The sequence below is a fragment of the Lepidochelys olivacea genome (genome assembly GCF_965140295.1).
Source record: "Lepidochelys olivacea isolate rLepOli2 genome assembly, chromosome: 9".
In the NCBI taxonomy this organism is placed as follows: Eukaryota; Metazoa; Chordata; order Testudines; family Cheloniidae; genus Lepidochelys; species Lepidochelys olivacea.
Genome location: NC_140419.1, coordinates 52,468,195 through 52,540,283, shown reverse-complemented (window position 1 = coordinate 52,540,283; position 72,089 = coordinate 52,468,195). Strand labels below are relative to the sequence as shown.

The 72,089-nt window shown below is 46.6% G+C and overlaps 1 long non-coding RNA gene across 1 annotated transcript; it reads right to left on the bottom strand.

Moving 5' to 3' along the window:
* Positions 1-41,334: 41,334 nt before the first annotated feature.
* LOC311526623 lies at positions 41,335-67,295 on the bottom strand. The gene is made up of 3 exons (XR_014713072.1): positions 67,046-67,295; positions 42,108-42,284; positions 41,335-41,550 (listed from the first exon to the last, which is right to left on the bottom strand). It is a non-coding gene; the product is annotated as an uncharacterized lncRNA (long non-coding RNA).
* Between the last annotated feature and the right edge of the window lie 4,794 nt (positions 67,296-72,089).

Below are 72,089 nucleotides of genomic sequence, written 5' to 3'. Positions count from 1 at the left end.
GTTGGCTTCCAGCGGCCTTGCTACAAGGTGACATGGGTGCTATTCCTAACTCTCCACTTACTGGTGTGTTGACCTTGAGCAAGTTGTTTTGTACCTCTCTTTCCCCTGCTATCATCTCTCTTGTCTATTTAGATTGTAAGCTTCTCTGGGCAATTACCGCCTCTTACTATGTGTATGTGCAGTGCCTAGCATAATAGGACCCTGGCCTTGGGTGGGGCCTCTAGGCAGAGATGAACAGTGCCTGCCAATGGTGGTGGTGGGGGAGAGAGCATGAGGGCAGCTAGCTTCAGCAGTGTTACTGAGCATGCTCAGTCCATGTGAGCATGCTCAGTAGTACAAGCCAAGCAGCAAATGGGGGGAAGGGAGAGGGCATGTTACCAGGCATGCCCCTTCACACATTGCCTCTCCCTCTGCGGTTTAAAACCCTATGCCAGCTGACTTGGGCCCCTGGCGCTTTGGGCTAATGGGCTATTTAACTGTGGTGTAGATGTTTGGGCTCGGGATGAAGCCTGGGCTCTAGGACCCTACAAGGTGGGCAAGTCACTCAGGGTACATCTACACCAGGGGATCGATACTATATGGTGGGCCATGAACGCTCACAAAGTTGAGGTTGGGATGTGGGAGGGGGTGAGGGCTCTGGTTGGGGGTGTGGACTCCAGGGTGGGGTCAGAAATGAGGAGTTGAGGGGGCTCCGGGTTGGCGTGGGATGCAGGGGGGGTGAGGGCTCCGGCTGGGGGTGCGGGCTCTGGGGTGGGGCTGGGGATGAGGAGTTTGGGGTGTAGGAGAGTGCTCTGGGCTGGGATTGAGGAGTTTGGAGGGTGGGAGGGGGATCAGGGCTGGAGCAGGGGGTTGGGGCATGGGGAGAGGCTCAGGGGTGCAGGCTCCAGGCGGCGCTTACCTCAGGCAGCTTCTGGAGGCAGCGGCATGTCCCCTCTCCGGCTCCTACATGGAGGCGCAGCCAGGCGGCTCTGCACATTGCCCCGTCCGCAGGTACTGCCCTTGCAGCTCCCATTGGCTGCGGTTCCTGGCCAATGGGAGCTGTGGGGGTGGTGCTTGGGGCAGGGACAGCATGCAGAGCGGAGCATCCTGGCTTCCCCTATGCATAGGAGCCGGAGGATGGGTCCTTGCCACTGCTTCTGGGAGCCACGTGGAGAGGCCCTCAACCCTGCTCCCCATCTGGAGTGCTGGAGCTCTGGAGGGACGCAAGCCCCAAGCCCCACTCCCCAGCGGGAGCTCAAGGGCTGGATTAAAATGCCTGGCGGGCCAGATCCAACCCACAGTCTGTCATTTGCCCTCTCCTGATCTACATAGCCATAGCAAAAAAGCCCCAAAACCTGGGGCAGCAAGTCTCAGAGCCTGGGTCAACTGACTTGGGCTTGTGGGGCTAAAAACAATAGTGTAGACATTCAGGCTGGAGCATGGACTGTGAGCCAGACTATTTACCCTGCTATTTTTAGCCCCATGATCCTGAGTTGGTTGACCTGGCTCTGAGACTCGCTTTTTGCTGTGTGGATGAACCCTGAGCCTTTCTGGGCCTGAGATCACCACTGATGACGTGGGGCTAACAATGATGCCCTACATCTGAAGCGTGTTGTGAGGATGAATACCTTAAAGCAGCGGTCCCCCAACTGCGAGTCACAACCCCACCTGGGGTCATGCTATCAGCTGACGAGGTTGCAGCAATCTCTAGTGGGTGGGGAACCCCACTTTGCTCCACACAGCATGACCAGTACGTACAGTGCATGCAAGGTCATGCTGTGTGGAGGATGTCATTTTGTAGAGCAAAATGGCATCCCCCATGTGGTATGACTTCACACAAGCCATGTGTGTAAAGTCAGGCTGTGTGCAGGATCCATTTTGCTCTTCAAAATAGTGTCCTGCATGCTGTCTGGGGTCCCAGGAGGAAATAAGTAATTAAAATGAGGCTAGGCCAAAAAAAAAGTTTGGGAACCACTGCCTTAAAGCTTGTGGGGTGCTCACAGACTACGCTGATGGGAGCCGTGTAAGTACCACAGGTAGATTGATTTGCTGTGTCAGTCTTAAGACAGTTTTTCTTCCCAAGTTACTTCCATTAAACTGACATAGTTGAAGCATCTAATTGCTCTTCCCAAGGCTAGAGTTCGTGGCCTCATTGCCATGGACAATCCTATCGTGGAATGAAGTAGAGTAGATACTCCATGGAAGAGCTCTGTTATGGCCCTGTGCCTAAAGCATCATGTAACAGTGACAGCTCCAGGTGCAGCATTGGCAGAATGCACTGTGTACGGTCACAGTGTAGAGGGCTGTTAACATTATGCACTTATTAAATAGATGGAATGCACAAATTACAGTTGAGCAGAGTTGGAAAATTATTTCTTCCCATCTGCCACTCAAAATACTCAGGCCTAGAAATGCCCCCCGTGGACTCAATGGAAGATTACCTCTAATAGTGTGCCAGGAACATGTTACACAAACTGTCTGCCCAGAATGCATTTTGATTTATTCTCTTTCTCAGGCTGCAAGAGGTAGAAGACTTGGGCACTGATCTTCTACACTAGCTAGGTCAAACATCAGTCCTTCCCTCTCTGGTGCACAAAATGCTGGCTACAGCTGTAGTGGAGCAGGGTTCAGCCTGAAGATGAGAAGCTGTAGGCGTGCATTCCAGGTATTGCTACAATTCCAGGTTCTGCTGACACTCCCGTTTTATCATTGGAACTTCAAGTGTTAGGCTTCAAAGCTAATAGCCCTCTGAGATGAATAGGGGCAGTTTACATCTGTATCAGAACCCCAAACTAATTGTTTGTGGGGGCCTGTTTACAGCATGACTTTATAGAGTCCTCAGTACAGTCCAAACACAGTTTTGGCTCATGGTGTAGATGGCATTTAATCATCTTTTAACCACGATCTCATCCCTCGCTTGGTCTGTCCTCAGCTGTAGCTGAGTTAAAACTTGGTTAGGTCTTTGCGGTCACGATCATGACAGTAAAATCCCCCAATCAGACGTACTCCATCTCCAGGCTGTCAAACCTTCAAGCCACCTCCTCTCCAAATGCCTGGGTTTTTGCAGTGTCCCTGGGAAGTGTCACAAATCCGGGCTCCTGTGGATCACAAGGAATTGGGGTGGAGAAGTGAATTCCAAAGCTGAAGACCTTTCATGGAGAATGCTCTGTCAGAAGCCCTCTGCCACTTACACCGATGGACCCCCTTCTCAAGTACCTCAGCCCACTGCATCTGTGGAGGTGTCACATGGGGTCTTTCGTTCTGACCTTGATCCAAAGCCCACTGAAGTTGATGGGAGTCTTTCCAGTGACTTAGCAGGTTTTGAGTCAGGTTAGGGTGACCAGGTGTCCGGTTTTTGACCAGAAAACCCAGTCGAAAAGGGATACTGGCAGCTACAGTCAGCATTGTTGACTGGGCCGTTGACTGTCCAGTTGGCGGCTCTGTGCAGTGGGGCTAGCAGGGAGCCTGCCAGCCTCCACGTCGTGCGGCTCCCAGGAAGCAGCCAGCATGTCCAGCTCCTAGACTTAGGTATAGCCGGGGGGTCCATGTGCTGCCCCGCCCTGGGCCCGCAAGCGCAGCTCCCATTGGCCGGGTGAGGGCAGGGGACGAACTAGCTTGACTCGCGAGTGCTCAGCAGGCGGCAGTTGAGGGGTCATGGCGTATGCCTCTCTCGCTGCTGCTGGCCCTCTTCTCCTCCTCACACTCCTGCTGTGGCTGGGCTCGAGCTGCGGCATGTGTCCCGCAGCAAACTGTGGTCTGTTGCCCCATTGCCAGCGCCCAGGAGTTCCAGGTATATTTCCCTGTCTCTGAGTGCTGGGAATGGGGCTGCTGGAGGGGACGGGAGGAGAATGAGACGAACCCAGCACCCGGCCTGGCCACTTTGGGGAGTCGGGAGTGGGCCCAGTCCAGCAGCACCACCCCTGCACCGCCTCCTCCCCAGCAGCACTGCCCACCTCCCCGCCCCCAGCCCAGGACAGTCCTCCTGAGTCCGCCTCTGGCCCCAGCAGCCCCGGACTCTGGGCAACTCCTCCCACCTAGCCCTGCACCCCCATCACTGCATCCCTCCACATCCAAACCCCCTCGCACCCTCATCCCCCTCACTTCATCCCTCCATGTCCCAACCCCACAGGGGCTGAGAGTAGTGTGAATGCCCCATGCAGTCTTCCTCCCACTCCGTTTTAAACCCTTCTCCTTTCGGGGGGCGGGGGGGAGGAGATGTGTCCCTCTCTGCAGGGCATCAAGAGGGGATACTGACCCTCTCTCTTATGCTATTGTGCAAAAAGGCATGTGAGTGAATGTTAAAGGGAGAACATTAATCTTATTTCCCTCCTAAGGGTCTACTCCCTTCCTCCATTCACTTCTGTGGGAATGGTATATGCTCGGCCCGTCTCCGAATCAAACCAGTAAACCTTGATCCTGCCATGAGCTCTGTGCAGAAAGATCTTTGTGCCCACCAAGAGCTCTTTGCAAGACCAGGGCCTTAGTTTGTATCACGCTATAAATGAATAGTTACCGGCAGAGCAGCCATCTGTCTCTAAATAGAATAAACTACTTAACCTTATTCTATAGGCTGTGTGACTAGGGTTGCCAGGCATCCGGTTTTTAAGATGCATCCAAATGCCCTCCTGCACCCAAACTCCCTCCCGGAGCCCACACCCCCTCCATCACCCCAACCTCCTGCCCCAGCCCTGAGCCCTTCCTGCACCCAAACCCCCTAATCCCTGGCCCCACCCCAGAGCCCACACCCCCAGTCAGAGCCCACACCCTTTCCCACACCCCAATCTCCTGCCCCAGCCCGGTGAAAGTTAGTGAGGGTCGGGGAGAGCAAGCGACGGAGGGAGGGGGGATGGAGTGAGTGGGGGCTGGGGCCTCAGAGAAGGGGTGGGGCAGAGGTGTGTCCTCGGAGAAGGGGCGGGCTAGGGGCGGAGCAAGGATGTTTGGTTTTGTACGATTAGAAAGTTGGCAACCTTAAGTCAGGCCTATAGTGCATTGGCATCGAGCAGTGGAATATTAATGCCTGACTCCTCCTAGCACCATGCACTGTGTCCATAAACCTAGTAACATCCCCTGGCTTCTACTGAAATCCCTCTCCCAGGAACTTCTGTTGTTGCTGTGATTCCCTCTGGCTTCTAATCAGCACACCAGCTCGTGATTGCGGGGAGAGGGGCAGGGAGAAGAGATAGAGATGACAGATTGTGAGGCTACCCTGTATTGCAAGAGACTGAGGAATTATATATTGATCAGTTCAGGGGTGATGCAGTCTCTCTTTGGCCCGGGGGCTTGGCTCCAGAGTGAGAGTGTGCTTTTGGGAGGTCGGCATGTCGGGGGCAGGGACAGTATGACAAAGGTTAAACCACACCTTGGCTTTTGCTGGCTCAGAAGAAAATCTGATGAGTTTCCTTTAGTCGTCGTGCTGGCAGCCATATTATTAATTGAGTGAAAGGCAGGTAGGCCAGGCCTGGAGTCTCTTCCTCTCCACTGCATCAGCGTAAAGGCCAAGTGATTGAAAATGAAGGACGACACCGGCATCACACAGCTCTTCACTTTATTTTTATCTTTTTTTATTATTCTTTAATGTTTACACCACATGCCAGTAAGATTTATAGCATGTGCATTGGGAAAACCAGGGCAGCATCACTTGCTATTGAAAACCCTGCACTGCATTTTCTCTTTCAGACAGTATTATACCTGAAACACAGTAATATTGACCCTCCCTCCCCCGCAATCTCCACTATATGTTTAAGCCTGCAAACGTCGCACCTTGGGAGGTCACCAAGTCAAATACTAACGTTGCGTTCTATAGAGGATTGGATGATTTTATGACATGTGTAGTTATACATGGTACTGTAAGCCAAAGCTAATCAATTCTCATGCTTCAGGTCAGAAGCTGCTGGCTGAAGGAGTCGGATGGAGTCATTGCCGCCTGATTTACAGCATTTAATTGGCCAGATGCATTAAGACATTTCATTATTTTTTACTGTCCTTTGAAGCATATGGCATTGTGCACTTCCAGAGGCAGCATTCCAGGCTTGAGAGGAGACCAATGGTCTTCTCTGGAATGGTGAATCCTGCTTCCTGTGTTAATGAACCAGCGCACTGCTTGGATTTTTGTTGAATGCTTGCAGGGTGTTTCACACCTCTGAAAGGCTCTTTATCGTAGTGGACTCAGAGGAAAGGAAGCGGATGTCGACTTCTTATGATGTGCGGTTTGGAAGGTATGAATGGGGTCTTTTCTCAGTTGAGTGCTGGAGCTGCTTGGAATTTGCAATCAAACTCATTTTTTTGACAGAAAATGCAGTTACTTCAGTTTCTGATTGACTGACGTTGTTTTGATTGTCCATCAAGAAAATCAAAATTACAAGTCTCATTTTGGGTCAAATCTAAATGTCGTGGTTTGTTGAACTGAACAAAATGTTTCATTTCTAGTTTGTTCAAATTAAACTACATCTGACTTCTGGTCATTCTAATTTGGGTGCTTCGTGCTCACATTCACTTCTGTGGGCTGGACTCCTTAATAAGGGTACATTTTTTAGGATGTGCCATGGTCTCCCTTCTGACCAACCTACATGGGACTTCATGGGAGTCACATGATTGCAGGTGCACTGTGGGAAATGTAGTATGGCCAGTGACCCTAGGGCATGGGACACTGTGGCAACACAGGCAGGTGAAATAGAACATCAAATGTCAATATTTCAACTTTCCGTCCCCATATGAAATTATCAAACACAATATTACAACTTCCTTGATCCCATTCCCCCCCCCCCCCCACACACACTTTTTTGGTTTGTGAAAATCTTTGAAACTTCGGCATTTTGTCTCAGTTCGGGATGGGAATTTTAAAAAAATTTCAACTATTCTTGTGGGATGGAAAAACCCTTTCCCACCCAGCTGTGTTTCAGACATCTGATAAGCCTTTGTTTAGGGGATATGGTCAGGTATCTCCTATTACTGTAGCTCAGAGCACATCTGTAATTCCCATCGATTCAAGGGTCTGTATCAAATAATTTGGCCTGGATCTTCAGCTGCTCTCAGTTTGCTTCTGGCTTCTCAGCCTCTTGTGGATTCTCTCTGCAGAGCAGAATTGCTAGGACACATAGAATCACTGTAATCATGGCAAAGACTTGCAAGTGACCACATCATGCTCTGTCACTGTGAGTGTTGGATTGTTCTCTGCTTACAGTACATTCCGGAGCAGAGCTGAGGTATCAAGTGGTAGCGAATAAATTAGCCAGTGATTTTGGCCTCTTTTTCTGTTGGTAAAATGCCCACAAGTAGTTTAGGCTTTTCTCAAATTCACTCATCCTGGACAACGATTTTCTGAATAGTTCCTGCAAATAATTCTTGGCCTGAAGATCATACATGAAAGTCGTGAGGAGTTTTCAGTGTCTGAGTTTCAAGCTATCTCAGCTGTTTTTGACTGTACCTAAATGCTTTTCTTCCCTGAGTAGATGAATTTAATACCAGGGGACTAGACTTCTGTTGCGTGTTCCTGCAGTTGTGAACTTCCTAAAATATCCTCTAGAACATGCCCAGAATAGGTTGTTGCCAAACATTCCTACCTGTATGATTCAAGTAAGTCATAGAATCATAGAATATCAGGGTTGGAAGGGACCCCAGAAGGTCATCTAGTCCAACCCCCTGCTCAAAGCAGGACCAAATTCCCAGTTAAATCATCCCAGCCAGGGCTTTGTCAAGCCTGACCTTAAAAACCTCTAAGGAAGGAGATTCTACCACCTCCCTAGGTAACGCATTCCAGTGTTTCACCACCCTCTTAGTGAAAAAGTTTTTCCTAATATCCAATCTAAACCTCCCCCACTGCAACTTGAGACCATTACTCCTCGTTCTGTCATCTGCTACCATTGAGAACAGTCTAGAGCCATCCTCTTTGGAACCCCCTTTCAGGTAGTTGAAAGCAGCTATCAAATCCCCCCTCATTCTTCTCTTCTGCAGGCTAAACAATCCCAGCTCCCTCAGCCTCTCCTCATAAGTCATGTGTTCCAGTCCCCTAATCATTTTTGTTGCCCTTCGCTGGACTCTCTCCAATTTATCCACATCCTTCTTGAAGTGCGGGGCCCAAAACTGGACACAGTACTCCAGATGAGGCCTCACCAGTGTCGAATAGAGGGGGACGATCACGTCCCTCGATCTGCTCGCTATGCCCCTACTTATACATCCCAAAATGCCATTGGCCTTCTTGGCAACAAGGGCACACTGCTGACTCATATCCAGCTTCTCGTCCACTGTCACCCCTAGGTCCTTTTCCGCAGAACTGCTGCCTAGCCATTCGGTCCCTAGTCTGTAGCTGTGCATTGGGTTCTTCCGTCCTAAGTGCAGGACCCTGCACTTATCCTTATTGAGGATCCTTATTATCCTTATTAAGTCAATCAGTTATAGGATTCTAGCCATTCCCCTTGAGAGAGACCATTCCACAGACTAATAGATATCACCATGTGGAATTCTTAGATATTCAGTCTAAATTTTCCTTAGCTTAATTTCATACCATTAATCCTAATTACACCTCCTTCCACCAATCCCTGTTTTAGCCAATTCCTCCCTCTGCTTGGCACTAAATCCTTTCAGCATTATAGATAATGATCAAATTTCCCTTACCCTTCACTTAGCCAAGCTATGCATATTTCAGCTGGGAATTTCAGGGAGTCAGGTGTGGTCCTAAATTCCCCTAGGCTCCAGTGAAAATGCCATATTTAGCTCCTTGATGCTTTCCTCATAAATAACTCTTTCAGGCCCATGATACAAAAACCAGAGGGATAAGTGACATAATGTCATTAAAAGGCTGCAAATTCAACATAGTGCTTTCTTCTATAATTCACCTGTGGGATTCACGGCCACAAAATTTTAGTTAGGTCAAGAGTTTAGGCGGATTCAAAAGGGGTAATACCCAATAGAAACATTAGTGTTGACATGGTGATTACAGCAGGTAGGCTGTTCCACAAGGGTACTCAGGCCTCATGCATAAAGGTAAAACATAATCAGCTGATGCAGTCTGGAAGCAAAAACTGGGCAGTGCATTAGAAGAACTTGATGAAGGATGTTGTTGCCTTCTCACTTTGGTACTATCTGGACTTCATGACCCTAGTATCGGATCATCTTACAGTCTTCAGTGTATTTATCCTCACAACACCCCTGCGAAGTAGGGAAGTGCTGTTATCCCCATTGTACAGATGGGAAGCTGAGACGCAGAGAGGTTAAATGACCTATCCATGGGCACACAGGAAATCTGTGGCAGAGCAAGGAACTGACCCTGGCAGTTCCTAAGTCCCTCACTTGTACCCTAATCATTGAACTACTGTTCCTTTTTCTGCCAGCTATTGGCACAGACTGGATGGTGGAGGAGATGGACCATATTGTAATCTGGTATGTTGCTCCTATGTCTATTATTGCCCATCAAGAGCTGGTAATAAACTGAATGGGAATGATTGATTAGATTAATTGTAAATAGTACACAAATAACCACCTTCTTTGCACATCTATAATCATTTCAGTCCTGCAATCAATTATACACCACTAATCAATACCTGAGCCTCATTCAGTATCTAGCCCGCAACAAAACTGTACATGCATTGGCGCTTTGTAGTTTCAACCAGGAAATCACTCTCATTGCTGCTTTAACAGAAATTAAGTGTTTACACCTGTTGTAATACTGTTATGAAAAAATACTGTGAAAATGTATGGAATATTACCAGTTGTCTCTTGCGGGTAACTGCCAGGAACATGGAGTGGGGGAGGGGATCAGCGTGTTTGCAAACTGGTCAAAAAGGCCTGTACGTCCCCAGATTCATTGGTGGGAAGGTTTTTTTTGCTCTGCTTTAGCTACCAGTAACCATGGTCCTGGACAGGTCTAGAATGCAGCAGTCTCCGGAGCATTACATCCAGGCTTGCAGGAAAGGGTTATTTAGCAAAGAACTGGCTTGGATTCATTTTTTTTTTTTAACTTGTGCTTGGGAAAATCAATGACTATTAGTGACTAAAGCAGATGTAATATCTTGGAAAAGTCAGGTTCTCGCTTTTTCATTTTTAAATCACATAGTATCCCGCATGGTTGCTATAAAAAAATATGCTAGTATTTGCAGACTAATTCTGTGTTTCCTATAAATGTGCCCATAACTAGATAAACATTGGCTTTGCATGGATCAGCAGGTGCTTTACTTATTCATCCTATCTTCTCTTCACTCTGTTTGTCCATCCTGAGTGATAGCACTCATTCGGCTTTGCTTGTCATTCAATACAGGCAGACGAGTCTCATACAGTGGTTTGTAACAATGCCCTGTTTATAAAAAGCCTAGAAGGGAAAGGGTTAATATCAGTTTAAAATTCTGCACGCTATTTAAACTGAAGAACCAGGGATGCCAGAAAACTGGAGATAGTACCCTAATAATGTCTTTCAGAAAACACCTATGGGTTTTTTCCTAGGACTGGTTGAAAATGTTCTGCCAACACTGTTTTTTGACAGAAAATTGGATTTTCAACTAAATTAAGTTTTTGTTTTGTTTTGTTTTTTGCAAAAAGAGTCTTTCTACAAAAACAAATGAACAAAACCAAAACGATTTTTCATTGAAGAAAAATATGTGCTCCACAATGGAAATATTTCAATTCTGAAATATCACTTGGGTGCCTCATGCCTCTGTTCTCCGCTATGGGTTGGGCTCCCCAGCCAGACTTATCTCCCATGATGCACCTTGGCCATGCAACTCCTGTGATGCACAACACCCTCATGCTGAGAGAGGGAAAACATGGTGCATCATGGGAGATGTAGTCTAACCAGGGAACCCAGTCAATAGAGGAGAATAGGAGCATGAGAAACCTGAACATACAACTCCCATGAGGCACCATGTTGGCATTTCAGAAAGCAAATATTTTGGATTTCAATGTTGTGCCGAAAACTTAACATTTTCCACACAAAAAACAATCTCATTGGCTCTGGTTTTCCCTTCCCACTGGAACTGCAGCTGGAACTGCCAGGAGTGGAGCAATCACTGCATTGTGTGACTCAGGGTTACAGTCGGGTCCCTGCTTCTGCCTGCTCCAGGGGGCAATAAGCTCAGCCAGTCCTGTTCTGAGGATTCGAAGGACCATACCTTGTTGGAGGAGCTTTGCTGGGAAATCCGTGAGCATTGCTGGGAAATCTGGGAAATCAGTATGCACTGCTGGCTGTCAAGTTGCATAGGCTAAGGATCATGTTCTCAGAGGTGGCATCCCTACCTGTTTTGGCATAGCTTCCTTCCTCCCTGCTGGCTGGCATGAGAGGGGTGGCGCCTGGGCTTTACCTGCTCAGTGTCCCTACCTGCCCACTCCCCATCAACCCCCACAGTGGAGCAAGGGACCCCCATGCTCCTGTGTTCCCCTGCATGGGCCTGTAGGCCAGGGGCACCATTTCAGCTTTTGGTGGGGGGCAACTTTAACTGTGATTCTAAGGGCTACTAAAGCAACTGAAAACTCTAGGGTTTTTTTTTTTTTTTTTGCAGATAATTTAGAAATTAGCTTACAGGAGCACTGTATCTAATTCCTATATTAAAAAAAAGAGAGGATTTAATAAATATTAGACCCACTCAGCTCTAATATTAGCACGTTCTCACATCTTGTGTCAAGTCACTTTAGTAACACTGGTTAGGTTTAAGATTTTAATGTATATTCTTTGTTACTAATTCTTGAATACAACAATTGTAGAAAAATCTAGATTACTTTCTATGACTTTTTTGCAGTTCACCAAGCTTGGAATCATAGAAGATTAGGGTTGGAAGAGATCTCAGGTGGTCATCTAGTCCAATCCCCTGCCCAAAGCAGGTAAATCATCCGAGTCAGGGCTTTGTCAAGCCGGGCCTTGAAAACCTCTAAGGATGGAGATTCCACCACCTCCCTAGGTAACCCATTCCAGTGCTTCACTGCCCTCGTGGTGAAATAGTGTTTACCTAATATCCAGCCAACCTCCCCCACTGCAACTTGAGACCATTGCTCCTTGTTCTGTCATCTGCCACCACTGAGAACAGCCGAGCTCCATCCTCTCTGGAATCCCCTTCAGGTAGTTGAAGGCTGCTATCAAATCCCCCCTCACTCTTCTCTTCTGCAGACTAAACAAGCCCAGTTCCCTCAGCCTCTCCTCGTAAGTCATGTGTCTCAGGCCCCTGGTCATTTTCGTTGCCCTCCGCTGGACTCTCTCCAATTCGTCCACTTCCTTTCTGTAGTGGGGGGGCCCAAAACTGGACACAATACTCCAGACGTGGCCTTGCCTGTGCCAAATAGAGGGGAATAATCACTTTCCTCGATCTGCTGGCAATGCTCCTACTAATGCAGCCCAATATGCCGTTAGACTTCTTGGCAACAAGGGCACACTGCTGACTCATATTCAGCTTCTCGTCCACTGAAATCCCCAGGTCCTTTTCTGCAGAACTGCCGCTTAGCCAGTCGGTCCCCAGCCTGTAGAGGTGCATGGATTCTTCCGTCCTTAGTGCATGACTCTGCACTTGTCCTTGTTGAACCTCATCAGATTTCTTTTGGCCCAGTCCTCCAATTTGTCAGGGTCACTCTGGACCCTATCCCTACCCTCCAGCATCTACCTCTCCCCTCAGCTTAGTGTCATCTTGCTGAGGGTGCAATCCACGCCATCCTCCAGACCATTAATGAAGTTATTGAACAAAACCATCCCCAGGACTGACCCTTGGGGCACTCTGCTTGATACCGGCTGCCAACTAGACATGGAGCCATTGACTACCATTGAGCCCAATGTTCTAGCCAGCTTTCTATTCACCTTATAGTCCATTCATCCAATCCATACTTTTTTAACTTGCTGGCAAGAATACTGTGGGAGACCATATCAAAAATTTTGCTAAAGTCAAGATATATCACGTCCACTGCTTTCCCCATATCCACAGAACCAGTTATCTCATCATAGAAGGCAATCAGGTTGGTCAGGCATGACTTGCCCTTCGTGAATCCATGTTGACTGTTCCTCATCACGTTCCTCTCCTCCAAGTGCTTCAAAATGGTTTCTTTGAGGACCTGCTCCATGATTTTTCCAGGGACAGAGGTGAGGCTGGCTGGTCTGTAGTTTTCTGGGTTCTCCTTCCCTTTTTTAAAGGTGGGCACTATATTTGCCTTTTTCCAATCGGCCACCCCGTGCCTCCCCTGATCACCACGAGTTTTCAAAGATAATGGCCAATGGCTCTGCAATCACATCAGCCAATTCCCTCAGCACCCTCAGATGTATTAGATCTGGCCCCATGGACTTGTGCATGTCTAGCTTTTCTAAATAGTACTTAACCTGTTCTTTCACCACAGAGGGCTGCTCACTTCCTCCCCATACTGTGTTGCCCAGGACAGCCGTGTGGGAGCTGACCTGGTCTATGAAGACCGAGGCAAAAAAAGCATTGAGTACTTCAGCTTTTTCCACATCCTCTGTCACTAGGTTGCCACCCCCATTCATTAAGGGTCCCACACTTTCCCTGACCTTTTTCTTGTTGCCAGCATACCTTCTTGTTACCCTTCACATCACTTGCTAGCTGCAACTCCAGTTGTGTTTTGGCCTTCCTGATTACACCCCTGAATGCTCGAGCAATAATTTTATACTCCTCCCTAGTCATCTGTCCAATAGATCATTTAACTCTGGAAATATCATACTAGGGCAAGGCCCCATGAGTTTATATTGCACCTGCCTGGGATCTAGAGGTGTTACCTCACTACAAATAATAGACTAGAAACTACCTTTAAACAGGAGTGGAACTGACACTTTCAAGTCACTTTCATAGTAGTGCCAATCCCAAATGTGCAAAAATCATGAATCAGGCTCACCAAAAATCATGAGATTGGCTTTAAAATCATGAGATTATGTAAAAATACCAGATTTGGGGTTCTTTTTATTTGCCTTCTGCTTTTGGAGCCTTTAGGGTGCACTGGGGTCACATTTTGAAGCTCTCTCCACAGCCAGGAGGACTAGAAACTTAATTTTTCTTTCAGAATGAAGGCTGAAATCATCACATCTCCATGTGACTCGAGGAGCTGGGGCTTTAAGGAAAACATTATCATGAGATTCATGACAAAATCATGAGAGTTGGCAACGCTTCTTTTATTTCTGTTGAAAGGCGAGTTCCTTTCCAGAAGGCTCTTAGATTCACCACTACAGCGACTGAGGTGCAGTTCTCACAGGAGAATATTTAAAACCAAACACCAAGAAAATTCTATATTTTAAAGTTGAGACAAAAACTGAGACTTCTGAGGTTTATAAGGGCTACTGCTCGCAGGAAAGGAAATAAACAGGCACAGGAGCTCTGGACAGCTCTTCCTTTAGAAAGAAAGTTGGAGGGTCAAATCTTCTAGTCCTTACGCAACTAAAACTTCTATTCCTATCAGTGCTTCCACTGATAGATATAAATATCATAGTGAACATGTGATAACATGTGTGGTCAATAACTATACACTTCATACTTAAATATCTGAGCCATCTTATCCAGAGTTACACATCTTATATGCATTGGCTCAGGGACTGGGTTTTCTGGCATATTCTGAACAGTGCTGAGCACACATCGTGCACAGTGAATTATGAAAATCATGACAATAATCATCGACATTATGGACTCTGTGAATGCAGTTTCTGTTCTTTGTTCTGGAACTGGCCTGACTACAGCTGAAACCCTAAGAATTTGAGGCATAAACACATTTGATTCTCATACAACACTTTCTCATTCCGTCCTTTTCTCAAACTCGGAACAAAAAATGACTGAAGAAAATGGTTTTCAGTTAAAATGTAAACTTGCACAGCAGCCACTGCTATACAACCCAGCATGGGGCAGAACCTGCTACCCTTGGGAGTTAAGTGATCATCTCTCATCTGACTCTCATTCTCCATCCTTCCTAAGATCTGTGCTGCTTTTCATGCTGTCAACCATGACATCCATCCTGGGACCATTTGCTGGAGTCTCAAAGAACTGGCTGCCTTGGTTTTGCTCCCATCTATCAGAGTCCTTTTTTTTTTGCAGCATGCAGCAGAGAAAGAATGGCTGGTCTGCTGGATAGGGAGCTAGCTCTGAAAGACCTGGGTTCTACTCCCTTCATGGACTTCCTGTCTGGCCCCAGGTCAGTGCTTTAAGGAAAGAATTTCAAAGATTTTTAGGCACCCAAAGATGCAGCTAGATATTGAGTGGGGTTTACAAAGCACCAAACCTTCTAAGTGCATTTGAAAATCTCAGTAGGTGCCTAAATACCTTTGAAAATCTGGCCTTTAGTCTATGTGTGCCTCAGTGTCCCATCTGTACAATGGGAATAACTGCACTGCTTTACCTCACCGAGGGGCTGGGAGGAGAAATAGGTTTAGACATTGTGAGGTGCAGCCTCAGATATCTTTGTGATGGGGCCACATAAGTACCACAGGCATACGCACCAACTCCGTGGGTGCTCCAGGGCTGGAGCACCCACGGGGAAAAATTGGTAGGTGCTCTGCATCCACTGGCAGCTCCCCGACCCGCACCTCCCGCCCCAGCTCACCTCCACCTCCACTCTGCCTCTGCCTCCTCCCCTGATCATGCTGCCGCATCCTGCTTCTCCCTGCTCCCTCCCAGTGCTTGTGCCACAAAACAGCTGTTTCACCCGGCAAGTGCTGGGAGGGAGGGGGGAGGAGGAGGAATGCGGCGCGCTGGGGGAAGAGGCAAGGGCTCGGATTTGGGGAGGGGTCCAATCAGGGCAAGGAGGGGGTGAAGTCGGGGCAGGGCCAGAGGTGGGGCCGGGGCGGCACGAGCACTCACCGGTGCCAACAAAAGTTGGCACCTGTGACCACAGGTAGAGTGGGAACTTTTCTATATACTGCTAGCCCTTCTCTGGGTTTGACCCCTTCGTTTCGCCTATGCCCCCAAATCTCCCCCTTTTCTGAATGTAAGCTAAGCTCAATGCTTTGCTGTATTTTTTCTGAGTCCCCCATGTTCTCTCTAAAACAATCCCTCCTGCCTCTCTCCCTTCCACAGAGGGATTCCTCTTTTACAGGTTTCAGAGTAGCAGCCGTGTTAGTCTGTATTCGCAAAAAGAAAAGGAGTACTTGCGGCACCTTAGAGACTAACCAATTTATTTGAGCATAAGCTTTCGTGAGCTACGATGAAGTGAGCTGTAGCTCACGAAAGCTTATGCTCAAATAAATTGGTTAGGCTCTTTTACAGGCTAAACTTCCATATCCTTAATTTATATCACCAGTCCTTTCTTATCTTAATCACCCTGCCTCTGTCTGTAAACAAAATACTGACTCCCTGCCCCAGGGGCATTTCTCCTCTGCAAAACTGACATTTCACACTAATGCTGTACTGTAGTTAAGAGCTCCACCTAGGAGCTTGCACACCTCCTGTATGAAACTTGGGGGTGGGGGAGACCTTCACACAGGGAATCCCGAGGCTGTCTTTTACCTCCCTTAACTTTATAGGCATGCTGAGTACAGACCCATCAGTTACTCTCAGTGGGAGATGTGACATGGTTCAGCTGTCACTTCCTTCCCGTAACTGGTCAATAACCGTTGCTTTGTAAACTGCAAAAAACACTGTCGGTTTCTTTCCTTTCAGCGTCCCGTCGACTCAGCCAGCTGTTAGCTCCTTGCTCAGCTTTACAGCTGGCTTCTCCTTCCAATGTTTGTTTCCTCCCTCCCTTGGGCAGCATTTATTTCTCCCACGAAGCTGTTAGATGTCTGTGCACAGTGGCAGGGAAATCCCTATGCACAGCTTGTGTCTATAGCTACCGTCCTGCTTCCCTCCTTAGTATCCTCATTGAGAGGCTGTCCACTGCAGCTGTCTTTACTTCGTTCCCTCCAACAGTGCCACCTGGCTCTTTGCCTTTCTGCTCCTTGGACACCACTCCTGCTTAAGCCTCAAGTGACCTCTTCCCAGCTAACTCTCAAGGCCTATTCTCGAGCCTAGTTCTTCCTGTCACTTTGTTGGTAACATCCTATCTTCCTTTGGTTTCTCTGCCTTAGGGTGGAATCATGCCCTTTCTGAAGTTAATGGGAGTTTTGCTAGTGACTTCCATGGGGCTAGGATTTCACGCTTAGCTGCATTCCTTTGACATTGTTAGGCTTTAATCAGGCCTACTTCTAAGAACATAAGAACGACCATACTGGGTCAAACCAAAGGTTCATCTAGCCCAGTATTCTGTCTTCCTACAGTGGCCTATGCTAGGTGCCCCAGAGGGAATGAACAGAACAGGTAATCACCAGGTGATCCATCCTGTCGCCAATTCCCAGTTTCTGGCAAAACGGAGGCTAGGGACACCATCCCTGCTCATCCTGGCTAATAGCCATTGATGGACCTATCCTCCATGTATTTATCTAGTTCTTTTTTGAACCCTGTTATAGTCTTGGCCTTCACAGCATCCTCTGGCAAGGAGTTCGACAGACTGACTGTGTGTTGTGTGAAGAAATACTTCCTTTTGTTTGTTTTAAACCTGCTGCCTATTAATTTCATTTGGTGACCCCTAGTTCTTGTGTTATAAGGAGTAAATAACACTTCCTTATTTACTTTCTCCACACCAGTCATGATTTTATAGACCTCTATCATATCCCCCCTCACTTGTCTCTTTTCCAAAGCTAAAATGTCCCGCTCTCTTTAATCTTTCCTCATATGGAAGCTGTTCCATACACCTAATCATTTTTCTTGCCCTTTTCTGAACCTTTTCCAATTCCAATATATCTTTTTTGAGATGGGTTTACCACATCTGCACGCAGTATTCAAGATGTGGGCGTACCACGGATTCTCTGACTGCTACTTCAGTACTTCTTTTGGCGGCTCTTCCTCCTTCCTGTCTCTGCTGGAGGCCCACGGGACTTTGTTTTCAGCCATCTCCTCTTCTTTTGCTTTGTTAAAAAAATGAGGATATTTCACAGACAGTTTTGAAAGAAGCATTTTTATTTTTACATTTTGTTTGAAAATTTTCACAAATTTTTCTTTTAACAAAAAAAAAAATTGTGAAATTTCAGTGGGAGGAAAAATACTCTCCTGTTTTTAGACTTTCCTTCTACCAGAAAAAGTGAGCATGTATGTGGGAGAAGAGTGAAAAAGTGAAACAAATGAGATTTTTCCCACCACAAACCACACAAACATTTTTGAAAAAAAATTAAAACATTTTGTTTAGAAATGTTGACAAAACCAAAAATATTTTTATTTTTGTCAAAAGCCGGTTTTTTTGTTGAAAAAGTTTTTTTGACCAAAATAAACCTATCAAGCAGCTTTAGTCCCTGTGTATACCTGTAGCAATCAATATCTTACTGGTATGGCGTCCCGGACCGCACCTCCCTACTTGCACCACTGTTGGTAGGCCAAACTGTTCTTACTGGAGCTGAACTAATTCCTTTTAGCAATAGTTAATTCCTTAAAAAATGGGTTTTTCAGGGCACCAAAACTATTTGCAAATTTGGTGAATAGTTTTGTGTCTCTCCTTCCTGCAAATCAAAAATTTGAAATATCAAACTATTATTTTTCAAAAATTGAAATGAACTATTTTGAAAATGTCATTTCACAACATTTTGAAACAAAATGTTGAATTGAAATGCCCTTTACAACATGAAAAAATGCTGAAAAGTTGGTTCCAAATGGGCATTTCATTCCAAAAACATTGTTTCGCTTCAGCATTTCATTTCAAAATGTCAGTTTGAATCAATATTCAAAACATTACATTTCAATTGGAATGCAGGTTTCCAGTTTTTCATTTTGGTGAGAAAAAGCAAAAAGTACAAAGAAAAGATCAGCTTTGGTTCTAAGCAAACCTATTTTTAACTTTTTTAAATGTTGATTGTTTGGTACAGCCACCAAATCAAAAGGTCAATTATTTGCTCAGCTCTACTTCTCACTTGATTTTTTCCAGCACAGAACATCCACTGGTGAATGTTGCCGAGTGGGGGCTGTTAAGGTCATTGGAGAATGGGGTCAAGGGGATGTATTTGTGTCACTTGAAGCTGGCCGAGTTGCTGTCTGGGACATGTGGCGTACAAATTGCAAACTGTCACCCTCCGGGCCTCGAGGTTGAGACCCCTCCCCCCCCACACGTTTGGGGGGGCAGGGATTCCCCCGCAAAGCACTCCAGCTCTGCTGTTAGTAACAAATAGCTGTATCAGCAACACTTCCCTTAATCAGCAAACACACAGTGCCAGCACGACCCCAGCATCAGTCCTGCAGTCACCGGTCAGGGCCTTCTTGCCCTTTGGGCTCTGGCTGATCCTTGCCTGACACATAGGGCAGGCTCATAGGGGCCATATATTCATCCTGCTCCCTGGGTGTGGGCCCCAGCCCAGAGCTCAGACTCTCAGCCTGCTGTGCCCCTGCAGCAGCTACCACACTTACTCTCTGGCAGCTCATGCAACTCCTTCTTCGGTCTCGGGACAGTTCTCTAGCCAGGCAGTAAGGGTGGAGAGGCTGGCCTCTCCTGTTTGTTCAGCCTCTCTTTGGGAGCAGGGCCACTCCACTTTACAGCACCACTACCAGTCTGTGACAGGGGGGCTCCACTCTCCCGTTCATTCCAACACAGAACAGGAGTGCAGACAAGATGTTCAGAAATGACTAGGGATTTTGGACACCTCCACTATTTGGATGCTCAATGTGAGATATGTCAAAGAGGCCTGATTTTCGGAGGATGGAGGCTCAGCATGAAAATCAGACCCCTTTTGAGTCGTCTCAAGCTGCGACTCAAGAAGAGAGGTGCCCACATCACCAAGTATTGGCCTCCATTCTCCAGGTTTTGCTCAGTGAGCATGAATTTCTCAGCGGGATGAGTGATATAGATGAGTTGTCTCTTATGGCATTAGAAGGTGCTCCAGTACCGTGGTGATGGGGGTCATATATGAAAGTAGACAGACAGACCATGTGCTTTCATGGAGTCTAGATCTTCTGAACCTGAAGTTTAGGCATCAAGTTCCATTCCTTCCTGACCCAGCCCTGTTTCATTGACTGTTAGCTCCATGGCTCTGACTGGCAAAGAGACAGAAAGAGAGAAAGACACAGCATAGAAGGAAGGGCCATAAAAAATGGCTGAGGATGGCAGGAAAAAAAGCATGATTGCCTTATAATCGAATGCAATTTAAAGAGTGAGATTCATTATTTCTCTGATTACTCCTGTGGTGTGCCGTTCATAGGGCTCATCACAAAAGAACAATTGCTATTTCGTTGGGAGTCTTGGATGCCAAGGATCCAGGGAGCAGCCTAATTTGGCAAGCAGTGATCCTGTAACGTGGGCTGATTGCTTCAGGTATCATGGTGAAGATAACTTTCCTTGGCAGAAGTTCACAGTTCTCAAATGTGGCGTCTTGCTTTGGGTCCTTTATATAAGGATTTTTCTCAGGGATTTTCACTAGGAACAATCAGTCAGAAGGCTGTTCGCAGCACTTCAGGTGCCCAAGGATGGATGAGATAGTGGGGGTCATCCATGAGAGTTATTAGCAAAGATTTTCACTAAATATCGGCTCTAGAATTTCATTGCAGATAAAATATGCCAATTGAAGTATATCTTCTTCTTGTCACTTTGGCAGAGAGAGATGTTATTAACACCGATGACATGAAAACAGTGGAAGCCAGAGGTCGGCTGCGCTGCCCCTGTGCAGATAAAGAGATGTTAACACACTTAGTCTGTGACAGCAGGCAGCAGCTGTTTTTATTTTATGTTCATTTTGACTTCAGTGGGAGTTTTGTGTGAGTAAGGCGGGGGGGGGGGGTGACTGTAGGGGGCAATGAATGACTACTGTAGTACAAAGAGCTAGAGCAAGATGTGTGATAGGAGAAAGAAATTGTTTTATCAGGTACTAGTAAGCCACACACATTGGAATGTCTAATAGTGTAGTCAGGTATTTCAGTGTCTAATATTGTAGTCATGTGTTTCCCCGGCAGGTTGCTCAGTTCCAGTAAGCATGATGGGGGATAAGTTATGTGTCACTTCTCCAATGCTGTATGTTTCCAATGGATTCAGGTTTCAGTTTCTCACAGATCTATTCTAGTTGAAGGTGGAACTGAAGTGCCGCATGGGCTGTGAATACCTTGCGATGGGATGAGGTTTGAAATATCACAAACGGGGATCCAAATTTGTGGCTTTGCCACAAGCCCTGAGCCAGAGGAAGCACATAGCTGCACTGTCCTGGGAGCAATTAAGATCCAGGTTGTGACTCTTAGGGTATGTCTACACTGCCAACTAAGCCCAGGCTCTGACTCAGGTTTGAGCCCAAGCCCCTCTTCTGTCCACGCACAGATCAGTCTGATACAGGTCAGCAAGCACTCAGGCCCCAGGTCCAAGGACGCTGCTAGGGAGGTGGATCCCACTGTGCCGCAGGTCCAAGCCCTGCAGTGTGGATGCAGCTCAAGCCAAAGACCCAAGTCAAAAGGTCTGCCTAGCGCACAGCTGTGAGACCCATCTCCAGCAATTGTAAACCTAGGTTTACAATGGACTGTGGATGCTTAAGCATGAGCTTGGAAACACTGAGTCAATAAGCCCGAGTCACACAGCCCTGGGTTTAAAATGCAGTGTAGATATACCCTGTGGGTCCTGGTCCCGCCCTTGTTCTCAGGGGAAGTAAGCTGTGCCAGCCCTATACTTAGTGCCAATTGGGGTTGCAAGTGCTTTGGAGGATAGGATTAAAATTCAAAATGAGCTGGACAAGCTGGAGAAATGGTCTGAAGTAAATAGGGTGAAATTCCATAAGGGCAAATGAAAAGTACTCCACTTAGAAAGGAACAATCAGTTGCACACATACAAAATGGGAAATGACTGCCTTGGAAGGAGTACAGTGGAAAGGGATCTGGGGGTCATAGTGGACCACAAGCTAAATATGAGTCACTAGTGTAACGCTGTTGCAAAAAAAATGAACATCCTTCTGGGATGTATTAGCAGGAGAGTTGTAAGCAAGACACGAGGAGTAATTCTTCCACTCTACTCCGCGCCGATTAGGCCTCAACTGGAGTATTGTGTTCAGTTCTGGGTGCCACATTTCAGGAAGGCTGTGGACAAATTGGAGAAAGTCCAGAGAAGAGCAACAAAAATGATTAAAGGTCGAGAAAACATGACCTATGAGGGAAGATTGAAAACATTGGGTTTGTTTAGTCTGGAAAAGAGAAGGCTGAGGGGGGACATGATAACAGTTTTCAAGTACATTTACAAGGAGGAGGGAGAAAATTTTTTTTTCTTAATCTCTGAGGATAGGACAAGAAGCAATGGGCTTAAATTGCAGCAAGGGAGGTTTAGGTTGGACATTAGGAAAAACTTCCTAACTGTCAGGGTGGTTAAACACTGGAATAAATTGCGTAGGGAGGTTGTGGAATCTCCATCATTGAAGATTTTTAAGAGCAGTTTAGACAAACACCTCTCAGGGATGGTCAAGATAATACTTAGTTCTGCCATGAGTGCAGGGGACTGGACTAGGTGACCTCTCAAGGTCCCTTCCAGTTCTCTGATTCTATGATTCTAATTACTTCACTGGGCAGGGCATTGGGGAAGGAGGTGTGGCCAGTGCTCTCCCCTTAAATGGCTATGTGTGCTGCTCATAGCCTGTGCAAGGGAGTAAAAGGGTGCATTGCCAATGCACCCACCGTGGCTGATGGCTGACCCCTTGTTGCTTATCTCTGTATGGGCCAAACCAGACGCCTTAAACTGAACATCCTCAAACTTTGGATAGCCAAACTGTGTGTGTGGGGGGGGGGGGGAGGAGGGGATTCATGACCTCCAACTGAGAGGTCAAGTTTTGCAGTTCAGAGCCATCTTACTTCTGACATGATCAGTGTATGGGACTCACTGCAACAAAAGCTTTCCAGTTGTAGCCTGTTTAATTTGAGGCTTATAATAACTAGACCACAAGGCTTTTGGATACAAAGCTTATCACTGATTCATAAAGTCAAGGATTTTAAAGTCAAGCTAAATAGAGGAAAGAGCATCAGGAGGATGATTTCGATAATGATACCGATCTTATTAAGAACAGCAGCAAAAGCCACATGGCAATACACTGCTCTCTCAGAATGTGTGGCTGCTTCTCTTTGGCATACATTAGTATTAACTAGCCTTCCGCTGGAGATGTTCATTTGTGTAACTGCTGTCCTACATAACACAGGATAAGAAGATTGTGTTGTTGTTATGAGGGCTTTGGCAAAGCTCTGTATGTTAGGCTATCCCTTCTGGAGTCATCAAGCCTTCCATAAACCTGTTAATTAGTGATGTCCATGTGCAGAGTCCAGCATTTTTGCCAATGGGTCTAAAAGTTACAGGCCATGTTTATTCAAGCAGCTGTGTTTCATTTTAAAGGGACAGAAGTGGAGGGGAGGGAACTGGCATTTCTGTGCACTGCCAGACAAACTGATGGCACACTTGTGTCCATGAGAGTCACTGGCTGTTTCAAGCTGTTTGTTTAAAGTGACCTTAAAGTCTTGGCTGTGTTCTAATGTATGCATACTTTGAACTATTGTAGATTAAGGGCAACTGATTCTGGGCTGTGTTGCTTGTAATGTAACATAAAGAAAGCAGTTAAAGCTTCCCTACTGCACACTCCTCTGATAATTTCCTGGACAGTGTAGTAACAACATGACAGCCGAATGCAATCTGCATCCTTGCAGCTGTGGGCATTGAAAAATGCCAGAGGAGTGGGTAGGATGAGAGTGCACGTGGCTGGAATCCACTACCAGACTGCCCTTTTAAGATCATTGCAACTCAGGCATATGGTAGAACAACCTCTGGGCTGCTCTAGCTTACACTACGGGCCAAACTGACCCTTGGCAGCCCCAGAATCCTAGAGGTGCAAAGGTGGCATAGTGTCACTTTTTCCGTACCTCCAGTCTCTGCTCTGAGCTGTCTCTCCTGAGAGATGCAGAGGCTCAGGCGCATGCTAATATTATGTCCAAAGACAATGCAGGTGCTCTGCACCTCAGAAAATCAGGCCAATTTTATCTGTGTCTAAATGTGACTTTAAAAACCTAACTTTAGGCTTAAGGCACATTCAACCCTTAAGCATTTTGAAAATTGCAGGAGTGTGATGGTATGTAGATTTTCACCTCTAGAGCCTTGTGCCTGAGGCTGGCAGAAATTGAATTTGGTGAGTCAAGCTTAGTCTGAGTGGACGTTTGTCAGAATCTCAGTCAAGCACTGTGTTTGGCTGGCAGTGACCACCGGCAGCCTCCTCTCTGGAGAAATTTAGGACTAGCAGAGTGGAAGAGGTGTTGCAATGCAGGGAGGGTCCCAGATGTGGTTTGGAACTGCAGTAACAGAGGGAGCACCGGTCAAAATGTCCACATGGAGGCTGGTCAAAGCACTGGAAAGACTCCACCTTTCTTCTCGCTCTGCTAGATCTTTAAAGGAAACTCTGCTCTCCTGTATGCAGTATAAATCCAAAGCTTCTTCACTGATTTACACTAGTGCAACAGAGGTTAGAATCCAGCCCCTAAAGCTGAATTTGTGGCAGCACAATAATTTCCACTGGAACAGACTGATGTCTCCAGCAGAGTGTTTTTGACATCACGGTAATAGCGACTGGACAGAGAAGGCCAATGGTGGGGGAATATCCCATTACCATTGCAAGAAGCAGTAAATGCCAGTGCCATTGGCCTGGACTGAGGCCCAGCCAGGCTAAGTCCACGGTAAGTTTGTAACAGAGGTAGGAATTGAATGTAGCTCTGTTGAGTTCCAAGGCTCTAACTATCAGTCAAGCTTAAGCTAAGTTCAGTGCTGCACTCACTATACCAGGCCTGGCCGGTCCCTTTTTTAGTCTTTTGATAAAGCATTGTAAAGACTGTCTGAGCAGCACACTGGTGTATTTGCATCTTTACAGAACTCCTGACTCAGTAGGTGTAGGACAAAACTCTCTTAACATTACTTAGCCCATAGACATGAGAAAAGCCCTTTGCACACAAAGTCCCCCTCCCAGAATCTTGTGACCATGGTGAGGCATCTGAACAACATGATGTCCCAGGAATGTGTGGCGACATTTTGTCATTTGAAACAGCTGCAGTGCTGTTAAAGTCACCATAGACCAGTGGTGGGCAACCTGCGGCCTGTGGGCTGCATGTGGCCCATCGGGGTATATCTGCTGGCGGGTTGCCAGACAGTTTGTTTACATTTGCATGGCCACCCACAGCTCCCAGTGGCTGCGGTTCGCCATTCCCGGCCAATGGGAGCTGCGGGAAGTGGCACGGGCCACAGGGATAGATGCAGCATAATGACTGCCACTGCCATAGATGCAGCATAATGACTTGTACAACATTGTCATATTTTGCCAACAAGTCCCAATAGGGTGATGGCTGAAATAAAGTGGTGAAACAGATGCTTCCCACAAGTACCACCCACAGCCTCCCTCAAGTATACACCCCGATACCACCCACTATTCTGCACCCCTGTACTAGCACTATGATCCCACTGCGATGCACCCCAATGTTATACATCCCCAAACACCGATGCCCAGCCACCATTGTGCACCAAAGGACCACCCACCAGTATACACCCTATACTACCTACTATCATACATCCCCAGTGCCACCCACTCCTTCCGCCATTAGACATCCTGTACTACCCACACTTCCCATCATTATACCTCCCGCATACCATCAATGCCCTCCCACTATACAGCCCAGTAACACCTACACACTGCCACCATTATACTCCCCAGCACCAGCAACCCCCTCCGACCATTAGAAACCCCAACCCACCTGCACTCTCCTCCCATTGTACAGCCCACAGCCTCTGAAAGTAGGACAAGATGGAATAGTCTTAATTTTCAGTAAGGGAGATTTAGGTTAGAGATTAGGAAAAACTTTATAACAAGAAGGGTAGTTAGCTCTGGAACACGCTTCCAGCGGAGGTTGTAGAATCCCCATCACTGGAGGCTTTTAAGAACAGATTGGACAAACCCCTGTCAGGGATGGTCTAGGTACACTTGGTCCTGCACAGGGAACTGGGCTTTATGAGTTTTCAAGGTTCCTTCCAGCCCTAGCTAGCTAAATAGATAGTGAGACAGACAAATATTCAGTATCTCAGTACACTTCCTACTCTTAATCACAGCGATGAAATGATTAGCTAAAGGAACAGCTTCACCAGCACAATTCTTCCGCCCAGGGTGAAATTCACCACCTATTTTGAGAATGTAGGCAAAGCAAGGCTCTGCTAATAGACCTTGAAAGAGGGGCTATTATATCTAAGTTAGGGTTTCTTCTGCAGGTTCTAGAAGAGGGATTTCGTTGGTGCCACCTGTCTATTACAATACACTGATACTTTGCAGGTGTCTGTCATTCCCTGTACCTGATCATCCTCGTTTCGTTGCATTTGCTGCAGACAGCTACTAAAACGTGACTTTCAAATCTAGCTGGATTTTGAGCACTCTGAGCTAATCCCATGTGCATCACACACCAATTAGCGCCACCTCTTCGAAAAAAATGCAGCCACACAATGCAAGAAAGAAAGAATTAAATTCAGCAGCTTGCAGCCAGGCTGGAGAGTTACATCATGTTGCTGTGGAAACTAACTTCCTGAAGCCACAGTGATGTATAGTAAAGCTCTGGGTCAGCAGGTAATAAATTATCTTTTAAAAGTGCTCCCCCCCATCTGCTGATGTAAACATCATTAAAAGGAATGACGGCAGAGAGATGGAGTTCTTTTTATATCAATTTTCAGACAAAAGAAATAAGTTTTTTTTAAAAAAAGAAAAGTTGTTGGAAATCAGAGCGCACTATAAATAAAAAAGCGGGTGATGGAAGGGAAAATTTCCACGAGTGACTGGTTTACAGCCTACAGAGATTTAATGGTAACTTACAGTTCCCTCTGGGAAGCTGTGACAGAGCTGGGGACTTGCTCAGTGAGAGAAGGTAATGGCTTACCCTTCAGGATTAGAAAAGCCCCTTCACCTGGAGGGTGAAGACCTTCTAGCTGGCAACAGGCTGACACTATTTGTTCCATCTGCTGCCTCCCCGTCCCTTCCTTTGTTCTGTAACTGGGTCTGGCTGTGTCTTTATTCTGAGTCTGCTGGCTCTCCTCCTGGGAAGAAACAGCAAGGAGCCACACGCTCTGGGTGGCACGTGTTCACACTGAGGCCAAACAGGGCCATGGGTCCGGATTCACTTTTGGCCTGACTGCTGAGCTGGGGAAGCTGCACCAGGGATGCATGTGGCTCCATTTCTCTAAATGCTGGCTCCACACACAATGGGGCTTGGCTCTGAGGCATCCTGGTTTGTGTTGGTCATGTTGTAGTTCCACAACATGCTTCCAACACCTTTTGGTCCTGCCTAGGGAACCAAGAACCAGCTGTGTGGGAGCACTGCAGCCAGGGCACTGCAGCGCTATGACCCAGTCCCCTGGGATGCTGGATGTGGCAGGGCATTCGGGCCCTTTCTTTGCGCAGGATTCCTCTGCAATGCTGCATACTTGCCAGTGTTTAAGGGGAGAAAGTGGAAACCAACAGAGAAGGGAAATTCGGTCAGCATGCAAGTATTTCCCCCTGCTGAGGACCCCACAATTATTTTGTTTTGCAGAATCTTATCCTTGAATTATTTGAGCAGCTTTGTGGTTTTTAATAACTAAGTTACCTTGGTGGTTTGGATACCTCATTCCCATTCAGTTTTAATGGGGACTGGGGCTCAGACCCTCAAATGTATTTTAAATACCGTTGAGGTTCTGGGTCTGGGTGTCCAAATCCATTAGTCAGCTTTGAAAAGCTCAGCCTAAATCTCAGACTTCCTGCACTTCAGGCCATCATGAGAAGGGTGGTGAAATGTAAAGGTCCTGGGAACAGCATCTCCTGCTGCCTTGGCCAGCAGGGTGACACAGGCATCTGGTAAAGGTTAGTTCCCTATGTGGCTGTGCTGGCAGAGGGCCTGCATGCGACCAGCATGACACTCCGTGACAGGAACATGGGGGCAGCGTGCAGGGGGGTCATCTGATATAGAGTGCTGGGGAGGGACTTTGGTTTCAGTGTCTGATGTTGGGGTTCTGTCTGCACCAGAATCTCTTCCCCGCCTCTCGGTGAGCCGTCTGTCACTCTCCCCACCCCTTTCCTGTAGGATCTGGAAAAAGGGAGCAGTGATCTATTTATTCTGTAAGCAAAGCACTGAACTACTCCCAGCCAGGCGCAAGTGAGCTATCGGGAGTGCACGAAAGGTGTCATTGTGATTTATGGAGTAATTAATAAACAATTAAGGTGCTTTAGAGCATGGTTATACATTTTATTTTGGCCGTCCACTCCGTACGGCTCCAACATCCCCATGAACCAGGGTCCAGAGTAGGCCACGCTGGGAAAGATGAAGCCTTCAGACCCCAGAGCGATGGCAGCCTCATGGCTTTAATTCTGTGGTGTCTCCTTGATGTCATCCCGAGTATCTCTGTGTAGCTTTGCGCTGATGCTGCAAGTTTCCTGTTACAGCAGCGTACTTGGGGAGTGTTAGGAGCAGGGCGCTGTTGGTCAAGATGGAAGGGCTGAGGAGTGTGTACCATTATTATGTGATTAACTAATGGTGTTCAATGTGTAGAGTGAATGTTCTTGAAACAGAGTGACTAAGCCCTAGCTTGCATTGGGTATTGTGTTGACAGGCGCTATGAAATTCCTCCTTCATGCTTCTTACCAATGCTCAGCTCCACAACCCATGGAATTCAGCCCTGAGCTGCAGCACCCGGTCTTTACAAATGTGTTTTAACCGTGACATGTAACAGTACTCTCAGCTCAGTCTGCTACCCTGATCCAGTTCTCTCAGTTCACCCCATGATCCCACGTGGCCTGGAACAGCCTCTGGTAGCCCAGTTATTCGCCTCTTTTGAGCCTCCAGTAGGCCAGTCATATGCCTCTTTTGCGTAGAGACTCTCAATCATCATCAACACTAAGTGGGTTTTATACTAATGCCGAGAGTTGGGAAAGAACCAGACATACTATTTCATGGGAAAGTCCCTGAGTTTGAATTTTTGTTCCAAATTGGAATGGAGCGAAAATAAAAATTTCAAAACTTCCCACAAGAGGAAATTGGAAAAAAAAAAAATCAAGTCAATCCAAATGTTGCATTTCAATTCAATGAAAATGTTTTGTTCCAATTTCATCCTTTACAAGTTTTCAAAGCTAAAATTGAAATGTTCCATTCTGAAAAAGTCAAAATGTATTTCAACAGTATTGAAACTCTTCCTGTCATTTTTTTTTTAAATGGAAACTCATCCAAATCGACACATTTCAGCAAAATGTTCACTTGGAAAATTCCCAACCACCTGTGCTAATGGCCACTGAGCCATTCGTATTAATGTCTATTAACATCATTTCATTTGTGTCTTAAACTATACCTGAAACCACCTCTCTGGCCGCTAGTGCGTTAACTCCTCATTTGGGGTGAAACTCCCATTGAGTGCTATGGTGCAAGATGAGACCCCAGTTCATGAACTGACTGCCATCCCTGTCTTCTCTATTTTCCTTTCTTCCCTTCTCCCCGCAGTGACTGCAGCTTGGTGAGCAGGACCAGCTTGAAGGCAAACGTAGTTGAATGGGAAACTACTTGGCAAATGCTTCTGAAGAAGAAAGACACTTGCCAGAAATCTGGGTAAGTCTGTGAATGATTTGTTAACTGGGAAAGGAGCTAAAATCTTAACAAATATGATCCAAAACTTGAACCCGCTCCAGTCCTGGGTGTGACCCCAGAAGCACCATGACCTACCGTCTAGGTGGGCAGCAAGCAGCCGAAGGAATGGAGCTCTGAAGTTAGGCACTGTCCCTCTCTGCCACTGACCCATCTGGCCGCTTGGATTTCACAGTTGCTTTTTCCCCTTCGATTTGATTTGAGCCCCTCTGTCATTATATAACTGCTAAAGTCTGGAGTAAATCAAGGAGAAAATGCCAAGAGATTTCACAATGCCAGAACGGCAACGATGGGAAATTTCACATTTTGTCGTAGATTAATAGAAACAATAGAAAGTCTGAGGCTCACTGGCCCGGCTTAAGAATAAAAACAGTAGGCTGCAGTGCATGATGGAAAGGATCATCCTCCTCACAAAGGCCAGCGTGGAATCTAGGTGCACCCCAAATACCTGCAGTTCGCCTGAGTAGATGCCAATAGTTTGAGGTTATGTGCATGCATAAAACGCTACTGTGGCACAGCGGTAGTGCTTCTGTGTAGCCTCTCACTACAGCAACGGGAGGGGTTCTCCCCTTCGTCATTGTTAATCCACCTCCCTGACACATGGGAGCTACATTGATGGAAGAATTCTTCCATTGCCCTACCACTGTCTACACCAGATGTTAGGCTGGCTGAACTATGTTGCTTAGGAGATGTGGATTTTTCACACACACACCCTGGAGCAACGTGGCTGGGTCGACCTAACTTTTGAGTGTAGACCTGGCCCCAGGGATCTCAAACTGCCTCCATTCCTGATACTCTAGCCTCTTTACAAGAGCTACCTTCACACTATTTTCAACACTGTGTCACGCATAAATGTAGACTCTTTTAAAGACATAGGCCCCGGTCAACTTTCTCATGTCTAAAAACTGGACTCCCCACCCCATCTCTTCCCCCAAGGCCCCACCTCTGCCCTGCCTCTTCCCTTGAGGCTCAGGCCCCTACTCACTCCTCTCACCTTCCCCCCCCCCATTGCTCGCTGCTCTCCCCCATCAACTCCAGCATGAGCAGCCCCAAGGGACTTGCAAATGCCAGCTCCAGCAGACTGCCTGGGAGTGCAGGTCAGAAGAGCACTGTGGCCACATGGGAGCAGCCAGGCAGCCCTGCTGGTGAGCTAGGATGTGGCCCTCCTGCACGGCAGCCCCCTGCCTCCCTCTGCACTGCCAGGCCAGCAGCCCTCTTCCCCACCTGCTCGAGCCCTCCCCGCTCTGGAGCTGCCTGAGAGCATGGCTGGGGGAAGTACCCGCTGGCGGGGCAGCTCATGTCCCTTCCCTCTCAGGGAACATTCCATGCACGCTGGGAGCTTCTTACCCCGCTCACCATGGGCCCCCACATTCTGTCCTCCACTGCAGCCCTACAAACCATGCTCCGAAAAGGGGCCGCCCGCAGCCCAAGCCGGTGCAGGCATGCTGCTATGGGAGCTGCCGATTCAGGGCCAGGCGACAGGCTGCCACCCCTACCCCCCACCTGTGGTAAGCAGACTTTTAGTGTCCAGTCAGTACATCTGACTGGACACTGCCAGATCCCATTTTTGACCGGATTTTCCAGTTGAAGACCAGACACCTGGCAACCCGAGCCCTAATTCCGGAGAGCACTTAAACACATGCTCAGTTGACTTCAGAGAGACTTGACCACGCACTTAAGCACTTTCCTGAACAGGGAATCTTTCCTGAATTGAGGGTTTAGGGGAGATTAATTTCCTTTACAGTCAGAATTATTGGGTGTGGCCCTCTGGCCTGGGTTACACGGGAAATCAGACTAGATGATCATAATGGCTCCAGCTGCACTTTAACCTTCTCTGCAATAACTAAACAGATCAAGCTCATTATGTTTTAGGGCAGAAATACTCAGACCTCAGTGATTCAGGAGCCAAATTAGTGATCAACATTACCCAAAAGAGCCCCAGAAGTGTGAATTCATTGGTTTATTTACTATGTTTTTCTTGGTTATTCTGATCAATATTATTATTTTTCAACTACAATTGGTTAATAACAGAGAAAAACATCCTGGTTGGTTAATAACTTAGACTGGTTAATGATTAAATTAGACAATGTTTTAATATCATGTGTTGCAAAGAGCTGCAGGAGACTCATTAAAGATCCAGTTGCGGCTCCTGAGCTTCAGTCCTGCGTGTCACTAGTTAGGGTATGTCTACACTGTAATCAAAGGTGTAACTGAAGCATGGGTAGACACTAGGGATGTAAATAGGGTTTAAAAATAGTAACCGTTTAAATTCTATCGGTTAAATGGTTAACCATTAAGAAGTTCACATAGGTGGGGAACTAGAGGTGTGGGAGGTGCTGCAGCACCCAGGACTCCACTGCCGCCCTGTGCGCGGCATCCCAGCTGCCATCTCTGTGCCCGGGGTCTCGGCTGCCAGCCACACACCCAAGACTCCACTGCTGGGGTGGCAGTGGAGTCCCAGGTGTAGGATGGCAGCAGAGCCAGCAGTGGAGTAGGGCTGGCAGCTGGGACCCTGGGTATATCTACATGTGCTGCAATCAGCCTCATACCTCTTATTGCAATGTAGACATACCCTAAGAATTGGGCAGGTTTTCTAGCCCTCGGATCATTCTGATAGCTCTTCTCTGAACCCTCTCCAATTTTTCAACAACCTTTTTAAAGTGTGGCCACCAAAATGGGACACGATATTCCAGTAATGGCGTCACCAGTACTGTACAGCCCTTCTCTACTCCTACTACATATTCCCCTGTTTATACGTTCAAGGATCACATCAGCCCTTAGCCACAGCATCACATTGGGAACTGATATGCAATTGGTTGCCTATCATGGCCCCTAAATTCTTGTTGGAATCACAGCTTTCTAGGATGTAGTCATCCATCCTCCAAGAATGGCCTGTATTCTTTGTTCCCAGAGGTATAACTTTACCTTTGGTTGTTTTAAAATGTATGCTGTTTGAATGAGACCAGCTCACCAAGAGATCTGGATCACTCTGTATAAGTGACTTGTCTACATGATCATTTACCACTCCACTGATATTTGTGTCATCTGTGATCTTTACTGGCAATGACTTTATAGTTTCTTCCAGATCGCTGATAAAATATCAGATAGCATCTCTGAGAACAGATTTTTGTGAACTGTATGACAGACGTGTTCTGTCTCCCGTGTTGCTTTTGGAACCAGTAACTTAGGGCCTGTCAGACTTCAGTGGAATTTTCACTTGAGTAAAGATTTCAGGTCTAGGCTCTTGCATGATCTTTGTTTATTTCTTTCTTTGCTCATTGGGCAGCATGAAAGAGTGTGCATGGGGAAACTGTTTTGCTGAGATCCTACCTAAACAGTAATTACAAGGAATGGAATGATCTTCCTGTCAAAGTGGATATTAAGGGCCATATCACACCACTGATTTTTAAGCAGAACTCCTCATTGAAATCAGCACATAATTCTATTTAAATATTGATATCGCCCCAAAAAGGATATTGAGAATCTGAGGGATGTTCCTCATTGGATTATTTTGTGGTGGGTCAAATGTTGTACCTAAACTCACAACTATGCCCCTTTGATTTAAATGTATTTAAATATATTTAAATATATGTTCCATTCTATGCATCCGATGAAGTGAGCTGTAGCTCACGAAAGCTTATGCTCTAATATGTCTCTAAGGTGCCACAAGTCCTCCTTTTCTTTTTGCGGATACAGACTAATGCGGCTGCGACTCTGAAACCTTTAATTTAAAAGCAACTTTACTTTTATTGCTAGGGCTGAAAGTACCTACCAACATAGATTTAACATCAGCCTCCAGGCTTAAGGTACAGCTGTTATAGTTTTCTTTTTTCCTTTAATTTTTTTCTCCTTTACACTAATGTAATGCTTATTTAGGAGCCACAGCCATCTGTGTCTGCTGTGGCTGGCACTGCTGAATTTGCTGTTGCTTTCTTCTCCTGGTCTGATGAGACTCATGGTGCATAGAGAATTTCCCAGGACAGCAGAGACTTTCTTTGATTTCCTTTTTGATTCTCTCCTAAAGAGATTGTTCACAGTCTTCTTTCTGCCCTGCAAAATGGGTCTCAGCAGAAGAAGCTTGGGGAGTCGTTCTGCCGATGGCTCCTGAGGCAGTTCTATGATAAGCCTTGGATAAAGAGCTGACCAGACAGATTCTCCTGCTGCAGGATTCAGAGGCCTTTTTTACCCTTTCCCCATGTTCCCCTTTGTGATTGTCCTGTAGTGTTTTATCTCTAGACTGGATCTGTATCCTTTCCCCATAAACTCTCCTCCATGTGAGTCATAGCTCCTCCCACCAGAGCACCCTATACCCTCTACCCTGTTGACCTGCAGCTTCATGGCAAGAACTGTATCTCTTTCCCCAGAGGAAGGTTGGATCCAGCTGCCTTTCCATCTTATTCTCTTGCACCGAATTTTAGGGCCAGGTCCTCAGCTGGTGTATGTACTGCATTATGGTTTATACAAACTGAGGATTTGGCACAGAATTTTTGATCCTGGAACCGTTCCTTTCCAAGGCAAGACCAAATCACCCAGAGTATGAGTATCAAACTCACCAGGAGCCAGGGAACATTCTTGACTCCCAGTATCATATCTACTGACTTCACTCCAAATTCAAAGAGAGCCAAGACAATCCATCTGCCTCCCACTGCATATCCAGTACCTCCCACCACTGACAGAAAACAGTCACCTTTGAGAAAATCTATAGTGCTGGGTTTAAGAAACCATGTAAAGGTCCTGGCTGTGAATTAGCACTTGGTCTGATGAAGGCACATATGAGCTTTGCAATATAGTTTTGGAGCTGTCAGCATGATTAATTAACATTGTATTTTATTTCCTGCTTTATCAAATACTAATTATGTGTATGATAACTCTAAGAATCATGGTGGCTCTTGGTTCATTTGTTTTTTTTTCTCCCTGGAGACATAACAGGGGATTGTTTCCCCCTCATTCCTGAAATTCTGTTTTAATTGCTTCTCTTCCACTTTCACGTGTGGTTTCATGCTCTGCGTGGGTCGATGTATTGATCCCTCACTTTGATAAGGTCAGCAGAGACCAGGTGTGACATTTAGAGGCGATTGCTCCTCCCCAAATGAGCTTACTTATCAGGAGTCATCCAGAGGATGGAGTGGGAGAGAGGGGGAATTTAAAACTATTACATATGCTTATTTAGGCCCCTCTTAAGATGATTTGGCTAGTAAACTCACTTGAGATTCATATGTACTTGATGAACATATTAAGGGAACTACACAGCAAGTTGAGCATAATAACAACAACTTGATTGAATCTAAAAACTCGTGAACAGTGCAACAGCCACTGTTGTTCTCATCTGCCACTAGCTGACGATCTTTATGGATACTAGGTGTATACACAAAGGGAGAGAGACTGGATTTTACATCTCACTCATCAGAGTGCAAACACAGTGGAAATGTGAAAGGGATCAGAGTGGATCCTCAACTCTGCTCTGACCGCTTTGCACTGCTCAGGTAAAGCAAAGGGGCTGTTAAATCACTGGAACTGTCCACCTTGGGATTTGTTGGTTGGTACAGAGTGAGCACAGCCAATTCCTTCCAGCCCCTGGTGTCGGGATCAATATTAGGGGGCTGATTGTGAGAAAAGGGGTGTGTCCAGAGTGTTGTGCTCTGATGCGCCTGGAGCATAGCCAGTCTGGAGCCTGCTCTAAGCTACGCTGGTATGTTTGCCACATGACCAGTTTTTCCCAGGATCATCTGTTTTATTTATTTATTTATTTATTTCTCTGCGGGAGCTGTCCTGGGAAGTCTGTCAGGGTGCTCAGTGCACGCTGCCAGCTGTCTGGCTTGATGGGCTCAGGATCATCCTGAGGTCCCATTTTTATGTACCTCAGCAGTAGCAGCCCTAAGCACTGGGGCCAATGCAAAACCAGTCCCATGGTCAAGATGCCCCCAAAGGCTCTTTTTTTGACACCCCACATCATGCTGATTGTTCACAGCTGCGGGGTGAGCCCATAAAATTCTCGGGACATTCCTGGCAATGGCAGAGCAATTAAATTAGACTCTCTGATTTGAGTCTCTTTCATCCTGCCCTATCTCCTTTGCCTCCACCTCATTGCCAGGATAGGAAACGCCTGCTTTATAGAGCTAGGTATGCCATTCCTCCACTGGGCTGAGACTGACAAAGGCAGGGCCTAGCACAGCATGTGGGTCTGAAACCACAAGACAATTAAAATAACTGGCAGCTGTATACGGCAAATAAAACCTGTCATGAAGCCACAAGATTTGATCAAAACTCAGCTGAGCTGTCACACCCTCATTCCTTTCTTAGGGTTCCACCGGGTGTCGATTGTCATGCGTTCACAGCCATTTGAGAAGGAAAAAGATCCTTATTAGGTCTGGTCCTTCACCCTCCCCCTCCCACCGCACCCTCCGCTTCATCTCCCACCAGCCAAGGCAGGATTCTCCACTATGGAATATTTCCAGGGTAGCATTTCCCAAAGCTCTTATCGATGGCCAAACTCTGCTACTATGGAAGTGACTGATAAAAGTCCCATGGGCTTTGATGGGAGCAGTGAAGCCAATGCTGGGTGCTTTTCAAAATACCACCCTAACTAGAGTTTTGCCTGGTCTAGTTTTAAAACTCTCAAGTGTTTGAACAGCTGTCCTAGGGAGAGTTTGCAACAGTCCAAGGGCTGGATTCTGACCTCAGCTATACCAGGGTGAATGCAGAGTAACTGCAATGGAGATATTCCAGAATTACCCCTGTGTGTCTGAGATCAGAATCTGGTGCAAAGTCCCCATCTGAGCTGGGCTAGAATCACACTCAGCAAACCAGTTTGAAATAAGATTTTAAACTGGATCAGGTGAACTGAATATAATGATGATTTGCCTGATCAGAGGGGACAGGCCAAAACAATATTTAAACAGGTTTGGAGGCTTGGAGGGTAGAGCCTCAGGCCAAACGGATAACAGGGGATGCAAAAGTCCTTTGAGACATGTTTAGACACTCCCAATTGTGTGGCCATCTGTGTTTGGTCCCTGTTGTAAGTTAGAGCAGCCTCAGGGCTACTCCAATTTACAGTGCATCTGGCTGCCCACAGAACCATGGGGCTGTTCTGACATTTAGGCATGGTCAGGGTGCATGGATACTCTGGAGACATTACTTCTACCCTGGCCATGGCCCCTGCACCAGGAACTGGAATGTGGGGTAGCACGGGAATTACTGTGTGCATATACCTAACAATTCCCCGCAAGCAGGAGATCCTCAAGGAGCTGCATTTGCCAGGTTTCCAGCTACTTTCCATTGCCAGCTAGAGTCTCCTAATATAAGAACAGCCACACTGGGTCAGACCAATGGTCCATCTAGCCCAGTATCCTGTCTCTGATAGTGGCCAGTGCCAGATGCTTCAGAGGGATTGAATAGAACAGGGCAATTACTGAGTGATCCATCCTCTGTGGCCCAGTCCAAGCTTCTGGCAAGCAGATGTTTAGGGACACCTAGAGCAAGCGGCTGTGTCTCTGACCACCTTAGCTAATAGCCATTGATGGACCTATCCTCCATGAACTTGGCTAACTCTTTTTTGAACCCAGTTATACTTTGGCCTTCACAACATCTCCTGGCAATGAGTTCCTCAGGTTGATTGCATTGTGTGATGAAGTACTTCCTGGTACTTATGTTAAGTGAAGGGGTAAATAACACTTCCCTATTTACTTTCTCCACACCATTCATGATTTTATAGACCTCTAGCACATCCTCCCTCATAGTCATCTCTTTTCCAAGATGAACAATACCAGTCTTTTTAATCTCTCCTCAGATGGAAAGTGGTCCATACCCCTAATCATTTTTATTGTCCTCTGTACTTTTAGCAATTCTAGTATATCCTTTTTGAGGTGGGGTGACCACAACTGCATGCAGCATTCAAGGTCTAAATCCAGTCTAAATTTCTCCCTTTTGTATTTCATTCCTTTACTCCCGGGCAAGCTGCTTTCACTGATCTCACCCTAAATAGTTTCTCTCTCTAGGTGTTTGCATCCTTCCAACTCTTCCCATCAAACACTTAGTCATCACTTAGCTAAGCAATTAGATACAAATTTAGCTCTTTTGATCTTTCTCCATAAATCAATCCCTCCTGCCCTTTAATCTTTTTAGTTGTTCTTCTCTGAAGTCCCTCCAGTTTTGTACCATCTTTCTGGTAGCGTGCTGTGCTGTCTAGTGGAAAACACACTGGGCCTGATTCTCCACTGCCATATACCTGGTGTGGTATTTCACACCTATGCAAGGTGAGTGTATAACACTACTGTCTTCATACCCCTTTACATACATAAGGTGTGAGGCATAGGAGATTCACACCCAATATTTCAGTTGGTGTTGCCCAAGAGTTATTCTGTACAAACTATTGGTTCCCTGCTCTGTGGTATGTCTATATTGCAATTAAACACCTAGAGCTGGCCCATGCCAGCTGACTCAGGCTCATGGGGCTTGGCCTAGGGGCTGTTTAACTGCGGTGTAGGCATTCAGGTATGGGCTGGTGACCAGGCTCTATTACCCTCTGAGGTGGGAGGGTCTCAGAGCTCAGGCTGCAGCCCAAATATCTACACTGCAATTAAACAGCCCTTTAGTGCAAACCCGAGTCAGCTGGGGCCAGCTGTGGGCTTTTAATTGCAGTGTAGACATACCCTGTGAGGGCTTTGCACATGTAGTTCAGTAATAGCTTGACCTTTGTTGGAGCTGTATCACATTGCAAACTCTCGTCAACCTGCGGTCCTCTGTCAATTACCCCTAAATGTCTCCCTGCATCAGTGCTTCCGAGGTTTCTCCTGCTGACTATGGGTGTTTTTAATTATTTCCCCCAAATCCCACTTTTCCAAGGCCAGGCTCCTGTGGCAGTTTTGTGACTGTGATCCTAGCCAGTCTGAGCTCATCTCTTCGCACCGTTGAGTTATACCTGCATCCCTAGTGTCCATCGAGAAGTGTGTCTAGTGCACTGGTTGTTGTACACACAAATCCCAGCCTTCCTGCCCAGGTACAGTAGCTATTTGATTTACACACAGGAGAGTCTAGGACAAATCAGGAGAACTCAGATGTAGCCCACAAAGTGCAATAATATATATTTATGTCAGCAGCACCAAAAGGACATGCCTACAGTAGATCTTGTGTTCATTATCCCTTCAATTTTATCTCTGCTGCAGGGGCCTTGCTGTGTTTCAGGCCAAAGCCTCTGGGCCCAGCCACCACACAGTACCAAGAGCTACTCCTTTCATGCTCTTAACTCAGCTTCCATCCTTAAAGGGACAGAAGCATCTTTTCCCTGTAAGAGCAACTAATCCAGCTGTGTCTTTTCCATGCAGATCAACTAACCCAGCTGGGGAGAAGGCTACAGTGGCGTCAGTATGGCTTAGAGAGCGCACTCAGCTGCTAGTGTGACAAAACAATGCCAGCGGGAGGAAGAGATGGGAGCCAAACCCCTAGTCTAGAGTTCTTTCCTCTCTTCCTCCCTGCACTCTGGGTGGGTACTTGTGCACTGTCTTAGAAACAGGACAGGACTTGTGAAAAGGCCATCTCCAGTGTAACTGATGAGGGCTCAGTTCCCTCAAGCAGTGGCCTATATTTGTGGGGTAGTATCTAGGCAATTTCTGTTGGGGGGGCTTTTCTTTTGTTTGGGAGGGGTGGGAGTCCAGAAGGCAGCTGTTCCATTTTGTATAACTCATGGAATGTTACCTGGATCAAGGATATAACCTGACTGTCTCATATCCCAAGTGAGAATCCTAACCACTGGGCTACAGAGTCAGTCAGACTCTCTTTGGCCCACTGAAGGGTTAATGATTTATACAAAGTGGAACAGCTCCGGCAAGAGATTGAGGAAGAGACTGACTGTAGCCCAATGGGTTTTTGACAAGAAATTCCATCCTGGATCTGACACACCCTTTCGCAACTAAAGTTTTGTTGAACTTCACACATTCCCACAAAATTTTTGGTTTCAAGAAATCTGCATTTTCTGACGAAAACCTGTTTTGTCAAAAACTTTCTGCCCATACTTTTAAGCTTCTTGGGTTTACATGTTTGAAACCATGAGAACTCCAGGGACATCTTGCCTTTGACTAGTGGAAGATTACCTCATTTCTTGTTGAAATGGAGATCTCAGACAGTGGGTCCACCACACACTTAAGCCCAAATGCTTTTCCTTGTAGGTTAGGTTACATTTACTAAATAAAACCATCACGGAAGTGTCCCAGAATGGCTTTAGGGTAGGAATCTTACCAAGCTGCTAAAACAGAATTAGCCCTTCTACCTCTAGGCATCCCCTAGAAACATTCCACACTTAGCCAGGGAACACAGGCAGACGATCACTTAAAGCCGTTACACTAACAGCAAAGTAACGACTAACAACAAAGAAACTAACAGCAATAAATCCCTTATTTTAGTATCTCATTATGGGTCAGATGAAAGCTGGCTGGGATGTGGGGCTGAGATGAGACCCCATTGCCTGGCCTTTGTGGATGGATCTAGCAGCACTGTGATGGTTTGTGTACCTTAATTATTCACCATTCCTTGAAGAAAAACTTTGCAGACATCAGCCAGGCTGCTCAGTGTCACATCTCCTGTTCTCTAAGAGGTGTTAATGAATTCATTAATCAGTTAATGGCAGGGAAGGTCTTTTGGGACCAGCGTCACAATTTACAGCTCCCACAGGGGAGACCCTCTCTCTGTCAGTGATCTAAAGTTTCAGCTTCACTAATTCAAGCCGGCAGAGTTGCTGAGATTCACGCTGCAATGCCTGGGAGCTCACTGAGATTTCATAACTGTAGTAGCATTATTACTATTAGTAATAATATCAAGCTCTTCCCTTCTGCAAACCTGTGCTCCTCCCTCCAACTTCCCTGTGGGTTCCTACAAGACCTGTGGATTGGGAAGGCTTGTGAGAGGGAGCCCAGGGAGGGGTGGCAGGGAGTGTGAATGGATGTTCATAGAGGGGGCAGTAAGTGTATGGAATGGGGATTGCCCATGGTGACAAGGGTGGTGGTTCAAGCTAGTACCGATCAAGTGTGACTGTACGTGGGGAGGCGAACCCAAGTGGCAGCCCATGCTGCCACAGATGCACTGCTAGTTTGAGGCGCTAGCTTAAGCAGACCTAGCTGGGATACATCTATGTAAGCTGGAACTCACACCTGCCAGCTCAAATGCAGACATCCCTTACTCTGAAACTTATGAAGAAAGTTCCCCCTTCTTCCACTCCACAGCTGTTAAACTCCACAGCTGTTGAATTTAACATGGAACCTGCTGTGTCATGCCATGATGACGGGTGGATTCTGAGCTGAGTTTCTATGTGCACCTGATCTGGCGTCTGGTTACCGCCTCTGAGACGGAAGAACCTGAGCTCTGCTTGTTGAACTGAATGTAATGGCATCTATTGCAACTAGCAGCCAGCAGTTCACCCGTTGTGCTAGCGGATGGGTCCTGAAAAAAAGGATATAAGCCCAGGTCCTTCAGAAGGACGAATGCCCTCCATTTCTGCCTTTAATGATTCTGTTGGAATGTCAGCTTTGGAAATGCTGGTCTCATCCTTACCATTCAGTGGAGAGGCCTGGACCCCGGGTGGACTCTGGCAGCGTCAGCTGGCACTTTGGCAGGAACTTCCCGTACTCTGAGCTCACCATGAACCTCACTGACCCCGGAGGAGATGGCTTTGCTAAATGAGGGACTGACGCGTGCCACGTTTATCCGAACAATGCAATCAGAAAGGCTCTTGTGCACCACAGACAGAGATCCAGTTAATGACAGACACAGTTTTTTTGTTCTGAACGTTCTAAACATTTATTATTCTGAATTGCCTTCTGCACATTTTACAATAATTACGACTCGTGTTTGCCTTGTTATCTCCACAGTTACTAACAAGAATGCCATCATTATCCCAGTCATTAACAAAATTGATGTTGTTGTCCAGAGTTGCCGGCTGTGGACCTGCTTTCAGAAGGAGTGTCTTACCATCAATCCTTATTTTCTCTATTCTTCCATGCAGAGGCGTATGATTACACTCAGTCAGATGGACCAAAGGGGGTGTGAGGCCAGAGCTAATCTAGGAAAGAAAAGGGTGATGGAGAGTTTGTGGGTGGGAAGTTTGGAAGTCGTCAGACCTACATTGCTGGGGTTTGGAAAGGCTGCTAATGACAAAGTTTATGTAAGTTAGTGACCAAGCAGCCGTTTTCCCTGTGATCATTTGGCATCCATATGGCTTCACTCTATTTCAGAGAGTACAAGGAATCCAGTACAAGTCTTATAGCTGGATCCCATTGTTTGGGAGTGGAAACTCTCACTAGTCTTGGACTAGTCATAGTGGAAGTGGAAGTGTGCAGACTGGATTCAGCTGCTTTAATGTAAATGAGACCTCAGTGTGAATACTGGACCTGGGATAATTATTGTTAACGGTTTTTATTTCTTTAGCAGTTGGAAACCCCATTGTGACACCCGCTGTACAAATTGAAGAGACCCTCAGAGATTGTCCCTGCTCTGAATTGCTTAGAGTCTAAAAAGGTTACGGACACAGACAGCGATAGATAAAGAACAAATATGCAATTTGTCAAAAGCACAGAGCTCTGAAGCTACAGTGCTATTTCATACCACTTTCCTTCTCACCTGACAGGCCACGCCTGTGACACTGACAACCCCAAAACCTTCTGCTCAGGATTAGAATGATGAAAAGCAAAAGGAGTTCGTCCAGCACCTGTTGTGGATCTGGGCAGTGGTTCCTTGATAAAGATGGCTGGGAACTATCACTCAATATCTCTTCAGCGCAGGATCATACTGGAGGTCCTAGATTTTAATAGCAAACTAAGTAAAATAATTATTTATGGACATTTCGGTCTTTCTAATCTCTAAGTACCAATTCCAGGAAAGACTAATGTAAACATTTCTGACTATTTGCTGCCATTCTGATGCATTGACATCGGAATTTACCCAGGCAGACATTTTCCACTAAGCTTTTGAAAGAAAAATGAAATTTCCACCCAAAAATCTTTGTTGAGTTGCAGTTAAGGGTTGCTAAATGGAATTCAGGGGTCTAACTGAAGAGTAAAGTACTACTCAATGTGAGTACGTGTAGCAGAATCTAGCCCTTACTGAGCAAAATAAAATGTATCTTAGACAAATACCACTAGTGACAAAAGTAGCATAGACTAAACATAACTCTTATGCCAGATCATAAAATAATGTCCATAATAATAAAGCAGGAACATTTCATGCTACAGCGAACCAGGAAATTCAACACTGCAGAACAAATAATCTACATGTACATTGAATTATCCAAATGTATAATGTGCCAAGTCTCATTTAAAATCAAAGAAAAGGTTACCTTTGATTTCAGTGGAAGTCAGAGTGGGCTCTAAAATAGCTACACAAATAAGGGGCAGGTTGATGGTCTTGGAGAATTGTTTTATTTTATGGCACATGGGCAGGAATTGAGTGTTTCTGTTTGTATTTTTGTCAATTTCTACATGTAGTGACTATGCAAAGGTAATTAAAATTAGGGGTGCTCAGTCATCAGCTCTCGGGGTTCTCATGTGGGTGCCACAGGGTTCCATTCTGTCTCCCCTCTGATCTCTCTCTAAATAAGCCTGCTGATAGGATTAGCATGCAGATATAGGTTGCAATATCTTTGGCACACTGATGATATCCAGCTCTATGTGGCCAACTAGTCCAATTCTGCCAGTGGAATGGATAATTCATGTCTCCGGGAGGATTGGGCTTCCTTTGCTCGCTGAAGCTCAAACCAGATAAGGGGGGATAATGGTATGTTGGGGGAAGCAGCCCTGAGAAGTGATGAGAATTATATCGGCAGCCCTTATGGAGGGAGAGTGCTTGACATTCGTGAGTCGGGATCATGGAAGAGAAGTTTTGCTGGACCCGAGGCTGTTTCTGGCGGCTGAGGCCAAGAAAGCACCTTTTCATCTGCATTTGAGGAGGCCGAGAGATTTTCTCTCTGATGTGGACCTTACTGCATTTACCCATGCCTTTGTCATCTCAGCACTAGGCTACTCTAACTTACTTACTTAAGGATAGAGCTTCACCCTGCGAGTGCACAACACTGGTTCTCCCTGAGCTGCACTGGCGATCTGTGATTTACCAGATGGATGCCAAGGCAGTTTGAAAAGGAGTCAACAGCATGATGCTGTGCTGAAAATGGCCAATATCATTCTGGGACGTTCCACTCTGCTCAGCACTGCTGGGGCTTCAGCTGGAATACTTTGTCCAGATTTGGGTACCCCACTAAAGAAAGACATGGAAAAACCTGAAGAGAGTCCAATGAGAGCAACGGAACAGATAAGAGGTTTAGCAAACCTCACCTATGTGGAAAGGTTGGAAGAACTGGGCTTGTTTGGTCTAGAAAAGAGAAGGCAGAGGTGGGGAATTTGTAAATAATCTTCAAATCTTCATGTAGGAGCACTGCTAGCAGATCGAGGAAAGTGATTATTCCTCTCTATTCGGCACTGGTGAGGCCACATCTAGAGTATTGTGTCCAGTTTTGGTCCCCCTACTACAGAAGGGATGTGGACAAATTGGAGAGAGTCCAGGAGAGGGCAACGGAAATGATTAGGGGGCTGGGGCACATGACTTACGAGGAGAGGCTGAGGGAACTGGGGTTGTTTAGTCTGCAGAAGAGTGAGGGGGGGATTTGATAGCAGCCTTCAGCTACCTGAAGGGGAGTTCCAAAGAGGATGGAGCTAGGCTGTTCTCAGTGGTGGCAGATGACAGAACAAGAGGCAATGGTCTCAAGTTGCAGTGGGAGAGAGGTCTAGGTTGGATATTAGGAGACACTATTTCACTAGGAGGGTGGTGAAGCACTGAAATGAGTTACCTAGGGAGGTGGTGGAATCTCCATCCTTAGAGGTTTTTAAGGCCTGGCTTGACAAAGCCCTGGCTGGGATGATTTAGTTGGTGTGGTCCTGCTTTGAGCAGAGGGCTGGACTAGATGACCTCCTGAGGTCTCTTCCAACCCTAATCTTCTATGATTCTATGAAATATGAAAAGAGTTGTTCTGAAGATGTCGGTGGTTCTTTGCTCTCCAGATCTACTGAGGGTAGGACAAGTCACAATTGAACATAAGAACAGGCTATAGTGGGTCAGACCAAAGGTTCAACTAGCCCAGTAGCCTGTCTTTTGACAGTGGCCAATGCCAGGTGCTTCAGAGGGAATGAACAGAACAGGTAATCATCAAATGATCCATCCCCTGTTGCCCATTCCCAGCTTCTGGCAAACAGAGGCTAAGGACACCATCCCTGCCCATCCTGGCTAATTGCCATTGATGGACCTATCCTCCATGAACTTACCTAGTTCCTTTTTGAACTCCGTTATAGTCTCGGCCTTCACAACATCCTCTGGCAAGGAGTTCCAGAGGTTGACAGTGCGTTGCATGAAAAAATACGTTCTTGTGTTTGTTTTAAACCTGTTACCTATTAATTTCATTTGGTAGCCCCTTTTTCTTGTATTATGAGAAGAAGTAAATAACAGTTCCTCATTTACTTTCTCCCTACCAGTCATTATTTTATAGACCTCTATCATATCCCCCCATAGTCATCTCTTTTCCAAGCTGAAAAGTCCTTGTCTTATTAATCTCTTCTCATATGGAAGCTGTTCCATACCTCTAATAATTTTTGTTGCCCTTTTCTGTATCTTTTCCAATTTCAATATATATCTTTTGAGATGGGGCAACCACATCTGTACGCAGTATCCAAGATGGGAGCATACCATGGATTTATATAGAGACAATATGATATTTTCTGTGTTATTATCTATCCCTTTCCTAATGATTCCCAACACTCTCTTAGATTTTTGAATGCTGCTGCATATTTAGTGGATGTTTTCAGAGAACTATCCACAATGACTCTTTCTTGAGTGGTAACAGCTAATTTAGACCCCATTACCTTATATGTATAGTTGGGATTATGTTTTTCAATGTGCATTACTTTGCATTTATCAACACTGAATTTCACCTGACATTTTGTTGCCCAGTCACCCAGTTTTTTGAGAGCCCTTTGTAGCTCTTCGCACTCTGCCTGGAACTTAACTATCTTGAGTAGTTTTGTATCATCTGCAAATTTTGCCACCTCACTGTTTACCCCTTTTTCCAGACCATTTATGAATATGTTGAATAGGACTGGTTCCAGTACAGACCCCTGGGGAACACCACTATCTACCTCTCTCCATTCTGAAAACTGAAAAAAAAATTATTTCTACCCTTTGTTTCCTATCTTTTAACCAGTTACCAGTCCATGAGAGGATCTTCCCTCTTATCCCAGGACTGCTTACTTTGCTTAAGAGCCTTTGGTCAGGGACCTTGTCAAAGGCTTTCTGAAAATCTAAGTACACTATATCCACTGGATCCCCCTTGTCCACATGCTTGTTGACCCCCTCAAAGAATTCTAGTACATTGGTGAGGCATGATCTCCCTTTACAAAAACCATGTTGACTCTTCCCCAACAAATTATGTTCATCTATGTGTCTGACAATTTTGTTCTTTACTATAGTTTCAACTAGTTTGCCTAGTACCAAAGTTAGGCTTATCAGCCTGTAATTGCTGGGATCGTCTCTGGAGCCTTGTTTAAAAATTGGCGTCACATTAGCTATCCTCTAGACATCTGATCCTGGTGACTTATTACTGTTTAGTTTATCAATTTGTTCCAAAACCTCCTCTAATGACACCTCAATCTGGGACAGTTCCTCAGATTTGTCACCTAAAAAAGAATGGCTCAGGTTTGGGAATGTCCCTCACATCCTCAGCCGTGAAGACCAATGCAAAGAATTCATTTAGCTTCTCCATAATGGCCTTATCGTCCTCAAGTGCTCCTTTAGCATCTCGCTCATCCAGTGGCCCCACTGGTTGTTTAGCAGGCTTCCTGCTTTTGATGTACTTAAACATTTTTTTGCTGTTACTTTTTGAGTCTTTGGCTAGCTGTTCTTCAAATTCTTTTTGGCCTTCCTAATTATATTTTTACACGTCACTGGCAGAGTTTATGCTCCTTTCTATTTTCCTCAATAGGATTTAACTTCCACTTTTTAAAGGATGCCTTTTTGCCTTTCGCTGCTTCTTTTACTTTGTTGTTTAGACACCGTGGTGCTTTTTTGATCCTCTTATTATGTTTTTTAATTGTTAATGTGATGTTTTTAACTGGCTTAGTTTGCAGCTGGGGAGATTCATTTTGGCTGTCGGGATACCCTTTCTGACTGTGGGACTAGCTGAGTGCTAGAGTGGGTTGCCTGGGGTGTATGTGGAAGACTCGTTACTGGATGTTTTTAAGAGCAGGTTGGACAGGCAACTGTGGTGAATTGTCTGGGTGTTCTTGGTCCTGCCTCAGCGCTGGGGAAATGCCTGGATGGCCTCTGGAGGTCACTTCCCACCTACATTTCTATGATTCTGTGTTGGTTTTAACCATGAAGGCCCTAAGTGGTCTGAGATTTGGGTACCCAAGTTCTTCCAATTGCATGCTGCCCCAGTGGAGGCACTTGATAATATAGTGGGAGGGAATGGCTAGCAGGGTGTTTTCCAGAATGGTGCCTCAGTACTGGAATGCGCTTCCTCACCTTGGTTTGTGGGGAGGGGAGTGGTGTACCCACTAACATCTTAGACACAGTGCTAGGCCCATTTCCACGCATTCAGGGAGTAGGCAGTCAGAGGAGTTTATCCAAGGTAGTGGGGCATCTGCTGGTGATCCTGTTTTAACTGCATTAGGATGAAGAGTCTGTTGTGTTAGGATGGAAGCTGTACACATTGTGAGGGAGCCCAGGGAAGGAGTAATGAACAGCTCTATCAGCTGGAATAAATACACAGTGTGCTGTCCTCTGTTAGGTGGTGCAGAGGGAGGAGAAGCATGGAAATCCCATGGGCTGAGGGTTGGAAGTGGGGGTGTCATGCAGCAAAGGTGCACCACGGCATGTCCCTGTGACACTGCATCTCTGCCAAGAGCCCTTCCTGGCCAACTGCTGTGCCTGACATGGGAAGAAAAGGAAGGTTTCTCTCTGCGATTCCAATGTACCAGCAGATATATTTGTAACCCACACCCACACCGTGGCGCTCTGTTCCCCTCTAGTGGTGTCTGGGCCATAGTTAACTGTTGATGAGCCTGCTGCAGCCTTGGCTGAGGGACCAGAGCACAGGCTGCGTGCTCCCAGCTCAGGAGGGTAGAATGTGGCATAACAGCAGCTCTTCAAAAGGTGCTCGGCTTTCAAGGCTAGTTAGGGGCAATGGAACAGTGTAGGGGCTAAGGCGCTGACTCAGGAGGTGTGTGCTCAGTTCCTGACTCTTCCCCACTCATTTCAATTGCCCTGTGCTTCAACTTTCCCATTAGTTAAAATGAAATAATAATCCATCATTTCTCCCCCTCCCCATGGTTGTCTTGTCTATTCAGACTCTAAGCTCTCTGGAGCAGGGACTGTCTTGCACCTTGTTGGCATGGGTGCTACTGTGTACAGATACTAAACTAGTGCACAAGAAGGAGCCTGTGTGTGCACTGCAGCTAGGAGCCTTTTAAAATCCATGCTGCCCTGTATTCTGCCTATTCATTTAGTGATGTCCCCAAGTCCAATGTTCTAATTTTTTACATCCATGTGCGGAATGAATTTTGCTATGTGCACCAATATGGAGGTGATGTGTGGCAGGCGTGGGGCCGAGGGGTTTGGAGTGTGGGAGAGGGCTCAGGGCTGGGGCAGAGGGTTCGGCGCAGGGGGTGAGGGCTCCTGTTGGGGTGGGGGCTGTGAGGTGGGGCTGGGGATGAGGGGTTTGGAATGCAAGCTGCCCTGGGAAGAGTACTCCCCCTAGCCCTCTCTCACCGCAGCATCCCAGAGCTTGGGGAGAGGTGCCTCTCCCTGCCTGCACAGTTCTTGATAGCCAGCTGTGCAGCCGCTCGGCTGCGCTGCTTAGAGGGAACTTAGTTCCCAACCCAGTGTTTCTTGTGATGTCCCATCTCACTGCTCTGGAAATGAACGAGATGGCCAAGCGCTGGATGTTGACCTCTCTGAAAGAATGATGCAGGGAGTGACTGGGAAGGAGAATGCTGCTATGGACACCCATCTACCTTGTTCATCAGCAATGAAGGGGACAAAGAAAGTGAAAAAGACAGGGCAATAGAGCTGAGTAAACACACTGATGCTGTGACAGTAGCACTTAGAGGCCCTAGCTGTGATCAGGGCCCCAATATGCTAGAAGCTGTGCATACAGACAGAGACACTCCCGGCTCTGAAGTGCTTACAATCTACATAGGCAAAGAGTGGGAGAGGAAACAGAGGTAAAGTGGCTTCGTTAAGGTTACCCAACAGCTGAGTGGCAGGGCCAGGAATTAAACCTGGGTCTCCTGACTCATACTCAGTTGCCCCCCGCACTAGGTCCTGCTACCTCTGTTTGACAGGGTGCTTTGTCAGCGTGCCTGGACACCGCCAGAGCTCTGTAAGCAAGAGATTCTCATTTACGGAGTCAACAGCTTTGAACAGGCTTGGCATATTAATTATTAATTACGTCGGGAAAGCGCCCTGCATTCGATCAGTAGTTAATAGCCCTGTCTCCTCCTCCCCACAGACGCACTGCTGCTGTCAGATGCCTCTCTCCGGTTAAGACCCCAGTGTTAGAATTAGGCCCAGAAACTATTTTCCAGATGAGTGGCTTTTAATGGGCTCTCCAGACGTTTTCTGCTGCATCCTGTGAGTGACTAGATATGAGAAGAGGAGAGACGCCAAGACTGATTCGCGCTGTAAGAAGTGTTACGAGTTTTAAGTAACCAGGGCTTGGTGTAGCTACAGCTGCTATAAAGCCCCATTGAGTTTATAGCCCATGCTCCAGAAGTGCATGTTAATTACATACAAAGCCAATGCAAAGGGCCTACTCTGTAAACCAGACACTCGCTCTGTTTGCAGAGACGATCAGAGCAGCTGCATCTCGGAAGACACAGCTCCAGTGCTCTTTGTGGCTAACTGATTTAAATATGGGCCCCAGGCCAGAGCTCTGCCCACCTTTCCATGCCTTGCCACCTCCAGCCTGGATAAATTCACTGCCCTAGTCTAGCTGGGACAGCACCTTCCACCCATCCAGACACTGCAGCTAGCCCAGAACCAGGTGCCCTGCTTTATTACGTGGCATTTCACGCAGGGAGTGCATTGCTCTGGTGTTGGTGACATGCACTGGCTGCCTGGAGCGGGGCGGAGTCAAGTGTTGGTTTTATAAAACCATAAGTGCTTTGGGTGCTGATTTGCTCTGAGACTCCCACGGCCCCAGTGTGATGCAGCAACTGCAGAGATCCTCTAGCCCCACACAGTGCAATCAGGAGGGGTCAGGAGAGCAGGCCCTCCATGGAAAGAGGAGGGGGTCGGGAGAGTAGACACTTCACTCTTGGTGCTGAAAAACACTCAGCTGCCCTTCTGGGCTCTCCAGAGCTCCTGGTGGCTTCCCAGGCATACTGCCAGGCACGCTCATCTTCCCAGGCTCTCTGGGAATGGCGGTGGTGAGGGAAGGTGAGGGTGTTGGGGAAGGCTTCGAGCCATATGCTCACCTGGTGTAAATCAATGTAACGTGACTTTGGCACCGATTTACACCATCTGCGGATCTGGCCTGGTGCCTTATATTGCTGTGCCGTAATGCACCAAGAGGATGTAACAGGCACACTAAAATAGTGAATGAATCAACAGAGGGGCATATTGTCTCCCCTCACCACCTAGCAAGCCATGGATTTCCTGTCTGTAGCTCTTCCTCTCGTCTCTTCATTCTAACCCTCCCTTTCTCTACCTGCTCCAGGACTGCCCATTCCAGTCCGCTCTGCGATCTTTTGTAGCGCCTTAGCTGGGCCACGGAGTGAGTGTCAAAGGGGCCACAGCAGAGGAGAGCAGATCTGCAGGTTTGGGCCAAGCAAAAGGCAATTCCCCTCTACTGCACTGTAAAAGTGGGAGTAGCTTGTGCACTCACAAGCCTCAGGGTATGTGGATCAAAGTTGGCTGGGCGCCATGGACCAATCAGTCTTCTCTTGCTTCCCCCAACCAGCAGGCTTCTTCTTTGAAATGACAGTTTGGGAACCAAATGCTCCTTCTAGTGCTCTAATATGCTCAAGTGCAGGGCTGCAAGGAAAACCCCGAGCACGCTCTTCTTGACGGAGGAATATTGTGATCCTTTTACAGCAGACTTGTTTCAAAACACCTCACCCACTTAGCCCATGTGATGTATTAAATAGCCTGTAACATTTAATTCCTTCCAAATAAAAGCAACCGTTTCTTAATTGGAGTCTGACAAAACCAAACATTTTCCCATTCTGGGGAACTCAGTTTTTGAATTCTGCACCCCAAGAGAGCCAGAAAACAGCTACATCAGGCAGAGACAGTGTCGCTTGGAGCATCACAGCCGGGTGATTCCAGCTCCCCCAAATCAGGGGGTTAAGGCTGGAATGCTGACATATCTGTGGCAGTAGCGGGCAACACGCTAATAATTTATTTTTAATGCCATGCTGTCTTTAACTGTGCAATTTCCTCCAGGGTGTTTGCTTTGAGATTGAGAGATAATTACATCTCAGAAACCAGGCTAATTACAGTTAACAGCCTGCAAACTGAAGGCATCTATTTTTTCTGTTCTTTTTTCCACCAGAATTCTTCACAATTGCCTGTTAAAATGTGACCATCAATTAGGAAACCAATTCGGCAGAAGTGATACACGTCTGTGACCCCCCTTCTCCCATGGTTGTGCATTGGGTGGGGAAGTGAAAACCCCTGCAGGGATGGAAATGAGGAACTGAATAATGGTGAGGTCATTACTCATGCAAATAGCAAGAGAGCTATTTCTGGGGACCGAATGCTTCTTTTATGGCGGTTGACCTGTGAGACATTGAGGTCTGTGATCTGCACACTGCTGCCCTCTGTTGGATGCAATACGCTGGGCGTACCTACATGCGGGTCGGCTCCTTGCACTCCTTCAATGTAGAAGAGCATTCCCTTTAAAAGATTGGCTAGTGCCCTGTGTTTTTTGAACCCTGTCCCATAAGTTCTATTTTCAGTGCTGCATGTATATACAACACACTGGTGACCATGGTTTCTGCCTCCTGTGTACTGTGTTTTCATACTAACTTCAATCCAGCCACTTCATTATCATAGAATAGCAGGGTTGGAAGGGACCTCAGGAGGTCATCTAGTCCAAACCCCTGCTCAAAGCAGGACCAATCCCCAACTAAATCATCCCAGCCAGGGCTTTGTCAAGCCTGACCTTAAAAATATCTAAGAAAGGAGATTCCACCACCTCCCTAGGTAACGCATTCCAGTGTTTCACCACCCTCCTAGTCAAAAAGGTTTTCCTAATATCCAACCTAAACCTCCCCCACTGCAACTTGAGACCATTACTCCTTGTTCTGTCATCTGCTGCCACTGAGAACAGTCTAGATTCATCCTCTTTGGAACCCCCTTTCAGGTAGTTGAAAGCAGCTATCAAATCCCCCCTCATTCTTCTCTTCTGCAGACTAAACAATCCCACTTCCCTCAGCCTCTCCTCATAAGTCATGTGTTCCAGTCCCTTAATCATTTTTGTTGCCCTCCACTGGACTCTTTCCAATTTTTCCACATCCTTCTTGTAGTGTAGGGCCCAAAACTGGACACAGTACTTCAGATGAGGCCTCACCAATGTCAAATAGAGGGGAACGATCACGTCCCTCGATCTGCTGGCAATGCCCCTACATATACATCCCAAAATGCCATTGGCCTTCTTGGCAACAAGGGCACACTGTTGACTCATATCCAGCTTCTCGTCCACTGTAACCCCTAGGTCCTTTTCTGCCGAACTGCTGCCAAGCCATTCGGTCCCTAGTCTGTAGCGGTGCATGGGATTCTTCCATCCTAAGTGCAGGATTCTGTACTTGTCCTTGTTGAACCTCATCAGATTTCTTTTGGCCCGATCCTCTAATTTGTCTAGGGACAGGATACAGAGAGCCCTACCCTCCAGCGTATCTAACTCTCCTCCCAGTTTAGTGTCCTCTGCAAACTTGCTGAGGGTGCAATCCACACCATCCTCCAGATCATTTATGAAGATATTGAACAAAGCCGGCCCAAGGACCGACCCTTGGGGCACTCCACTTGATACCGGCTGCCAATTAGACATGGAGCCATTGATCACTACCCATTGAGCCTGACAATCTAGCCAACTTTCTATCCACCTTATAGTCCATTCATCCAGCCCATACTACTTTAACTTGCTGGCAAGAATACTGTGGAAGACTGTGTCAAAAGCTTTGCTAAAGTCAAGGAACAACATGTCCACCCCTTTCCCCTCATTCACAGAGCCAGTTATCTCATCACAGAAGGCAATTAGATTAGTCAGGCATGACTTGCCCTTGGTGAATCCATGCTGACTGTTCCTGATCACTTTCCTCTCCTCTAAGTCCTTCAGAATTGATTCCTTGAGGACCTGCTCCATGATTTTTCCAGAGACTGAGGTGAGGCTGACTGGCCTGTTGTTCCCAGGATCCTCCTCCTTCCCTTTTTTAAAGATGGGCACTACATTAGCCTTTTTCCAGTAGTCTGGGACTTCCCCCGATCACCATGAGTTTTCAAAGATAATGGCCAATGGCTCTGCAATCACATCTGCCAACTCCTTTAGCAGTCTCGGATGCAGCACATTCGGCCCCATGGACTTGTGCTCGTACAACTTTTCTAAATAGTCCCGAACCACTTCTTTCTTCACAGAGGGCTGGTCACCTCCTCCCCATGCTGTGATGCCCAGTGCAGTAGTCTGGGAGCTGACCTTGTTCGTGAAGACAGAGGCAAAAAAAGCATTGAGTACATTAGCTTTTTCCACGTCCTCTGTCACTGGGTTGCCTCCCTCATTCAGTAAGGGGCTCACACTTTCCTTGACTTTCTTCTTGTTGCTAACATACCTGAAGAAAGCCTTCTTGTTACTCTTAACATCTCTTGCTAGCTGCAACTCCAAGTGTGATTTGGCCTTCCTGCGTTCACTCCTGCATGCCCAAGCAATACTTTTATACTCTTCCCTGGTCATTTGTCCAATCTTCCACTTCTTGTAAGCTTCTTTTTTGTGGTTAAGATCAGCAAGGATTTCACTGTTAAGCCAAGCTGGTCACCTGTCATATTTACTATTCTTTCTACACATAGGGATGGTTTATCCCTGTAACCTCAATAAGGATTCTTTAAAATACAGCCAGCTCTCCTGGACTCATTTCCCCCTTATGTTATTCTCCCAGGGGATCCTGCCCATCAGTTCCCGGAGGGAGTCAAAGTCTGCTTTTCTGAAGTCCAGAGTCCGTATTCTGCTGCTCTCCTTTCTTCCCTGTGTCAGGATCCTGACCTCGACCATCTCATAGTCACTGCCTCCCAGGTTCCCATTCACTTTAGCTTCCCCTACTGATTCTTCCCAGTTTGTGAGCAGCAGGTCAAGAAGAGCTCTGCCCCTATTTCGTTCCTCCAGCACTTGCACCAGGAAATTGTTCCCTACACTTTCCAAAAACTTCCTGGATTGTCTGTGCACCGCTGTATTGCTCTCCCAGCAGATGTCAGGGTGATTGAAGTCTCCCATGAGAGCCAGGGCCTGCGATCTAGTAACTTCTGTGAGTTGTTGGAAGAAAGCCTCGTCCACCTCATCCCCCTGGTCCGGTGGTCTATAGCACACTCCCACCACAACATCACTCTTGTTGCTCACGCTTCTAAACTTAATCCAGAGACACTCAGGTTTTTCTGCAGTTTCATACTTGAGCTCTGAGCAGTCATACTGCTCCCTTACATACAGTGCAACTCCCCCACCTTTTCTGCCCTGCCTGTCTTCCTGAACAGTTTATATCCATCCACGACAGTTCTCCAGTCATATGAGTTATCCCACCAAGTCTCTATTATTCCAATCACATCCTAATTCCTTGACTGTGCCAGGACTTCCAGTTCTCCCTGCTCGTTTCCTAGGCTTCTTGCATTTGTGGATAGGCACTTGAGATAACTTGCTGATCGTCCCTCTTTCTCAGTAGGAGGCAGGAGCCCTGCCCTCTCACGCACTCCTGCTCATGCTTCCTCCCGGTATCCCACTTCCCCACTTACCTCAGGGCTTTGGTCTCCTTCCCCCGGTGAACCTAGTTTAAGGCCCTCATCACTAGATTAGCCAGCCTGCTTGTGAAGATGCTCTTCCCTCTCTTTGTTAGGTGGAGCCCGTCTCTGCCTAGCACTCCTCCTTCTTGGAACACCATCCCATGGTCAAAGAATCCAAAGCCTTCTCTCCGACACCACCTGCGTAGCCATTCATTGACTTCCACGATTTGACAGTCTCTACCCAGGCCTTTTCCTTCCATGGGGAGGATGGACGAGAAGACCACTTGTGCCTCAAACTCCTTTATGCTTCTTACCAGAGCCAAGTAGTCTGCAGTGATCCGCTCAAGGTCATCACTGACCATTACCACCTGCAATGACTTGCAAGGGACAATGAATGTCTCCTAGGTGACTAATGACCTGACTACCCCCACACCTCAGGTAGTTAGATGTGGGAGAGCGGCTGGGTTTCACTCCCAGCTCTGCCATTAACCTACGGAAAGTCACAAGGCCTCTCTCTGTTGTCTGTTTCGACTGTAAGCTCCTTGGGACATGGCCTCTCTCTTACTGTATGTGCATAGTGCTGGTACAATGAGGCCCTGAACTGGATTGAGAATTCTAGATGTTACTAATACTTAAACTGCGAGCTCTTTCAGGCAAGTATCTTATCTTAAGGTTTATCTATTGTGTAGCACCTAGTTCAGTGTTGTTTCAGTGCTACGGAAACCATCACCATAATTAAGGGCATGAACTGAACCTGCAAATAACTGTGGATGCAAAAGCTCTGGGTGTGACAAGGGATGCCTGTTTGGAACAATCTTCTCCAGAATGTGGGCAGGGATTTCTACAGGCCAGCAAAGGAGCAAATCAAGCTCTGGCTCCATGTTGCGACTTGATTCCCTGGGGGTGGAAGCTCCTTGGGAAATGATCCTCCTTTTGAAAATCTCCAGTGAAGGAGACGGGCTCTTCAATCTAGCAGAGAAAAGTGTAACATGATGCAATGGCTGGAAGTTAGCTAGACAAATTCAGACTGGAAATAAGCTATACATTTTTAACATTGAGGGTAATTAACCATTGGAACAACTTACCAAGGGTTGTGAAAGTTTCCCCATCACTGACCATTTTTATATCAAGACTGGATCTGTTTGTAAAACTCTGCTCTAGGAGCTATTTTGGGGCAGTTATCTGGCCTGTGCTATCCAGGAAGTCAGACTAGATGATCAAGATGGACCCTTCTGCCCTTGGAATGTATGAATCTATGTGTGGAGCTCATCCACTCCTTGTCCTATTTCTCTTACCTGGGGCCCAACTCCCAGGTACAGATCTCTAGAGGGCCCTCTGTTGGGTCAGGAGACTGAGGCTTACGATGCTCCATTGGCAGCTGCCCTCCCCTCTAGGATTATTCCTGCTAGCATCAGATGATACTGGCGCCCAGGCACCTATGCAGGGATAGACTGAAATGTCCCATCAAGGTCCTCTCCATCAGCACCACTCTTGTTTAGAAAAAAAGTAGTAAAATGCCAAGGGAAGATACATGAGAGAGATTTCAAAGCCATCTAAGGATGTTTATTTCCATTAGAAAAGCTATGAACATTAGCTGTCCAAATCCCCAAAACAGCTTTGCAAATTTCTCTCTTTATTCCCAGCTTAAACAAATGATGGGGAGTAAAAGAAGCTGGGTCACATTCATCCCTGGTGCAGCCAGCCTGACAGCCAAATAGTAACTACAATGAGGGGTTCAGCCCCACACCCCTGTACAAATATTCTGAGGGTTTAAATGGTGCTTCCCCTCAGGACGGGGTGAATTTCTCGTGCTCTGTATCAGAACATACTTGCAGGGCCCCTTTAAGAATGACAAATAAAACCTTCACTGGAAGGCACAAAGGTTCATTTTCTAACAGCTTTAGATCTTATCTGACAGCATACACCTACCCTCTCATTCTTTCTGTTTTTACAAGATTGGTGAGGTTTGTTTATAATCCTTACATTCTTGAAGAATATATTTTTCTTCAGGGACTCTGGATCAGGGACTAATTTAATTACTTTTTTTTTTTAATGATCAAGCCAATAGTTATAAATTGTTAACAAGTTCTGGTGGAAACTGGCTCCCTGGAGACTTTGTTATACTGAATAAAACAACATTAGGACAGAATTAGCACAGCTTATTGAGTGGCTGTGTCTTCAGTAGGACTGCAAATTGGTATTTTTCAATGGGAAAAAATGCCATCAAAAATTCCCAGCCAAGTCCAGTGATTTTGTGGGGGCGGTTCAGATCCACACTATGCCCAACACAGGGCTGCAGCTTCCTGCCACAAGAGAGCCTAACCGAGATAAAAAACAAAGCTATCGAACTGTGCACTGTGACTGAACCTGCAGTGATATCCCACGTGGCCTTCTCCTCAGCTCAGCCACCAGAAAGGATTATTCAGAAGGTTGCCAGACTGTTTGCCCAACAAACCTTACGCCACTCTGTCTCTTTGAGGAAAAGCGAAAACGGGCTCCTTGTTAAAGGTGTTCACTTGTAAAGAAAAGATGTGGGGGAGGGGAAAGAACACCAGAAAGCTTGAAAGACTGACATGAGAGCTACTCCCTGTAAGAGATGAGGAGGGAAAACAGAGCCTGTGGGACAGGGTTATTTTGACTGGGGTCTGTGCACTGCAAAGCCTAGGTTCAAGCACACGGCAGAGAATCCTTACCCTAGGGTTAAAATGCAGAATAGATGCTCAAGCCCAGGGTTCCCAGACATGGGTCAGCTGACTCGAGTCCCACTAACCCTAGGCTTACATTGCTGTGTAGATATACCCCGAGTGGCTGGGAAGGGCGCAGAAGGTCTGTGTTCCTGGTTCACCAGCAGGTGTAGAAGCATCAGACGCAACTCAGTTTGTTTACAGCAAAAAAATACCTTTGCCCGACTCCTACATGCTTGGTTTCTTTTATGTGGAGCGGTGCTATCAAATAGCCGGAAGGGGAGTGCTGCGGCAAGGAAAAGAAGGAAACTATCTTTCTAGTCATGTTATCTGATGATGGGGACAGTGATTGATTCCTGAGGCTGGCTGAAGATCAACTAGAGATCCTGCATGATGGTAACAGAGGCCTTCTGTTTCCTGGTCTAAGCCCCATCACACAAAACAGATGTAGTAAGGTCCTAGCCGAGACCAGGAAATCTTTTGTGTGTGAGGTTGTGGAAGCAGCAGTCTTCTTCCTTGCCAGGCTGAGGATCTGATACAAAGAGAAAATGTGTATCTGTGGGCAAGGAGGGACCTGCCTTTGTAAAAAGCCTTCTGCATGAAGTGCAATATAAAAGGCCTGGACTGGATCCAAACCCTGGTGATAAGGAACACTGCCATGGGAATTGAAAAGCAGGAAATCCAGCCTGCTGACATATTTTCCTTAATACCCTTAAAGCCCCAAAGTCTGGAGTTTATAAAGGCTGGATTATAACTGCTCTGCCTTGTCTTCCCTCCTTCCTGTAAGGGTGGAGGGATACATGATGACCATCTGTCAAGGTTCCTTCCCCACTCTGAACTCAAGGATACAGATGTGGGGACCTGCATGAAAACCTCCTAAGCTTACTTTTACCAGCTTAGGTTAAAACTTCCCCAAGGTACAAACTATTTTACCGTTTGCCCTTGGACTTCCACTGCCACCACCAAACGTTTATCTGGGTTTACTTTTATTAGGAAAGCGTTGTTTGGAAACGTCTTTCCCCCCAAAATCCTCCCAACCCTTGCACCCCACTTCCTGGGGAAGGTTTGGTAAAAATCCTCACCAATTTGCATAGGTGACCACAGACCCAAACCCTTGGATCTTAAGAACAATGAAAAAAGCATTCAGGTCTTACAAGAAGAATTTTAATAGAAGTAAAAAGAATCACCTCTGTAAAATCAGGATGGTAGATACCTTACAGAGTAATGAGATTCAAAACATAGAGAATCCCTCTAGGTAAAACCTTAAGTTACAAAAAGACACACTGACAGGAATATCCATTCTATTCAGCACAGCTTAATTTCTCAGCCATTTAAAGAAATCATAATCTAACACATATCTAGCTAGATTACTTACTAAATTCTAAGACTCCATTCCTGTTCTGTCCCCGGCAAAAGCCTCACACAGACAGACACAGATCCTTTGTTTTTCTCCCTCCTCCCAGCTTTTGAAAGTATCTTGTCTCCTCATTGGTCATTTTGGTCAGGTGCCAGCGAGGTTATCCTAGCTTCTTAACTCTTTACAAGTGGAAGGATTTTTCCTCTGACCAGGAGGGATTTTAAAGGTGTTTACTCTTCCCTTTATATTTATGACACCATGTAAGTAACATAATGCATGTGTGCGGCAGTATACATCTTCTGTGCAATAAAGCACCTAGCAGGCCTGGTTGTCCATTGCCTTGCTCCCCCCATTAGTCATCTACACCCATCCCAAGTGAATGTGAAATGCTACTCAACAAGACTAGTTACATTTGACACGCACTTTGCACAGATGCAAATGGTGAGGCAAGGCAGCAGTAAATCGGACCTTTTCTATTTGCAATTGATCTATGTGCCAGCTTGTATGCGTCCGTTTCACTTTGGCTGACCATTTGCAAGTTGCTTCCTGCTTACAGCACATGGTAGTTGTAAGGATAGAAAATGAATGATAGCTTACATCTGTACAGAATAGTCCCACACACAAACTTGCTTTGCTAACAGTGACACTAGCTGCAATTCCAAAGTTGTACCCTTGCATCTCTTGCTATAAACATAATCGCAGACCTCAGCAACTAGGGAAGTCACAAGCTAGATAGTGTCAATGTTTCTGACACTGGCTTTAGAAAGCTGCCAGAGTGGATCAGACCTGCAGTCCACCTAGTCCAGTATCCTGTCTCTGGAAGTGACCACCACCAGCTGCTTCAGAGGAAGATGTGAGAACCCACAGTAGCAGCTTTGGGATAATCTGTCCCCCATTATTAGGTCCCATCCTGATATCTAATAGAGACTGACCTAAGCCCTGAAGCACAAAGTTTAATATCCCTTCCAGACTTATCTTAGCATTAACTATTAAGAATGTAAGAATGGCCATACTGGGTCAGATTAATGGTCCATCTAGCCCAGTTAACTGTTGTAACACTTCACAGTCTTGTTATCCACATAAACATCCAATCTCCTTTTTGAACCATGGTAAATTCTTGGCCTCAATAAATTCCGGTGTCAGGGAGTTCCACAGTCTAAGTATGCATTGTGCGAAAAAGCATTTCCTTTCATCCGTTTTGTAAGATGCAGTATCTCTACCCTTTTGAATCCACAAAACAATTCACACCAACCAAATCCAAACAATGGAAACGCTGTCCCTTGGACAAAGCAGTAACAGATAAAGGGAATTGTAATCCCCCTCCCCTAGATTACTGGGAGGACAGACTTGAATGCAAATATGGTGTCAAGCAAAACATTCTGCAAATTCTTGGAAGGAAAGAACAGATTTCTCCTCCTCTTTTGAGTTTTCTTTTCTCTCTTCTCCAGGCAGCTGTACACATATTAACATACTGCTGGCCCCTGTGATGTAATTTGAATAGGAAATGAAGTACAAAGCAAGCCAACACCAAAAAGAGTCTGGGAGCCAACTTTCCCAGTGGCACATGGCAATTTCTCAGGTAGCCAGGACCTCAGCCATGTGGTGGTTTAGAGATATGCACTGACACCTCAAATTCCCTCCAGGAGCCTGCAAGATCATAGAATATCAGGGTTGGAAGGGACCCCAGAAGGTCATCTAGTCCAACCCCCTGCTCGAAGCAGGACCAATTCCCAGTTAAATCATCCCAGCCAGGGCTTTGTCAAGCCTGACCTTAAAAACCTCTAAGGAAGGAGATTCTACCACCTCCCTAGGTAACGCATTCCAGTGTTTCACCACCCTCTTAGTGAAAAAGTTTTTCCTAATATCCAATCTAAACCTCCCCCACTGCAACTTGAGACCATTACTCCTCGTTCTGTCATCTGCTACCATTGAGAACAGTCTAGAGCCATCCTCTTTGGAATCCCCTTTCAGGTAGTTGAAAGCAGCTATCAAATCCCCCCTCATTCTTCTCTTCTGCAGGCTAAACAATCCCAGCTCCCTCAGCCTCTCCTCATAAGTCATGTGTTCTAGACCCCTAATCATTTTTGTTGCCCTTCGCTGGACTCTGTCCAATTTATTCACATCCTTCTTGTAGTGTGGGGCCCAAAACTGGACACAGTACTCCAGATGAGGCCTCACCAATGTCGAATAGAGGGGAACGATCACGTCCCTCGATCTGCTCGCTATGCCCCTACTTATACATCCCAAAATGCCATTGGCCTTCTTGGCAACAAAGGCACGCTGCTGACTCATATCCAGCTTCTTGTCCACTGTCACCCCTAGGTCCTTTTCCGCAGAACTGCTGCCTAGCCATTTGTTCCCTAGTCTGTAGCTGTGCATTGGATGCTTCCATCCTAAGTGCAGGACCCTGCACTTATCCTTATTGAACCTCATCAGATTTCTTTTGGCCCAATCCTCCAATTTGTCTAGGTCCTTCTGTATCCTCTCCCTCCCCTCCAGCGTATCTACCACTCCTCCCAGTTTAGTATCATCCGCAAATTTGCTGAGAGTGCAATCCACACCATCCTCCAGATCATTTATGAAGATATTGAACAAAACCGGCCCCAGGACCGACCCTTGGGGCACTCCACTTGATACCGGCTGCCAACTAGACATGGAGCCATTGATCACTACCCGTTGAGCCCGACAATCTAGCCAGCTTTCTACTCACCTTATAGTGCATTCATCCAGCCCATACTTCCTTAACTTGCTGACAAGAATACTGTGGGAGACCGTGTCAAAAGATCTACTCAAGTCTGCAGAAACTGCCATCAGCTCCCTTCAGCTACCAGTGCCGTAGAAACGGGCAGCTGCATTCTGCACTAGCTCCAGGGTTGGGATGGTTTTCAGGGAGCCCACTGCTATGTTGCTGTCTGGTGGCTGCCAACGGCCACGGCAAGGCCCACACACACAAAAGAGATGGTCACAAGTGAGACCGTAGTGTGCTGGCAGGAATGAGAGGGGGCCAGTTTTTAACATCAGGGGTGTTTAGGTTAAGCCAACTCCTGCCTTCTCCGAGGTGGAGGGTAGAGAGTATTTAAATATGGTGGTAGGCAGGGGGCTAGGGAGGTAATGGGACTATGTTTGCAGGTGCCTCAGATTTTGGGTGTCCAACCTGAGGTGCTGAAAATCAGGTCCCTTTACGGTGTCTCCAGTACAGCAGCCAAAATTGCTGGGCACTTGAAAATTGTGGCCAAGGTCAGGCTAGAGGAGAAATGCTGTCCAGAGTGGCATCTATTCCATGGGCCTGGCAGCTGCCATGGGGCGCTGTGCCAGCCAGACCCAATTCTGACCCCCTTTTGCCATGTGTGCACGTGTCTATTCCTCTCTTTTCTTTCCCCTCAGCTTGTCAAACTCAGGCTCAGCAAAGCAACAAATCCATCTTTTCAGAGATCAATTACTGTGTCTGGCTGCAAAACCTGGAAATACAATTAACTCTAAAATAAATATTAAAAAAATGAAAAATATACTGAGGGGAGGGCATAAATCACCCCAAAAATGTTCCAAACATTAAAATAAACAAGGAGGAATTTCAACTTCATTTGTCTTTTTTTTTGAACCTGTCATTGATTTATTTTATTGCTTTGGTATCATTCCCATTTTGTCTTTGCTCAGTTTCAAAATCACTTGATCTGTTTGGACTGGAGCTTTTGCTTCTCCTTCCACCTGGCAGGAGAGTTTGCAGTGGCAGTAGTCTACCTCCTTTAATCTTCATGCATGCACGCATCCCTTTTGTGGAACTGAAATCAGCTTGCCTTTTATGTTAGGAATTTGAGCTGTTTCTATTTGTTAGGGTTTTTCTGGAGAGATAAAAACATTCATTTAGATATTTCTAGATTTGAAAGGAATTGTCAGTTGTGGGTGAAGAACACCACACACACACACACGTGCACGCGCACACACACGTCTTCTCCTCACACCCAAGCACTTGATTTTGTATCTACCTGGAACTGACTTTTGGCTATACCTCACATCTCTGCACTTCCTCACACATTTCGGGTCTCCTCAGGGACTTCCCCCCAAAATAATGGACTGAATATGAACATAAGAATTGCCAGACTGAATCAGACCTGAGGTATGCCAAGGTCTAGTATGCTATGTCGGAGGTAGGTGCATGAAGCATTTTAACATAAATGAAATTTCGGCAAAACAGGTTGTTTTGTCAGAGCTGAAATATTTTGTGGAGATGCACTGGTTTCCCCTGAACTTTTGTCAGGAAGGTTTTTTTGGGCCCAGAGCACAGAGAGAGAGAGAGAGAATGAAACACTGGAGCTAGGTGATTGGGATGCTGGCCTTGGATGAGTGAGACCCAGTTTCAAAAGTCAAATCCCTGCTCTGCCACATTTAGAATGATCTGGGGTGAAAGGGACTGGAGTCTGGGGAGAGTAAAAAACATCTGAAGGAGGATTCTAAATACCTGTAACATGACACAGTGAATTCATCCAGGAATTGGCTGGAATGTTGTCATGTGACTCAAATCTCAACCTCCCTGTGACCCCAACCTCATGTTGGTGCCCTTACATCCCAAGCTACTCAGACACTACAGCGGTGGGCACCAGTACAATACCCTATTGGAGTGAGAGACAGACTATCTGTTTGCAGAGTTGTCACCATGTTGGACACAGGATATTAGAGAGAAAATGGGGGGTGAAGTGACATCTTTTACTGGACCAACTTCTGTAACTAGATTTCACCAGCACCAGCAGAACACATCACCAGCTGGGGGTGGTCTGCCCTACTTTCTGACAGTCTGCCCTGAGCTAGGCACTCACAGTTGTGAGCCGCTCCAGACAGCGTGACAGCTCCCCACTCACAGTTGTGTGCAGTGAGAAAACACTTCCTCCCTCTCCTACATCCAGGCATGCTCTCTTTGAAACAACATCCAGGGCTAAAAGGATGGAAGAGTGGCTGAAATACACGATAGTGGTGTCAGACCAACTAGCATAAGAGATTGTTATATTTGCCCCAGCAAGACCCTTCCATCACTCACCCTTCCCCTATTTCTAGGGCCCTTCCAATGTGTCACCTCCCCCAACACTAGGATGTGTCCTGTATCACACACCTCCCCCACCCACCTTCCATTGCCAAGAGCCTTCTACTTTCCCATTCATCTCCTTTTCTTTGGGCCCTATCAGGTCTCGATCCCTCTCCCTTTGCTAGACCAGGTAAGGAAGTGTAAGTATGAGGTTAGCTTCTATTCTCACTCTTGGGGGCTGGATTCTAAACTGTTTATTGTGGAATAAAAAGAAGATTACAAGCCATTGCCCAAGGATAACATGCTAATAATTTTTCAGCAGGGCACACAGTCGGCGCAGACTACAAATGTTATTAAGCAGCAGATCTGGTATGCACTGACAACGAAGGGAAGTTACCCCTAAGGAGATAAAACTTCTATCACTGCCATCAGAAAGTCAGAACAGCAGCAACCTATTAAAAATTACTGCAGGGATAGGTGTGATAATTTTATCAATTTCAGAGCGCCACTGGCAAATATGCTCTTCTGAACGTCTTTAGAAGTTAGCACTATAAAGAAGTGCTAAAGACCGTCATGGTTGGACTTCCTCAGGGATAAATTCAGAACACAACATCTGAGGGACCGGAGCGTTTTAAAAATGAGAAAAGCCATCCAGGTCTGACGTTTTGGGGTTCAGTCAATGTCTGCCTTGTAACTCTGTGCAGCTTTGGTGCAGTGCTCTGACCCCCAACCACCTGCCAGTGGCCCACAAGACTCACTCTGGCTTTGCCCAATGTGACCAACCTTGGTACCCTTCCAGCCCTGAATTTGCCCCCCAAATCATCCTCCTGCATGGTCCAGTCCCTCTCACTGAGCCTCACAGAAAAAGTATTATGTTCTCTGCCTCAAGAGAGACAATACACCACTCCAGCCTAACAGCTGACTGGGCGCACACACATTACTGAACGTATCTGGCCCTGATGGTTTATAATGAAAGTAAAACAAGTTGATTAACAAAAGAGCCTGGATTAAGTGATACCAAGAAATAAAGGTAGAGTTCATTATGAGCAAATCAAAGTGAAAGCATTCATTGAAAAGTCAAACTTAATCAAGCAAGATACTATCTTTGTTCAATATGCTTTTTCTCACACAGTCTTCTTTCCAGCTTGTTACTGGCTGGCCTGGCCAGAACCCATTGCAGATCACATTGCTTGGTTTCTTTGTCCCCTTAAAGTCAAGGAAACTTAGGGGCTTGCTCCCCTTCTCTTTATAGTTCAGCAGACATTTGCTATGGATTCTTCTGAAAAGTACCCCAGATAAAGTTCATTAGTTCATGCTGAACAAGGAAATCACAGGCATGTCTACGCTGGAATAAGAGACCCATGGAATAGCTGCCGCTGGCCCAAGTCTGTTGATTTGGGCTTGTGGGGTTCAAAAAATGCTGTGTAGACATTGAGGCTTGGGATGGACCCTGGGCTCTGGCACCCTGCCACCATGCAGGGGTCCCCCAGCTTGAGCTCCAACCCGAGCCCAAACGTCTACACACCAATTTTACAGTTCCGCAGCCTGAGTCAGCTGACACGGGCCAGCCATGGGTATTTAATTGCTGTCTAGACGTCCCCCATGAGGCTCCAAGCTGGTCCCTCTCCCGTCGGTGGTAGCAAGTTCCCTTCCTGCTGCAACCTCTGATACACATGACTAGCTCACTGAATATGGGCCACCCCTGGCTTGAGGCGTGGGCCTCTTTCCTTTGTCTGGAAAAAACTTGTTTATCAACTCCTGACTCCCCTGGTTTAAACAACTTTTAGCCACACACTTTAAAGCATATTAGCCAATCTCCATGATTTGACATACAGCATTCATATATGCATTATACAATAATATTATTGAGCGGTGTGTTGTTAGTTTGCAAAGGGTACCACACAAGGCATATTTTGTACACAAATCATTGCAGTAGTGTGTAGACAGGGAATAGAGGAGAACCTAGGGGGATATTGTTAGTGAGCTCAGACAAAAATAAGGCACCTCAGAAAAAACAAGGATTTTGTGTACCATTATGAGGCTAGGCTTTAGGAAGATAGGAACTGCCAAGCTGGATCAGACCCAGTCTCCAACAGTGGTCAGTAGCCACTGCTTCAGAAGAAGGTACCAGAAACTCTTCAGTCAGCAGCTCTGGGATCACCAGCCCATTGGGAGATCCCAGTCATTAGAGATTGGTTTATGCCCCAAAGTTTCTCTCTCTTCCAAAATGGCTGAAATTCCCAATCCTTTTTAGAATGTTTGCAAGCTCTTGACCTGTGATATCATGCGGTAATGAGTTCCACAAGCTAGTTGTATGTTGTGTGGTCAAGGATTCCCTTATATCAATACTAAATATTATCATTCAATTCCACTGACTGTCTCCTTGTGGGTGTATTTATGAGAGAGGGTGAATAGCAGTGATGGATCTACCTACCCTACATTGTCCCTTATTTTATGTTCCTCTCTCATATTCATCTCCATGATGGTTGCATTAATGTTTCAGATGGATATATGTGCCCCTGGTCACTCCCCTCTATCAATTCAGATCTCAGCAATAGCAGGTCCATGTGCCTTTGGTGCAGGAAGCCACATGTCCTGGGGACGCAGCTGACTTCTTATAGTAGCTCTTCCTGGCTGGAGGGAACTTGTTTTAATATGCTAGTGATGCAGACAAAATACTGTAAACCAGTCCCCGTCCCTGTTTTACTGCTGATTTAACTATCAGAGGACGAACCTGACTGTTTATTAAAACATTAAACAGTAAAGTTTAACAATACACAGTTAAGTTTTTTTTCTGATTGTTAAAGCAGCATTAAAGTGAGATGGAGAGAGACTGTTCGTAACCCCATCCTTCAGCCCACAAGCACCGCTATCAGGCACTGATGCAATTTCAACAGTGTGGCTTCTGCCAGCAGAAGGAAGAGATGGGTCTTTACTATGTAACTTTAGCGCCCTCGTGGCCAAGATGAAGTCTACTCTGCAGGCAGCTCTGGCCATGAGAAGGCGCACGCAAGAATGCAGCAGGAAAAATCCGTTCCACCCCAAGGGCACCTGTTCCAAACCCTCCAGAGTGAACACACACACCCTGGCACAGTACAATGGATATAACAAAGGGAAATATTTATTTACAGGGGGATGAGAGGAGAAAAACCAACAACAAGGGGACATATAGGGGGAGCGGTAAAACAGGGTTGCATCCAAACCAAGGTCCCACAGGCCCAGCGGTAGCACAGTCTGAAAGAGCAGACACTGAGCAACGTGTCTGCACACAGAGTTCAGGAGTCCTGAGCACAGTTCCAGTTCAATGGCGAGTCTTGGGTGCTCCTGGTCGTCTTCCGCGCCAGTGAACTTTCCCCAACAAACCCCTCCGGTGCCCGCTTCTGCCGCTCTCTGCAAAGCCACACAGAGCGACCACCTCCCCACTTAACTAGCTAGCAGCCTCCCTCCTTATTCCCAGTGCAGAGTCACAAGCCCCAGTACTCACAGCCCCATGCAGCTCTGGGCAGCAGTGATACTGGGTCCTTCTCGGGCGATTCCTCCCTGGCACAGTGCTCCTCCTGGCTCCTGTCCTAGGGTGTCCCGGATCAGCCACCCTGTCCTTCCCAGGCTTCAGGCAGGTTCTCTGCTGCTTCACTTTCCAAGGGCCTGCACGCTGCAGCCCTTCTCTCTGGAACTCCAGAGCCACACTCTGGAGTTTCCCTCCTTTCTCTTACTGCTCCCCCTCCCCATTTAGGAAAAAGATTTAAAGGGACCATGCTCTCTAAACTCCAAAGGGGTTACAACTAGCCCCTTGCATGGTGAGCAAGGGGCTAGTTGTAACTATATTTTAAAGGAGAAAATATTCACGTCCAGTACAGCTTCACTCAGCTGGTTCTGGTAGCTCTCAAAAAGCCGAGCTAGCTAGAGGGCACTAGAGATGCCGCAGGCCAGCCGTCTCTTAACCCTTTCATTGTTGCTCATCAGCTGTGTAAATATCCACTTTACAAATATCTCCAAAGCATGATCTTCTGGCACTGTGTTATGCCGCTGCTAGACATCCCTGCTGTGAACTTTGTTGTCCAGGAGGCCAGTGGCTCTGTGCTGGCATGGATCTCTAGTGACAGCACAATGATCTGCCACACAGGGAATCTTTATTTGGGTGCCTTTGCTCCTAAATTAGGCTGGTGTTTTCAGAGAAGCCTAAGGGAGTTAGATGCCCAAATTCAATTTGGGTAGTTGAAGGTCAGATTTCCAAAGGTATTTAGACACTTAAAGAAGCAGGTAGATGCTTTCGCAAATCCGACTAGGTGCCTAAGTGAGTTAGACACCTAATCTGTTTGGGTCTTTTTGTAGATCCCACTAGGTGCCTACCTGCATCTTTAGGTACCTAAATACCTTTGGAAATCTGGACCTGACGGCATAACTCCTTAGGTCCCTTTGAAAGTTCCAGGCTTAATAACAGCAACCACAAAATCCTGAAGCTGGAGGACTAAGTGGCTTATGGGCTTGAAACCAGCAAAGAGGGTCCTGATGCAAAGCCCACTGAAGTCAAGAGAATGACTTCATAGCACTTTACACTTCTTAGTTACCAGCTCATTAGTGAGTGAAAGTTATTACCATCTGATGGGTGTTTGGTGGATCACAATGAAGCCCACTGGCTCGGAACGGAAGTGTACTGGGAGAACAGTCAGTCAGGTGAGGTGAATGGAAATAAACTGAAGTCAATAGGGAGGGGTATCCATTGACTTCAATAGGAGAAGGATTAGACCAAATTTGAGCAGATCTGTGAGAAAGGTAGAGAAAGATATTCACTTGGAAGACATGCAGGGAGAAGGGGGCAGGAACTGGGCAATTCGCTCTAAGTGCCACAGCCTTCTTTGTGGAACAGTTGATGGTTTAAGGGAAGTACAAGATGTCATGTAGCTGATGGGTTATGACACCTGCACAGAGATTTCTAAGGCCAGATTTTCAGAAAAGCTCAGCATGTTGGACATTCACTGGGTGCTGAGCTGTTTTGAAAATCATTGGCTTTGCATTACATAGCAATGGATGTAATGGGGTGCACCTGTAGGGAAATGCCGAAATTATCACCAGGCTAAGCAAGACAGACATCAACATATTTCCTTGTTTCTAGAGAACAAATACCAACAGCATTCCACGGCCAAACTCTTACTTGGACTTTATACCCATAGCGATGAGTAAGGAGGAGTATGAATCTAGGCTGCGTGCATCCACTACTCCCACCTTGCAGCAGGTGGCTGGGAAGCAGCAGAAGAGGCAGTAGCTGGGACAGGGTCCGTAGCAAGTTGTTATCCCCTCCCAGCAATGGAGGCCCCAGGAGGGAAATGTGTCTCAGAGAGACATCTCTCCAGCACAATGCCTCCAAGAGCTACTTGTGAGATGGTGCAATTTACACTCCCCTCTTCACTCTGAAGGCACAACCTAGTCCTAGAAGATTAGCTAGACCCTAAGTATTCAATATTAGGAACCCATCCAGAGCCCTAGATTGAAATCCTGGCCCCACTGAAGTCAAGGGGAGTTTTTCAATTGACTTCAAATGGGGCCAGAATATCTTCCCTAGTCTCAAATCTGCCTGAAATCACTCATGGAATAGTCTTTTCAGCTCAGTCTCTGGTAGGTTTCACATAACACAATGCTACAGCTCAGTTCAGCGGCGTTGGCAGGCTGTATTCAAGTAAGGAATATCATGGGCTGGAATATCAGAGAGTGCCCAGGTCAGGACAGAGCCACAGGAGCAGAACCACATGGGCTGCAGAGTCCAAAACGGGCCCAACGGGGATGCTGCAGGCTGGGATTGAGCTGTGTAAGACCACATCTTCCTGATAGCACACCTGCCTCTTAGTCTTTTCCTTTCTTAGGCACTAAAATGTGTGTGGGTATAAAAATCTCCTTCTGCAAGTTGAGCACACACACACCACAATAACTAACTCCAGTACTAATGCTAAATCATCAGAAACTAATATAACCTCTATTGGGTATTTTTTTCCTGAAACATAACCCCCCCCACCCCCGATCCTAATTCATTGATTCCGTTTGCAGCTCCTCACATTGTATTATTTATAAGAAGCAATATTCTAGCCTCCCTTGACAGTGTTTGAGGGGTAGCAGAAAGCAGTGCAGCAGAAAGGTGGTGGAATAATTTTGGTTATGTTTCCATAGCTACCTTGCTGTTCAATGTGGTTTATTCCATTTTAAAGTCAACCAACACACACGCAAGTCACCAGATGAAGTATGTTTGCACTAATCTCTGGCCTGCCTATTCTGTCTACTGTGGCTATGGTTTGTGTACTTAAAGGGGCACTTGCTGCATAAATAAATGGCAAGGCAGCATTCTAGCTAGATATAGGAGGATGATAAACATATTGTTTCTTTTTTTTCCCCTCTTCTGATGTGTGTGTTCCAATCCACCCCTTTTGTAGTATAGATATTTATAACAGGAATTCTGCACAGAGGAAGTTTGAGGTGGGATGGTGCCCTCTAGTGGCAGTCAATGTCCTTGCAGTTGTCAGCCCTAAAGCAGATAGAAGTACTAAAGGATGGTAAGAAAGAAGAGACCTGAAGAAGAGCTTTATATAGCTCGAAAGCTTGTCCGTTTCGCTAACAGAAGCTGGTCCAATAAATGCTATTACCTCACCCACTTCACCTTAGTAAGATAGAGAAAAAACACATCAGATTAGCAATGGCTGTGGGGAATAGCTTGTGTTTTTTAGGGATGTTTTTGGATTCTCACCACTGAGCTTCAGCTTAAAGATAGATGGATGTCTCTCTAGCATCCATATAATGATGGAGACAGGTAGACAGACAGGCATTCATTTTTTTTCTAATGAAAGCACTGAATCAAATATTAGTGGATGAGCTCAATTTTCTGGGCATGCCCCTGGTTTTGCCTCAGTTTGGCTGTATCATTGAGGGCTGGGTTTAAGAAGGAGATGGGAGGGAGAACAGGCACAGCACTGGGAAGGGGACAAGTGGCCCTAGCTCCCAGAGCATGGTCCTGCCATCCTACGAAAGTGGCAGTTCGCAAGGGACAGCCATGGCCCAAAGGCTGCATCTGGCTGGCATGTGTATTTAGGACTCGCTTGTGGCATTCAGGCCCAGGCCTGCTTTGAAAGCAGGGGAGAGCTGCACCAGTCATGGGGGCAGGGAGGAGTTATGCCTTTGAGAACACAGTCCTTCCCCAATCTCCCCAGTGAGCAGGGGGACTGTGCACACTGCATCGCCCCACTGCGTCATGCAAACTACTGCCCCTGCTGAGATTCAGCCCCGCCTCCTCCCCGACATGCTGGGCAATTTTGGACAGTGGGCGTACACTGAGGGAGTGGGTCCTGTGCTTCCTTTCTTCCTTGCACCCTCTCATCCCAACGCGCACACTCACACAAGGACCAGAGAGAAATCTGGTTTATAATAAGTAAAATGGGAGGGAGGAAGGAACCATGATGTTATTCAAAACATATTCACACTGCATCCAGCTGTGCACTGATGATTCCTAGGGCAGAGCCCAGCTGGACCAGAGGAAAATGCCTATCTCCTCTAAGCCCTAAGAGAGCCCCGGAGCAACCAATGTCAATTCTAGCAGTAGCTAAACTGTCTTCGTGGATTCTTCCCATCCCCAGTAAGCAGCCAGACCAGGGCAGAGACTGCAGAGAGCAATTGATTTAACCCCATCTCTCTCACACACACACACACACACACACGCCCATTTTCATAGCCATCAGATACACAGCACATCAAAGGCTTCCCAGCCCAAAAGCTGCCTACAGAATCCCATCTTCTAGACACATGGGACAGGAAGTGACATTTTGGAACATCTCATCTGGACAACACCCAATTCTTAGACCAGCGTTTCTCAAAATGTGGCCACCAACAGATTTTTGTGTGGCCACGACAACCTCCACAGCAGGGGCAGAGATGGGAAGGGTGGGGGGCAAAGCAGCAGCCCTTTCATGCAGTGCCCAGCTGTTGCTCCTGAATAGCTGTTACCCAGGGCAGCGAGATGCTCTGCCTTGGTGTTTGCACTGGTGCTGCCAGCAGGGATCGGCGTCCTGCACCACATAGGCTTCTTAAAGGCTCTGGGCAGTGCCTCTGGCGAACGCGGGGCTGGTGTGGGTAGCACCAGAGACAGCTCTTGTCAGTGGAGATGGCTCCAGTGTTTGATCACTGGGGCACTCCCTGGGCAGCTTCCCCACTCCCGCCTGGCTTGGGCTGGAGAAGCCTGGATCTGTGCAAGTGGCCGAGGAGTTCCCGACCCACCTTCCTTGGGACGGGCTCTTGCTGAAGGGCTGCAGGAGGCAGGGACAGAGACAGGTCAGTGCTTCCCTTGCCTGGGGCCACACTCACTGCTTACAGTGGCTGTAGCTACTGCAGCAACTCAATGGCTTCAGGCTGCTGGAGGGTTGTCAGCTCCCCGGCAGAGTGAGGGGCTCCAGCTTTATGACATGCTTCGAGCACAAGAATAGGAGCAAAGTCTGGGTGCGCTAAATGCGGAGCTCTTCATCCTATGCCCTTTTTACTACATCAATAAATTACAA